This window comes from Ambystoma mexicanum, chromosome 12 (assembly GCF_040938575.1).
Source record: "Ambystoma mexicanum isolate Mex_15411 chromosome 12, UKY_AmexF1_1, whole genome shotgun sequence".
NCBI classification, from domain to species: domain Eukaryota; kingdom Metazoa; phylum Chordata; class Amphibia; order Caudata; family Ambystomatidae; genus Ambystoma; species Ambystoma mexicanum.
The window spans coordinates 1,214,776,717-1,214,848,805 of NC_090936.1; positions in this window are offsets into that span (position 1 = coordinate 1,214,776,717).

A 72,089-nucleotide genomic window follows, 5' to 3' on the forward strand; every position below is an offset into this window, starting at 1 on the left:
AGTGGTCCGTAAAGGGACCCAAAGAAATAGGTACCGGCGAAGAAACCGGACAAATGACTGATGTGCCAGAAAACCCTACGGAGACATTGGTTTGCCCTGACAGTGGAATGTTTGGAACCCGAGAATGATCAATGGAGCACTTCTAGTGCTCCAGTGTCTATCAAGAACTGATGTTTCCTATTTCCCACTACCATTTTAACATAGGGACCTTTCTGACTAACGGGGATAGGCGTAGGTTCCAAACCCTGATTCGGGCAATCCTAACGAAACAGAATATCATCAGAAGGAAGCTCCTCAGAGAGGTAAGCAGCAGAAGGGTGATCGAATATGTTTCTAGTATCCACACTCGAAGTCTGATTGTCCTGTGAAAAAGGTTGCTGAGGATCCTGTGAAAACTGACCTCTACCAGGGCCCCCCACCCCGGGGCGACCTCTGGGTCGTCTACCCATACTCCCAAATGTGTTATTCAACCTCTGTCGAAGGACGGGGCATTGTGCACGCCAATGACTCTCCTGACGACAATAGGCACAATGGTTAATGTTCACAGGACCCAAGGGCACGTTCCCTTGTGGAACATACTTGCCTCTAATCTGCGAACTATCCCCTCTGGGGCCTCTAACAATTTGTTGTAACAATACTTTAGTCTTTAAGTCTCCTTTTCTCTTTTCGACTCTATCTTTTTCATTATTGACACGGTTCTCGTAGTACTGAGCCATGTGCAGTACTTCTGATTGGGATTTCACCTGCCAAGCACTCTCGGAAGACATAATCTTTGACTGGATGTCAGGCAGCAATCCACGCACAAATTTGTCCACAAATAACCTTTTCCCAGACTCTGTGCCTAAATCCTGTCCACTGAAGTCTGAGAATACTTGTTCGAACCGATTAAAGAACTCGGTGGCACCCTCAGATTTTCCTTGGACACAGGCCGTAAGCTTGTCCCAAATAATTATTTTTTCGGGAATTATAGTTTTTCATTTCGCAATGATTCTGTCAGGCAAAGGGAGTATCACCTGAGGCGGTCTCTCCCCAGCTGGCCTTTCCCCGTCAAGCCTAGTTATATTAGCCCACGTATCTCCCAACCCAGGTGCATCATCTATTGTTCTAACCTGCTTCCATAAATCTACGGGCAGGAGTACAGGGAATAACAAGTCAATATCGCCTAGGGTGAACACTGAGGACTGCAAGACGGACTCCATCTCTTTATAGAATCCTGTCGGATTTTTCCTAATGTCGGGAATAGATTGCCTAATAGTGTTCACTTCCTGTCGTGAAAACGGGACGTGAACAAACTGCGATACATAATGTGCAGGAATGTCCAGAGCAGCTATACCTGCTGCAGCATTAGCGGCAATCTCAACTTTTGGGACAAATGTTGGAGGTACCTCTCTCATAGGCAACTGAGATATAGGCAACTCCGAACGCTTACTAAGCAACAGAGCTAAGTCGAGCGCTAAAGCAGTCGAAGAAGTGTCAAGTGAAAAATCTCTCTTATAAATACCAAGTAACTCTGTGGGACAACTAACCTTCTTCCTCACACATTCATCCTGCAGGTACTCTACCATTACCTGAATCACCTTCCTCTGCATTTCTAGCGTATATTGACTGATTGTGTCATATACCTCAACCGGAGTTATCGATAAATCCGAAATCCATCTAATCGCATCTCTTGTACAAATTTGTGCTTCCTCAGATGCCCATTTACGACACAGAAGAAAACGTTTCTGTACATACATACTCTCTTCTTCGTCATCCTCATTCCGTAACTTCTCAAAATCTCCTATACTCAAACAACCTCTCGAAATGCTCGTGTACTTTCTCCACAGTATCTCTATAGTCCTAAAGTATTCAGATCCCTCAGCCCTTGTGGGAGATCCACATTATTTAATTTACTACACATTACGCATGAATGAATCCCTAAACCTTCAATAAAAACATTTTTCTCAGGAAAATTATCCATATTAGACAGTGTGGCAAAAACATTAGCTCAATCATCTCTCTCCATACAATGCTTAGCCCATGCAAACAAATCCCGCTTTTTATCCCGATCAACTATAGTCGGTACAGAACCACTCGGGAGTGGAGGTGCAGGCAGATTCAATGGAGCTGTTATTACTGGTGCAATGGGAAGAGGTAGTAGAGCAGGCAGAGGAACAACAGCCGGAAAAATAGGAACAACAGGTTGAGCAGGGAAAGCAGGAATAACAGCAGAAAGAGGCAAAGCAACAGGATGAGGATCATACGGAGGTGGTGCAGAGGCACCAGGCCTTCGCTCGTTTAACAATTTGTCGAGAAACTTGTCAGAAACATGAAGGTCTTTAGAAGGATAGATTTTCTGAATACTGAGTGAGAAAGCCCTATCCATATTCCTAACTGACTCAGACTGTTTGTCCTGATCATATAACAATGCCTTTTCAGCATTCGTTTTATGACGGCGCGCATGTTTTTCCCTACTCTTAAGCTGCTGCAACGCTTCTTTTTTCTTTTTTTTTCTGTAGAACATCAAATGCTGCGGGTCTGGCCTTTTTCTTTAACAAGACCGACTCTAAGTATTCAATACGAGGGATCTCAAAACTACCATTGATTGGCCACTGAAGTTCGGAGGCATGTCTGGTTTGTCTGTGCCAAATATCATTAAATACTACACTTCCAATGCCATGTTTACAATACATAGTAAATGCCGGCGACCCCTCCTGTGGTGCCGGGCGGCTAAATTCCAAAGCTTGACGATCGCTGCGGAATAATGCCGTAAAGCAGCTAGACAATTTCCCAGGCATTTCTCAAAAACCTGGTGTTACCTGGTCAATAATTGTGTCTGCAGATACAATGCGCCAAATTCAAATTGTCAGGGTTAAATTAAGAGTCGGGTCACGGCTCACCAGACCAAACCTAAGGAGGACCGTACGGTTTATCAAAGAACTTACCTAACGAATTTTACCTTGTGTTTGGTGATTTCGGCAAATCTGCCCGCCTCAAAAGTGGACCCTCGTCAAGATGCCGTCTCAGACCGCACGGCTATCGTCCAAGGATCGGATCGTGCAGCGCTGTAGAGGTGTCGCGTCTCGTTCAGTCAGGCCCATAGTATCACACCGTCCGATCCCGGTCCGATAGCATGCCTCAACCTTCAATGGTCCGGCATCAATCTTGAGGGTCCCTATTCGGGCGCCAACTGTGAAAAGAGAAAAATAATATGAGGCAGGGAAACCCAAAGGAAACACACCAAACACCGGTTACAAAGGAACATACAAAGTACTTTATTTTAAGGTCAAGCAATGACAAAGTCAATGACAAATCGGATAGCTATCGGCCCTCAGTATTACACAACGAACTTCAACGGGGTTCGATGTATTCAGTGAGAGACTGTACATTGGGACGTTTCTCCAGACATTTCTCCAGCCTGTTGTCCAACCCCTTCGCGGGTTAACCATTCCATGAATGTATTACTGGTCTAGGGTCTCTGCCAGGTCAATCTTCTAATATATACATCATTTCCGTTGATACAGGTAATCTATTTACACGCAGGTCAACAGAAGGACAAGGTCTCAGTTCACGACCCTAACAAGTGGCCTGTAGGCAAATTATACATTAGTTGTACAGAGGTTAAGGCGACCTAGATTCTATTCGGAATGGCATCGTCCACCAGTTTGATGGACATGGTGACTTTTACATAGCAAGAGAACCTAAAATGGTTGTTTGATTCAAGATGGCGGCCTACCTCAATTTCTAAGGTCAAGACCTTGCCGTAGAGAGTTATTCGCGTACAGTTTTAAGCAACTTGGCATAGACCAATATACATACAATCGTTTACAATAGGAGGCATAATTTAATATCCAGTTTGACAAAGTCATTGCACTGGATGAGAGCTGGTAACTGGGGAAGCATCTGCACAGGCCCTCCAGCTAACTTGGTGAGGCATTTGGGTGCCTTAGCAACATCATCCACCTTGAAAAAAGATTTGTCCACCACAGTTATGCTGGCTCCAGTGTGCCTAATGGCAGAGGTCTCCTGACCATTCACTAGGACACTGTGCTTATAATACTCTTTAGTATTATTTGGGATATAATTATAGACATATACATTTTGTTGTTCCCACAACCCCAAGGACACTAAAGAAACACTAGCTGAGACTATTATGGGGTCTTCAGCTAGTAGTTGAAAGCTTCCACTGACCATTTGTACTTCCTCCTCAGGAGCGAAGGCTAAGGAGACAGTGTGGACCCCTGAAGGTTTACACTTAAATCTGGGATCCCCTTTCACATGGTCAGTTGAACCACAAACATAACATTTCCCAAATGTCTTTATGTATGGTGGTTTGTTCTGACCTCCTTCTGGTCTGGGACCAGAAGGTACACTAGCCTGATTCGGTTTCCCTTGTGGCTTACCCTTAGAGTTTTGTTTATGGCCCTCTTTGGAATTTGAATTATTGGAATTCTCTTTGTTGTCTTTCTTAGGCTGCTTTCCCTCATCCTTTTTCTGAGTGACCCCAGAATCCCTGTGAGTAGCCCCACAAGTCAGCAGCCTTAGCTAGCTTCTTGGAATCTATTTCCTTTGAATCAGCCAAGTGCTGTCTGAACTCAGTAGAGCAGGCATCATAGATAGACTCCAACATGACAGGATTTGTCATTCCTTCATAAGTGTTTACCCTGTAACCCTTAATCCATCCCTCTACGTTTTTCAAACACTCACTCACGCAGGTAGCCCAAGGGGTACCATCATGCTTTTTGAGGGTCCTAAACCTCTTAAGGTACTGGGAAGGAGTCTTCCCAAATCTAGCTATCAAAGCTAGTTTCACCCATTCATAGTCCATCCTATCCACCTCCCACAACTCCATTACCACATCAGATGCAACAGGGGGGAGCCTAGAGGATAACCAGGGAAGCAACTGATTCCCTGTGATTTCCTAGAGCCCATGATTGTACACAAACATAGCTAACCAATATAACACATCTAACTTAGGTTCATACATACCCACAATCTCTTTAGGCATCCGGGATCTCTTTGGACTGGAAGATCTAGAGGATCCGGGGAGCGAAGAATTTTCTACAGACAGTTTCTTCATCTCTAACGCATGATTGAGCTCCATTTCTCTGAGCCTTAGTTCTTGGTGCTTCTGTTCAGATTGGGCACTAATTAATTTGAATTCAAATTCACACCTCATTTATTCTAGTGAGATAAACTCAGGACTTAATATGGGACCTGACAATGGTCCAGAAGACAAGGCTTGAAGCCTTTGAGCAGGCAGAGGGTCAGAGGGGGTTATATCGGCAGCCTCCTCTTCCTCATCTGTCTCAACAATAACATCATCAACATTATCATCCTCAAGATTTGCTACAGTTGCTGGAGGAGTAGGCACTACAGCCCCATTCCCCAGACTTTGTTTATCTAACAATCTTTGAATCAACTCTGATTTCTTGCCTTTGACAGGAAGACTTTTGTGTGTGCACAGATCCCTTAAATAATCAGCAGTAGTTACAAGGAGGGTCTCCTGGCTATAGCTTTCCATATTTTGACTTTTGTTTTAAAATAAACTTTTAGTGATTGTTAAGCCTTGTCGTTAGTTGAACCAAGGTACTAGCAGCACTCTAAAATGTAAACTCAATACTTTATCCTCAACTCTGTACACTAGTGTTAGGCAGAATCCTATGCAGTTCTCTTGGGGAGCACTACAGAAGATTAGGGCTACAGGTATATGCAATAAATCCCCTTTGTAACAGTCTGTACCACGCAGATTTCGTTGGTAGCTGTGGCTGAGCAGTCAGACGTATCTCAAGAGGGAGATAAGCAGTATTCAGGGTTTACACAATAGGACTACAGTACTGTGGGACAAGGAAACACCGACCAAAGCTTTGTATCAAAAAGAATATATATATATTTATTTTACACACTCTTAACTCCACACACAAATCACTATCATTAAAGCAAGTTAAAACAGTCAGGAAAAGTATACAAAACTCCCTATTTAAATTGTAGACAAGTTTGAGCAAGAGTGAAAACTGAGCAAAATGGCACAGTGTAAACCAAACAGAAATGGCACTGTAACAATTTCTTCAGAGGGAGGGAAAGGTCAAGTTATACAGGGTTAGACTCCTAAACACACCAGCAACACTTCTCAATTGGATTGTGAACAAGTTCGGCAAGGTAGTACTTTAGCACAAGCAATGCTTAGGTGAAAACCGAGCAAAATGGCACTTCAACAATATATAAACGGGAAGGAAAGGTGGTTATACGAGTTTAGGTGCAAAAACACATTTCTTGATGAAAAGCAATCTAGAGAAGGCAGTTGTAACAGAATTAACCAGAGTCAATAGGCCTGTGCCAGAGTCAGTGGTACAAGGCAAAGTCCCCAGGTTCATACGGTTCTCGTAGCTGCAGTCAAGTCTTTGTTTAACAGTTCAAAAGGAGGGTGCAGAAGGTAGAAAGATAATGTTAGACCATATGGACGGCCAGCCCAGAAGATAAGTAAAATATTTAAAACACCTTTAGCAATACACAAGGAAACAGGAGGCCTGGCCGAACAATGTACCATAAAAGTGGAAGAGGCTCCTGTGGTGGCGGTAGTTCCAAGCAGTTCCTGCAGTTCAGGAGATTTAATAGAGGAAGAGAGGCTCTCGTCGTAGAGGAAGGTTCGAGTCACTGCACTGCCCAGGGAAGAAGCCGGCCGCGGTGATGTCAAAACGGAATAAAAGGTACGCTTGTTTAAATCGCGGTCGTGGTGGGCGGGTGCCTGGCTATCCGGTCTCCTAGTGCTTGGCACTAGCGATTTGACCAAGGCAGGTCCTGGAAGGCGATTGGCGAACTGGTTGATCGCACCAGCTCAAGGGAAGAAGACTCTTGCAGGTGAAGATCTTTTCTTGTCGTTGGAGAAAAGTAATGAGGATCTGCAGCAGGGCTTCACCGGTTGTTCAGTCATTGCAGATGTCTTTGGCTTCTCTCCTCTTTGGATTTCTCAGGTCCAGTGGCGACGTCTATCTTCCAGTCCGCAGGTCCCTGCTTTTATGCAGAAAAACCCTCATTCATACAGCCTAGCTGTCACTCACGCAGCGGGGTGACTATCCTGGTGGGATAACCCCCCAGCCTATCAGGGCAGAGTGTGACTTGTGTTGGTTAGGCAACCCTGTCCAGGGTGCCTATTCCCCCCCCCACACATCCTGTCTACCCCAGATTCACTGGCGCCTGAAGGAGGGCTCCTGTCCAGAAGCCCGCCAAAAGGACGAACAAAGGGCCCCGACCTCGGTTTGGATTACAGAGAGTGACACAGGAAAGAAATATTATTAAAGATCTGGCAAAAAAACACTGGAGTAAAGTTAATATTAAAATGACCCGGCGGTATGTTAAAGGCTATCAGAAAAAGTGGTAGCCTCGAACAATGGGAAAATCCCATAGGAAATTATTTGCAGTAGAATATTTATGGTAGTAACCACTGCCACCAGCTAGAAACTTTGGAGAGAGGGACTGGACAGTACCCTCTCGAAAATGAACACCAGGAAAAAACTATTAACCCTTCCCAGTACTTCCATAGTAATATGGTTTGTACTGGTTGTGTTCATAAGTATTGACTAGCAAAGTCAATTGTAACTTTGCATGCCCTGGGAGACAGTAGTCAGTCCCAGGGTATGGAGTCTATGTTTGGAGGTCACTAGGACACCCCTGTGTTACTGCACTGAGGGTGCTGTGTAACACACATGTAAAAAGATGATACCTATGGAGTGAGAAAAACTCCATAGCCCATAGGCACAAAACCAGACTGAAACATACATCAAAATACAGCTAAGAGTGGGAAAAAGAGTCTCACTCTTAGCAGGAGTAAAAAATAAACCTTAGAAATCCAGCAAAGCTGCTGGGGGACTCTATAGGTAAGGGAAATTAACCTTTTAAAGAGAATTCTCCCTAACACTGGGCTATAGTGCAGGCCCTTGAGCTCTTGCACATAGATGGGTAAATGCCCTCTTGCCAGGGTTCCATCTTCTTGTTTGTATCTCTTAAAAGGAGTCTCCCACGCTGCAGCACATCTTATTACGGGTGCATAGTAATGTGATCAAATCACCCCTATGCTACGTGATCTACATTGGCTTGCTCTCCAAGTAGGATACTATTTAAGCCTGCATGTATCAACTACAAAGCAGTCGCGAGAAGCACACCAGCGTACCTGGCGGCTAAGGTGGCGCACGCTCCTCACAAATCGTCTACAATGAGGACACGCAAACAATCCTTCCCTTGTCATCCACCCACCCTCTGGAACACGATTCCGGAATCAGCTTGAAATGGCGCCACAATTCTCCAACTCTTTAAAAAAACATGGCTTTTTGAACACCACCCGACCACCGACTAATTCCAGTGGACACATAGACTGATGAACAGACCACAAATGACAATACTGCACTACTGTTAAACGATTCTAGCCCAAACGCTGGCTACCCACCCCATGTGCAGCGCTCCGCGGCTCCTCATGCTAGATCTGAGCTTTAAACAATAAAAAAAGATACATTATTTCTAGGGTCCACAGTGAAAGCCAGGGGATGAGAACCTAGGAAAGTCTTTTTAGGGGTGTCTAGTCCATTCAGAACTTTATCTTAGTTTTTTGCAGAGGCTCAGTGGCTAAACAGCATCAAACCTTCCTTTATAGCAATTTGTCACTGGCTCGTGATTCGGAGCAGGTCGGGCACCCGTGCGGGTATTGCTGTTTGCAGGCAGCTTGAGAAGCGTGAAGATATCCAGGTGGGATCCAGCTGTTGCGGCTTCATGGATGTCAAGGCTCAAAGATCAACGATCAGGTGATTCGGCCACGATGGTAAAATGCTGCAAGTCGCTCTGAAAGGCACTTGGTCCGCTTCATAGCTTGACTGGTTTCTGCAGGCGGCGTGATGCAGCAATGCGCGCAACGAAGCACAGGTGACGCGGAGCTAGGATAGCGTCAGAAGTTCCAATTCGTCTCCATTAATTCGAAGTGGTTTGATTTAGGAAATGCTGAATTCTGCAAACAGCATCGCCAAAGACAGCACCTTTGGCTTGCAGCGTGCTGTGAGTGCTTTCATCAGGCCCCCTGAAGAGGATGCTGTGAGTGCTTTCATCAGGCCCCCTGAAGAGGATGCTGTGAGAGCTTTCATCAGGCCCCCTGAAGAGGATGCTGTGAGTGCTTTCATCAGGCCCCCTGAAGAGCATGCTGCAAGTGCTTTCATCAGGCCCCTTGAAGAGCGTGCTGCGAGTGCTTTCATGAGGCCCCCTGAAGAGCGTGCTGCGAGTGCTTTCATCAGGCCCCTTGAAGAGCGTGCTGCGAGTGCTTTCATCAGGCCCCTTGAAGAGGATGCTGCGGGTGCTTTCATCAGGCCCCTTGAAGAGCATGCTGCGAGTGCTTTCATCAGGCCCCTTGAAGAGAGTGCTGCGAGTGCTTTCAACAGGCCGCCTGAAGAGCATGCTGCGAGTTCTTTCATCAGGCCCCTTGAAGAGCGTGCTGCGAGTGTTTTCATCAGGCCCCCTGAAGAGCGTGCTGCGAGTGCTTTCATCAGGCCCCTTGAAGAGCGTGCTGCGAGTGCTTTCATCAGGCCCCTTGAAGAGCGTGCTGCGAGTGCTTTCATCAGGCCCTTTGAAGAGCATGCTGCGAGTGCTTTCATCAGGCCCCTTGAAGAGCATGCTTCGAGTGCTTTCATCAGGCCCCCTGAAGAGGATGCTGCGAGTGCTTTCATCAGGCCCCGTGAAGAGCATGCTGCGAGTGCTTTCATCAGGCCCCTTGAAGAGCATGCTGCGAGTGCTTTCATCAAGCCCCCTGAAGAGCGTGCTGCGAGTGCTTTCATCAGGCCCCCTGAAGAGCATGCTGCGAGTGCTTTCATCAGGCCCCCTGAAGAGCATGCTGCGAGTGCTTTCATCAGGCCGCTTGAAGAGCATGCTGTGAGTGCTTTCATCAGGCCCATTGAAGAGCATGCTGCAAGTGCTTTCATCAGGCCCCCTGAAGAGGATGCTGTGAGTCCTTTCATCAGGTGTCAGGAATGGCACTCTGTCAAGAGTGGCACAGGGTACCCAGGTAGGGTTTGGGTGGCTGTGCTGAAGTAAGGTAGCAGATAAGCACACAGAGCAGGAAGCTCAACAAGAAAGAAGAGTAGGAAACTGTAGCTGTGAGCCAAAATGGTAAAAGATACAAAGGTACAAACAAACTGGATTCCCTCTTGGGGTGTATGCTGAAATGGGAAAGAGTGTTCCACGAACCTCAGGAAACTCCAGCCTTCTGCACAGATTGCTATAACAGAGGCCAACGCTGTTTGCTCATGGCTGGGACCAACAACAGTGGGTGTCTGTAACACTGAAAACGCGACAAGGGAAGGGGCAGAGGTTGCCTGCCGGAAACCAACAGGCAAGCTCTGTACAAAGGGATTACATAAGACACATGAGAAGACAAGAACAGAAATATCCAGCGAAAAGGAAGTCAATGAGCAATCTAACAGAAGGAAATGAAGGAAAGGCAGTTAGACTGAAATAGATAACCTAAGGTGGAGTACAGAGGACTCAAGGAAGAGAACAAGGGAGCAGCAGTCAGGAAAACAGAAGGGCTGCAAAGTAGGAAGCAGGTCTGCAGTCAAGAGTGGCACTAGGTGCAGGCAAACTGTAGTGGACTGCGGAGGACTGTAGTAGGCTGCAAGGCAGGGAGTCCAGAAGAACAGGTCAGAGAGAGATTAGTAGTAGGCGACAGACAGAGAGCCCAAAAGAATAGGGCCGCGAGGCAGGGAGCCCAGAGGAGCAGGGCTGCAGGCAGCTAAGTGTAAAACAGGCTGTAAGGCAGAGGAGTGTAGCAAGCCACAAGGCAGGGAGCCCAGAGGACAAGGGTTGTAGGCAGCGGAGGGAGACAGGCTGCAAGGAAGGAGCCCAGAGGACGTTGGCTGAAGGCAGCGGAGGGAGCAGGCTGCAAGGAAGGAGCCGAGAGGACAAGGGCTGTAGGCAGCGAAGAGGTGCAGATTGCAAGGTAGGGAGCCCAGGGAACAAGGGCTTGGAGACAGCAGAGGGTTGCAAGCTGCAAGGTAGGGAGCCCAGAGGATAAGGGCTGTAGGCAACTGGAGTGAGGCAGGCTGCAGGGAAGGGACCCCAGAGGACAAGGACTGTAGGCAGCCGGAGTGAGGCAGGCTGCAAGGCAGGGCGCCCAGAAGACAAGGACTGTAGGCAGCCGGAGTGAGGCAGGCTGCAGGGCAGGGAGCCCAGAGGACAAGGACTGTAGGCAGCCGGAGTGAGGCAGGCTGCAGGGCAGGGAGCCCAGAGGACAAGGATTGTAGGCAGCCGGAGTGAGGCAGGCTGCAGGGCAGGGAGCCCAGAGGACAAGGACTGCAGGCAGCCGGAGTGAGGCAGGCCGCAAGGAGGGCTGCAGAGGACTGTAGTAGGCTGCAAGGCAGGAAGCCCAGAGTACGTGGGCTGTTGGTAGAAGGCAGCGGAGCGTGATCGGCTGCAAGGCAGGGAGCACGGAAAGGGCATTGTGACAAAACAGGATAATGCAGCAACAGGAACAGCATACAAAGTAGAGGGTCAAGGCAAACAGGAGCGGGGAGATGCAAGACACTGTGCTCCTGCAGGCAGCTGCTTATATACAGCCCTGCCCTGTTCTGAGGCAGGCTAATTGACAGCACCTGGAGCAGCACACCTGAAGACAATCTGCCTCCTCCCTCTCTGGTCCTGAGCAGGTGGAAGCAGCACTGGACGCTAAGGCTTCTGGGGATTGTGGTCCCAATAACGATGAATGAGAATAGCCAGGAATTGAGGACTGTAGCCAGGTGCATTATGGTAAATGTAGTTAATTGAATAAAATAAGAAAGAACCAAAGTTGAGCAAATGGAAATAAAAGACCAAGGCGTGAAAAGGAAGAGAGTGCTGTGGGTCCTTTCATCAGGCCCCTTGAAGAGCATGCTGAGAGTGCTTTCATCAGGCCCCTTGAAGAGCATGCTGTGAGTGCTTTCATCAGGCCCCTTGAAGAGCATGCTGCGAGTGCTTTGATCAGGCCCCTTAAGAGCATGCTGCGAGTGCTTTCATCAGGACCCTTGAAGAAAATGATGCTTGGTTCTGCTCTTTCCAGTCCAGGGAAATAGCTTGGAGTTTGCAGGGATCTCGCCACAGTCTTGAGCAGTGCTCTCTGGGTACCAGCAGTCTTCAGTAGCAAGCAGGCTTTCTTCCAGCAGTCGCCTCGCTGGTCCCCCAGAAGCAGGTGAGGTGAAAGACATCAACTCTCCTGGAGTTCTTGGCTTCATTGTATACAAGATACTTGAGCAGCATTTCCATTGCAGCCTTTCATCTGTTCCAAAGATGATTCCAAACATTGTGGTGGTGGTTTCACCCTCATATCTAGTCAACTCCTAGCGGGGAATTGCTCCTTTGCCAAGCTATCCATAAAAGGCCAATCCATGTCAGTGTTACAGAGTTCCCATCCTCTGCGGGTTCACACCCAGACCTCTCTCGGTGCAGGAAGGAAGTGGGGGCACAGGAAATGACTAACAGGGCGATCCACAATGGAGACCATCTAGTTCTTCTGGCTCTTGGCTTCTCTGGACCCCACCCCACCAGCCCTGTCCTGCAGCTTCACTGGATGGGCCTATTTCCTGCTCTACACCCCAAGGAAGCCTGTCTATCCCCCTGGAGGTGGGTTAGAATCCCTGCTAGGGTCACAATCGGTTTCCTGGGGGTATCTGCACCCCTATATATTCTGGGAATCGCTTCAAAGGCAGAAGGCTGTGGCATATCGCTTTCATCTGTTGGCAAGACTGGAAGGCCACAGTGGAAGGATCAAGCTTGTGAGCAAATTTCCTTTTGGCCAATCAACGTAATCCCTTCATTAATGACTACACCTATCTTTTGAATGAGATATAGTTGAGTCTTAATTTTAACACTTTCCACAAAATTCCACAAAAGTCACCCCAGTGCGGCTGAGGTGTAATTTAGCACCATACTTTCTCTTAGCTTCTAGTTTTTGGCTGGGCAGGTAAAGGGAATCAACAGACAGCTTTTGCATATGAAAGTGTTTCCTTAGCACCAATAGAGTTTCCATACAGGAAGTCGCAGGAAAGGCGCTACTCAGCTCCTTCAAGTGCACACTTGCAGTCCATGAAGCGTTTCTGCGAAAGGCGGCCAATCCACATTTCAGCTGCTGGGATGTGGGGAGAGTGTTTGTATTTGTATTAATTTTGTTTATATAGTGCTTTACTCCAAAGGGCTGAGTGTTAGGGAGAATTCTCAAAATGTGCTAATTCCTCTCCACCTTAGAGACCCCCAGCTCTTTTGCTGAACTTTGGGACTCTATACTTTTTAAGTCTGTTTGTTTTCTGTGTTTATTTCTTTTGATTGTGAAGTTTTAGACAACTCCATAGGCATCATCTTTTTTTTATTTATGTCACACAGCACCCTCAGTGCAGTGACACAGGGATGTCTTTTTAGACTTCCCAAAGGTTTAAATACCTTCTCTGGGATAAACTACTGTTTCCCAGAGAATGTAAAGTGAAATTGACTTTACTAGTCTTTTTAAATTCCTAGACCCAGCACACACTATCTTCCTATAGAGTGCTGGAGGGGTTACCCAGCATTCCCTGTGTCTAGAAACTCATGTAGCAGTCAAATGCTACCCTTTCCTATGGAAATGGCTGGTGGCAGTGGTTTTACAACGAACTACCGTGACTTTTCCCGACCGCGAACACCGGTAGCTAGAAAAACGCGTGTGGCATGTTTTTCAAGATGGCGCCTGCAGCTCCTTTGTTTAAACAGGTCCCGGTCTTCCTTTTTCACTATTTCTTTATGGAAAGGTCCTTCTAGACTTTTGCTCTGCACGACAAACTAGCTTTGGTCCCTTTCTTTGTATACCTTTGGCGGGCTTCAGGACTGAAGACTGCCTCTGCCGCCTTAGTGTCTGGGGTGGGCAGGAAGTGAGGGAGGTGCCCGAAACTCCTGTGTTTAGTCTCCTAGGAGACCCAAATGCACTCTGGCATGATTGGCTGGCTGACTGTCCAGCAAGAACAGCCACTCTGCTGGGTGAGTGGCGGCTAGGATGGAATGAATGGGAGAAAACTGTTTAAAAGGCAAGTCTCTTGGACTGGAAAGCAGAGTCGACCACTGAAACGAAAGAACCGAAAACGAGCTGGAAGAGGACGGCTGCTGAAACTCCTGAACCCTTGTTTGCCTGGTGAAGCCCTGCTGCAGGTCCGAATTGCCAAGTTCATCTTGAGAGAGAAGCCCCTTCAAAGAAGACTTCTTCCTTTGAGTTGGTGGGACCAATCAATTCGTAAGCCACCTGGATACCATTCTCGGAGCTGGTTAGGATTAACCAGGGGAAAGGACACCAGCTTGTGTGCTTGACGACAGCTACTCGAACCGAAGATCTTCCATTTTGCCACCTTGTTTGACCCATTCCTGTGCAGTGCAGGAGTCCCCCGACGTCCCCCCTCTTGTCCCCACGACTGAGGCTCAGGAACAGTGAGATCTGCAGGAACTGCCAGGAACCAACATCTTCAGCTGCATCTTTTCTTCATTTTAAGGAACTTGGCCTCATTCCGAGTTGGGCGGTAATGCCAGCGCTAATAGCGCTGGCGCTATCTGCCCATCGCCAAACCCACCGGCGCTATTAGCGCCGGATCACGGGTTTGGCGGATTTGGAAATCCCCATTCCCCATTGAGCCCATTCGGGAATGTCCCATTCCCCATTGGGATCAATGGGGAAATTTCGCGCTCATACCGCCGGCGGATTTCCCGCCCTGATTTGGCGGACCCTTAAATCCGGTGGTAACAGCACTACCGCCGGATTTAAGGGTTACCTCCAAACTCGTGATGAGGCCCACTGTGCCAACCCGATTGAGAGAATTTACCTCTCGCGGTGAAAGTTTGTGAAACTTTCCCAACTTGTAGGCCTAATCAGCTTGTGACCCAACATAAGATTCTTTTTCGTACAAACTACTTCTGAGAACTTTAGCAAAGACTTTACCGTTTACTACAAGAACTGCTCTTTCCTATCCAAGACACTGGCCCATTGACTTTGGCCCATGTCTATTGAACTGAACCGAGTCCTCTAGTGAACTGAACCTATTTGCACGGCCTAAGAAAGTATTTGTGATCTATTTTATTTACTTGCGCCTTTTCCCTCCCATTTAAAGTGACTGAAATGCCATTTTGCTCCTATTTTAGGGGAGCCTAATTTACTCAAACTTATTAGTTTGGTACTGAAGTGCATTTGTGTATGATATTAAGTTGCCTCATTCTAGTGATTTCTTTTTATTAATGACTGTGTAATAAATTAATAAGTGTTTTACCAAGAAACCTTGAGTGTAAGCGTCTACTGGAACCACTGTGATTTTAAGGCCTCTGTGTAACCTCTTTTACTGCTCACATTCCCTCTTGAGATAAGCCTGGCTGCTCAGCTCGCTACCACAAAACTGTGTAGTACAGACTTATACAAACGGTTGGTTTTGCTTAAACCTGTAGTCCTAGTTGTATGTAGTGGTCCCAGAGGGATGCAAATCTGCCTAACAGAGATTGCAGAGCACAATATGCATCTCTCCACTATATGACTGACAGTGATCAGGTTACACTCTTACAAGGCCAGAAACCAGTTCAGGCATAATCATCGACAGCACCTTGTTTGCAAAGGAACACATGTGGAAAGTGTGTCTGTTTAGCAGCAGCACTTTCATGCAGAGAAGCCACTTTCACTTTGCTTGCAAGCCTCAGGAAAACAAAAAAGCTTAGGATTGCACACCCTCGCAGATGGCATTCTATCCCAGGGATATTCTCTTTATCCTCATGGGTCTTGCTGTTCTTGGAGAGACACCCCTACCTGGGTCCGGGCCTGAGGGCTCAGTCTCGGGCTGCAGCTCATTCCTCCGCCCTCCCTTCTCCTGCACGCTGCTGAATTAGAGCGCTTGTGTTCCACTTTCACCACATCGTAAGCCCCTCCTTTTCATTTCACCATCTCCTCTATCTCCCTCCACGGAGTCACCTTTATATCTTCTCCCCCTGCCCCTCCTCACCCTGATCTCCTCTCTCCAATTTCTCCTCCCTTCCTCTAGCTCCACTTTCTGTCTCCAGCCAATCCCCTCTTCCAAATTCATCTTCACTCCGCACCTTGTGTTCTCCTTAAGCCTCTCCTCCTTCTGCGCCTCCTTTCTGCAGCCTTTCCCGCCCTCCAGGACCAACCTTCTGTGCCACACTTCCACTGATTCCAAAACCCTTATCCTTTTGGTCAGGTCCTCTCCCTTTTATTAGGTCTTCCTCCCCTGTGGGATGGGCCCGTGTCTCCGTTTGGCTCCCGGGTTCTTACATCTGGCTTCATGTCAGAGATCCAGCCTGTAAGTGCAGGACCAGGCTTGAAACCCATTCTGCTCACCGTTGGCTTGCGGCCGGGAGAAATGCCTTGCCACTGAGCAACGCTCCCGGTTTCCTCTTTCCTGTTATTCGCTACTCTCCGATTACTGCACCTCTGTCTACACCCCCAGACTCTGGAACCTCTTCTCTGCCAACACCGGCTCTCCCCCTCGCTTCTACGTTTCAGGCCCACCTAACCTGAGACCGGGTGATCCGATCCCCCTTTTCCTCCCCTGGTTCCTTCTATATCCTGTGCTCTTCCCCTCCCCCGCTGTTAGCTCTGCTTCCCTTGATCTGCGCTGCCCGCTATGATTGTAAAGCACTCTGTTGCGCCCCGAAGCTAGGTCCGCACTCAAGGAACATCAGACCAGGATGAGGATAATGTATTCAATCTCAAGCATGTTCAACGGAACTGATGGCTTCACCCTGCATCACTGATCCCAGTGCACCAGGAGATGGAAGAAACTGGCATTTTCCAGGTCAGTGTCACATTAGCAAAGCAGGCAAGCCCCCAAGTCCAGCCCCATCACCAATTGGGCTGCTGCCTGCAGGTGTTTGCAAATGGGAACATTGTCTCCACAGAGGGGGGTGGACACGTGTGGGATGAGAGTGGGCAGAACTGGAATGAAAGTTAAGTAAACTTATACAGAGTTAACTTCAAAAGCAAGAAAACAACATGCGCATGACAGCAGTGCGGCATTAAGAGGCGCCGTCTGTGCCTTTCTTTTTAACTGGAGTATAACACGCAATACTGCACTCCACTGTTGCTGTGTGCACTTTCCTTGGCGTTTATAGATTAAGGGAAATAATCTTATTTTTTCACCTCACCGCATGCCCAGGGATCCACCTCCCCCTGCGCCCACCCCCGTTGCATAACATCTTCAGCAATTAACCTTCAAAAAACTTCAGGAGGCAACAAAAACGTGATGACTCCTCCGACGCCCTGGGAGAGGTACCGCGGGTGCCGAAACATGTTTACCGACGGCCGCCTGTGTGGCCCAAGCCCCCAACTGGAATCAAGGTTTCTACTGCGACCCCCCGCTGTGTGCGGAGCACAGCTAAATCATCAAAGACGCTTCTTCTTCTTCTGTTGTTTAATCTGGATCCCCCCCCCCCCCACGCACACGCCCTTAGAATGTTCTAGAAAGGGAATGCTGGCGTGGCAAGCTATAGCCTGGTGTCTGATCGGGGAGGCATACTTAAGGTTGGCAAACATGATTACTAAAACCCAGGGGTCAAGTCCTAAAAATTAAAGTGGGGGGACTCATCAACAAACGCAATGGGATGTGACATCGCCAGAAATTAGCATATCACGGTGAAATATGCACATTTCATTAAATTGGCTTTGCATAACCACCCAAATTGAACAGGACGAATGGCATTTGCCTTTCAGGAAATGAACACACACACAAAACCAAGACAGGATATTTTCTTCTATTAGTAACCCGGTGAGAGACAATCTGAATGCAACAAGCATTCCGATTGGCTCTCGCCAGGTCCCTACCCGCCGGGAATCCCTCCGTCGGGATTCCACAGCCTTTGTCCCCGGCGGGGGGCGTGGCAACCCCTCAGCCAATGAGAATGGTTGAAGCGGGGCCATCCCCGCTCCGAGCCTCCCCGCGGCTGAGAGGCTGCCTTCGCCCCCCGCCGGGGACTCAGGTAAGTTTTTTTTTTTTTAATTCCCTTCCCTCCCTCCCACCCGCTCCCCCAACTTACCTTCTTGGTCCTGCATCCCCGGTGGAGGACGAGGGAAGCCTCCAGCTGTGAGGAGACTCGGAGCAGGGCCATCCCCGCTCTGCGCCTCCACACGGCTGGGGGCTTTTTTTTTTCCCTCTTCCCCCATCCCACTCCCACCCTCCCAACCCCACTTACCTTCTTTTTGATCCTTTTTTGATCCTCTGTAGGGCAGTCTAGCGATCTAATAACATATTGTGTTTACCCTTGATGTCAGTAAAAAATACCATGCTGCAGTAAGAAAAGATATCCAGACTGGCTACACCAATAAAGGGCACTTTAGCCACCTAACAACATGTATTATGTTTGCTTTACACTTGATGCTCAGCAAAAAACTGTCTTGAAACAGTAAAAAAAATCATAGCCAGTCTGGCTGCACCAATTTAGAACAGTCCATTCAAATAATAAAACCTATTACGTTTGCTTTACATTTGCTGCCCAGCAAAAAATACCACGCCAGAGTAAGACAACATAACCACACTAGTTGCACCAATATAGGGCAGTCTAAAAATATAATAACACCTATATTTGCTTTACCCTTAATGCCCAGTAAAAAATACCATGCTACAGTAAGTAAACGTAACCGGAAAGCACCTGCCCAACCAACCATGGCCGTTTCACTGTGTTTGATGAATGGACACATTTATTCGCTACATAAGCTGGTGAGTCAGGGTACAGGTGCAGTTTTAAATGTATTGTGGGATAGGGGAGGGTAGGTGAGTTGGTGTGTATAAAGGGGGAATGGGTGCCTTGCACCCCATAACAAATGCTATGAAAAAGTGCAGTAAAAGGGCCCCCGCAGTGAGTTGTACCAGATCAAACCATACTGGCTGCAGAAATTTAGGCCATTCTAGCACCGCAATAGCACTTACATTTGCCTGCTCTTTATGCTCAGTAAAAATGTCATTCCACAATAAGGAAACATTACCAGACTGGCTGCAGCAATGTAGGCCAGTGTAGCAACATAATAAGACTTATGTTTGCTTTAGCGTTGATGTCCAGTAAAAAATGCCATGCCACAGTAAGAAAATATAACTAGATTGTTTGAAACAATAGAGGCCAGTCTAGCAATGTAATACGACTTATGTTTGCTTTGTCCTTGATACTAGTATAAAAAATGTCATGCCATGTTAGGAAAATATAGGCAGGCTGGCTTAAATGTTATGGCCCACTGAACAAAGGTAGCTCTCTAATTAGATGCCTGCTTCCCAGCACACACACAAGCAAACAACCACAGGCATGTATACAGCATTCATACACATCTTCCACCAGTGCACACATACAACATACATTCTCTCATTCACTCCTGCATCCATACAGCATTCATACACTCTCTTTCACCGTGCACTCATGCAACATACACTCTTTAATTGACATGCGTACTCCAAAAATATACACTAATTCATTAACACAAAGCCGTACACTTATACACACGTACATAGATTTATTTTATTTCCCGCTGCCCTTTGTCCAGAATCCACTCCGACTCTTGCTCCCATGATGGCACTCTGGCACCTGCATTGTACAAAAAAGAACAAGGAAGCAGGGAGAGCTTCCCGGTTCCTGCACATGCCCGGTTATACCAGACTCCAGAGTGGTCCCCTCTCAATACTTAATGCCATATGAATGTGCAGGGAGGAGCAGGAGCTCCCTCTATGCCCATTCATAGCTGAAGTACGCCAGCCTGCATCCGCAATGGACCATTGCCGGAAACCCCCACACCCCCTGGCCTTGTATGGTCCATTGGACATGCACGCTGGGGTACAAGAACTGTCAAAGGTAAACAGCATTTCCCTTTGACAGGTAAAACCAGCACAGGGGGACTCCGCCAGCTGCCTGCTGAAACTGAGCGAGTGCTCAGTATTTTCAGTGGGATGGTAGACCCGCGCATAATGAGTGACAGTTCAGGGCCCTGCCCATTATGGACGATACGTCCCTGGTATAAACACACCAAAGGCACCCGAAGTGTCATTGCTGGCATATTTGTACCCACATTTATAACACCCAGCGATGTACTGCCACGAGCAAGGCAGGGCTTAAGAACCAAGGCTGAATCTGAATTTTCTTAATATAGAAATGCTTTATTCACAAAATATAAGATGGTGTTAAAATCAATAACGGAGAGACTATCAGGAAATGCAGGAACTGAATGGGTCTCACAGACTCCTGGTAAACTAATAAACAACAAGGACTGAGTTCTAAAGGAATTTCCACACACTCAGTCAGCGTTCCAAGCAGGGCTTCTTTTAATAACATGGCCGGGGTTTAGGGTTTTTGGTATATTTTGAGGTGCAGTGGAGGTGCTGAACATGCTGAACGTGCAAGCGGTGTACACCGATGCACCCCTGCTCCACCTGAAAACAGCACGCGGCTTTACAACTGCATATGTTTCCATGAGTATACGTCGTTGGGCCCGAGGTGTAGAACCGTCCTTGCTAAACTCTGATGATAAAAAAAGTGCTGTCCTAATTAGTTTACCCGCAGGTCACAGGAAGGGGTGGAGTTGAAGCCCACACCTCCTTTATTATATGATGAAGGGTTTCTCCTGGATACCTTGCGCTTAGTTTGATAGTTCAAACAGTGGATTTGCCACACACTTTCTTCTGAAAGTCCTGTTTTAAGTGCATTTTTTATTCATTTATCATTTTTTTCATGTGGACTCATAATCCCAATTGTGGTCAGCCGACACAGGTTTCGACCGTGTGGGTCTTTATCAAGGCAGGCGGTATGAAAAAGATGCCCCAATTGTGAAAATTGGTGTCTAGGGATTTAAATTCCCTTTTCCTAGATAAAATCCTGACATAGACGGCAGGCTCATCACTATCCAGAAGACAGGATAGCAGCCGATGCATGAGGCAAAATTAAGTTCAGTATGTAAGTAACGGCAGACAAAAGGAGGACACACATCAGTGTATCTGTGGCAAAATAGATGCTGGAACTGCAGCATTTTTTTTCTATTCTGTTCCTTGTTTCTTTGTACCATTAGGTGGGTTCATCTTCAAGTGAGACAGTCACCTGAGCATGACAAATTATAGCAGATGTGGTCCAGGGCTCAATCTCTTGAGGTATGTACTTTGTTTTCATAGATGTGAGATATACATTGTGAAGTGATTTATTCGAGTCAAAATGGAGAAGTGAAAAAAGAATCTGTTTTTAATAGTAGCTATTTTGTTTTGCTTTATAGATAGTCACGAGTACACACGATTTTAAACAATGGAACACAGTACAGCGTCCTCTATTGTCCTGAAGAAGGCTGGAGCACCAAAGGGTCACATTAAAAGTCTCTTATGTTCTGCCTGAAACACGTGTCGATTACATTTTTGGTTGTTAAGCAAGAGACACATGGGTAGAAAGCAATGAGGTGTAATGTGATATAAGAAATACATTGTGATTGTAAAGCCCTATGAAATGAGAAGTGCAGATGTTTGTATAATGTTCACAATTGATGGTGGGGCGAGACTGAGTGAACATGAGGACGCATGACTAGTGTGATGTGGTTGTATTCGTGATAAAGTGGAATAGTCACTGTGATATATAAATGCATTTTTGAAGATGGTAATTTATATATTTTTTTGCAATAAAATACATTTTTCATTAAATATGAAGTTGTGAGATTAGAAGTATATTTTATCTGTTCTGTCTATCAAGTATGGGTCTTGATTTATTGTGTTATATTATGGTTACCTCCTGGGTGATCAAGACCTTACCAGGCACCCTTATATAGTAGAAACTGGACCTTTCTGGTCATCACAAAACAAGGCTCCATGTTCTCAAGGAAATTGCATTGTGCATCTAAGAACCCACTTTGGCCATAAAAATCAAACAAATGGGTTTGTAGTCCATCCTTGCTTTAGCCCTCTGCGATGTTATCACAACTGCCCATATACGGTTTTCTTCCTGCCCCCTTCGTGACCTGGGTCATCCAGCTCTCCAAACCAAGAAAAAAAAACATTGCTGCAAATACAGGGACTCTGCAGCCTACTAAGCCAGGAGGAAAGCTCAGGGGCAATGGGGTTGCCTTGGACACAAGATAACGCATAGCAACACAGGTTTGAATCCCGGTCTCATGCTTAGAAACCGTCTCAGATATTAGGCATGTTATAAAAGAACAATTATAATTATAAAGTAGGAGAAACCTGCATTCTGCTATGTCTCCATGTTCCCACAATGAACCCCATATTTCCTAATGTCCTAAATGTGTCTGCAATCTAAACCATGGTTGAATTCCCACATGTTAGTTTTCCCTTCAATGAATTCCTCTCGCATTCATAAAGCTCTCAGACTCCTCAGCGCTACAAATTGTACATTGCACAATACATGGTATCCATGCTACAGCTACTCATGTTGATGCCTACTGTGTCTCTAAAGTGTGTCCAACTAAAACACAAAGTAACACGCATTTCAATTCTTCAAACTGCATTGAACACATATTTAGTTGCAACATCGCATCTAACCCAGCCACACCATGGCCTAGTACAATTTACACAGTGTGAACCTCTTTCCCGTGTTGGGACCTAAAAGATCCACCCCAACAAACATATTGGCTTGGTCGCCGCATAATCATGTGTTTTTGGAATTCATATTAATAAAAAAGTGCCAAGTTTAGGTACAACTTCCACATTCAATGACAACCCGTGGGTTATTATCTCAAGGGGAAAACTGCATGTGCATGATGGAGTCGAAGGGCACTCTGAAACAGGGAATTACTTGGATTCTAAATAGTTTGGTATTTATCGGTACCGCAAGCGGGAAGAGTAACTGAGTTTGGGGGTACTACTTGCAGATCCCTTGCTGCCAAATTGCCCGTCCTCGCCCTGCCCAATTAGCTCACCACTCCCTGTTGCTCTGCTTCTCTGACTGTTTTCTTTCTCCTATGATTGTAAAGTGCTCTGTTGCTTCCCAAAGTTAGGTGCACGCTCAATAAATACGCTAATAATAAAAATACATCTGTAATGCCGCCACACTCGTAGTGAGGCTCTAGTCTTACTGTGATTGATTGAGTACCATTAAAATGTGGTAATACTAACAACCTGCTAATATAGCACTTGGAAGACGGGGAATGAAGCACTATATAACAACACAAAACATTATAACACTTTGGGCCTCATTATAAGTCTGCTGGTCTGGCAGTAGCAGTGCCGGTAAGCTACCAGACCGGCAGACTACGAGTTGTGCTCGCGGGTGCCTGTCTCCCCACCAGGTCTGACCTGGCGGGTGTACCGGCACCCGCGAGCAGAGCATGTTGGATGCACCGGCACCATTCATGAATGGTGCCGGTGCATCCGACCTCCCCATTCCTATTGAGCCCTATAGGGAATGGGGAGTAATGAATACTGGCAATGGGGCTGGACCGGGTCTGCCGGGGTCGTAATGCCCCCGTACGTCCCCATTGCCGGGTGCCAGTAATTTCACGACTTTTATCGGCACGGCTACCGCCAACGTTGTAATGAGGCCCATTGCACTGTTAGTGTGTGTCCGATGCAAAAAGCATGATGGCGCCCAATAAAAACATGTTGTGTCCGGTATACAGAGACTGGGAATGAATAGGGGAGGGACCCTACGTTGCTGTGGAGACTGCCCTCATCATACACTCTGGAGGGCCCTGTGCAGTCTGCGCATGCGCGCCGCAGCCCTGTCTCCAGGCCTTTGACGGGTCTCGCGGCTGGATGATGGATGCTCTGTGCATCGCCGCGTGTAGGCTCCAGGAATAGAGCTGTCCATTTCTGCTGTCAAGGGTCAGGTGTCAGAATGTAAGGGAGTACACAAGGCGCTGGTGAAGTTCAAGTCCCAGCGCAGGCCTGACGTCAAAGCTTCTCGTCACGTGATGCCCGTGAGGCCTGAGTCCTCCCAGGGTCAAAAGCAGACACAGAGAATGTACCTTCCAGTCCCACACGCAGTGCATGGGCTGGAGCAGGAAGTAAACAAGGCCCAGGCAAGCCCGAACCATGCCTTGCAGTGCCTGCTGGGGAATACACCAGAGCAATGCCATGCAGGGAAGGCGCTTATACTCAACACCGCCTGCCTCACCATAATCACAAGTTCTTAAAATATACACAAAGCCCTTCTAAAGCCTGAAAGCAACAGGCGGCCATAGCTCTCAACTCAAGGTGTCACCCGCCTTGAAAGCAGATGAATCACCCGCCAAGTCCTTCGTACGCCCATTCACTTCTATGGGCCTCTCACCCGCCAAAAAGAAAATCGGGTGTTTTCACCCGCCATGCTGACAAAAAAAGGTTGGGAGCTATGCAGGCGGCCCTCATTTTACTGGCCTGCCGGCGCCACGGTAGCCAACGGCACCGATGACGCCGCAAAGTTACCAGAAAAAGACATGTTGCCTCATTATGAGTTTGCCAGTAAATGCAGCGATTTACCACCAAGCTCTTTCACTGTTACCGCCACTCGGTCTCGCGGCATTACCAGAAGATTGCGAGCAGTGGTATGGCATTGTAAATCCATAGGACCCCTTGGGGATTTGTGAAGGGTTTACCGCAAGTGGTAATACGGCATCCAGGCTATTTGGAGGGAAAGGGAAGGATTTATCTCAAGCATTTTGCTGGAGGTGTGTGATCCATTTGACATTTCTACTACGGATTCAACAGAGCGGTAAAAGGGTTTGTAATTCCATTAGCGCCAAAAAAAGTGTCAGGCACGGAATTAACACCACATTTTTACTGCACGCCCAAACTCAATGTGGCCCACGACGGTCCTCACCACAACTCCACTTCATTTTAGACAGGAGGCTTCTGCTTTTTAAGTAAAATGATGGCAGGCCTAATGCCGAGAGACTTTAGTAACAGATCCTACCACTTTCATGCAATATTGGGCCTCATTTCAAGCTCAGCACTGTGGGAAAAATGGCAGTAAAATGGCAGTAGAGCAATTACCACCACTTTCCCATCAATTTCCCGCACCGCCAAACACCACGTTTGGAGGTGATGTTAAGGATTTACTGCCAGCTTTTAGTATATAATACATCCTCCACTCTACCTCCAAAAACCACCAGATTTACAGCTGCAAAACTATTGCTTGTTGTAAACCCACAGAAATCCCCATGGGGTCCTTTCGACTCCAAAAATGGGGATTAACACTGCCCTACCACCACTTGTGATCCAGCAGTAGATACTTTGGGCCTCATTACACGGATGGCGGAGAACCATGGCGCTGTTAGCGCCATGGTTCATGCCGGTAAAATACCGGCACCGCCTTGGCGGAAAGGGAAATTACCGCCCCATTCCAAGGTTGGCAGGGCGGTAATTCCCCCTTCCACCATTGCCCTTCCCCATTCCCATTTTTGGCCCATAGGGCTCAATGGGAATGGGCTAGGCGCTAATTACGGTACCGCAAATTGCGGTACCGTAATTAGCTCCCTGGTTCCCTTTGAGGGTTGGTTTTTAACGCCTGCAAAAAGCAGGCATTAAATCCCCCAACCCGCAAAGGGACCTCGTAGTAAGGCGGCAAGGATTTACCGGTATTTTACTGGTACCGGTAAATCCTTACCGCCATCCGTGTAATGAGGCCCTTTGTCAGTAATTCCATTGAAAAATCAGGGCATTATCCCCATATTCACAAGAAGCCCATATTCACAAGAAGCCCATGGAAAGATAGCTCAGGAGTGGTATGTCTGCACTGCAAGCTCTTCTCTGAATTGTCTGGTAAGTGCTTGTTTACAATACTGAATTTTAATGTAATGTAATGTGTCTTTTGTATGACGCCTTGGTATGGCCTCAACGCGCTGTAGGTGAACGCCCTCGGGGGACCAACGTGCAAAGTATGCAAAGATTCACCGGAGGAGCTTAGAATGCGTGGGTGCATTTTAGACAATACACCGGTGGGTAGGGGTGGCCAAGTCCCTGCGGGCGACCGATGTCGAGCTGGCTTGTGGATGAGTGCTGTGAGGTTGTCGGGAGAGTATGTGAGGGCAGGAGACTGCTTATGCATCTGGCTAGACAGAATTATTGTCATGGGACATAGCTGCATTCTAATGGCAGAGGTGTGGTGTAATGTATCTTCAAGTAGTGTATGATAGCAGATGCGTGCGTGTGGGTGGCCGTGCTTGTACCTATCTTCCATCGACATGGAGTGTGACACGCACCAGTGTGTCCTGGCAGGGTTCAAAATAACACTGTAATCTATTCTGATGTTGTAGCAAAGGGGAAGAGTTAGATATGGGAATTAATATTACCTAACACATTCTTTGCAGCATTCTCTTCCTAGCCTTCCCTGTAGCAGTTATCTTCTTTTCTGGGGTGCTTTCGTCTGGCCCCAGATTTTAATGCTGACTTTGTGTTTCATTTCCCTGAATTAACAAGGGTGGTGTCTGTTTGAAAGTAAATTTCATGCTTGCCACTAGAGACACTTTTTACCTCTTGTCAGAAATTGTCCTACAGGGACTGCCGGGATCAGAAGTATCTTCTCTGATGAAAATCATATCCTCGGGTCACAGGTCGCATGTTGTCATTCCATGGAGCTTATTTATTTTATTTATTTACAAGATTTCATAATGCTTGAACACTTGTACGGGCATAGTGCAGAAAAAACAAACCATTCAATCTCAACTTAAGGAATCAAAAAGGTTTTATATTCTAAAGAAAAATAAGTAGGGAGGGCAATGGCAAAGCATTTCTGAATTGGGGGATGACAACTGCAAACGCTAGATTGGATATCATCAACACATTTTTTCCCGAGGGAGCGAGATCCACCAACTATTTTCAGTTTCCTCGCTAAATATAAAGGTTTATGTAGAACAACTGCCTCCTATGCTAAACAACCCCGTTTCAAGAGTATCCTCCAAAGTGAGGGAGTGTAATTTAGCAAGGACTGGTGAGAAGTGTTGGAATTTTCCCTTCTCGGCTACCGGGCGAGCAACACTATGCAGCAATGATCTCAGAAGCAGCAAATCACTGACAGCAACTTTGATCAAAATAGCGTAAACCTCAAAAATGTGTCATAAAACTCGTAGAATGAAACAGGTCAGGGTGATGTAAGGTTTGATCTTCCTTAGAAGGGGAAAGTTGGACATTAACCAAATGATATTCTTTTACCCACGTGGGTTTTAAAAGACGCTTTCTGGACTAATCATAAACCAAAAGAATTGGCCTCTGGAATCAATGAGGAAGGAAACTAGGCCAATACCAGGAGGGGGAATCATGAGAACACATTAGGATCTTTGTTTGCACATCGTAGAATTCAGTTTTCAGAAGGTTTAATTAAATGCAGATGACACTCAGTTTCTCTTCCCACTTACAGGGGATTACAACCAGGACTTGGCCTTGGTGAATAGCATATACCTCATCATCCAGGCATGGATGGCATTACATGGTCTATGCCTGCATGATGATAAAATGGAATTTATCATCCTAGGGACCACCCCTAATATCAACAGACCTGGCCATAAATATACTTCTTTCAATATAGATGGAAACTCAATCAAAGTAATGAAGGAAGTTAAAACACTACGGCCCTCATTACGACCCTGGCGGAGATCGTGGTGCAATATGCACCATGGAGCACGGCGGAAAGCTGCCGATACCGCCATGGGGGTTGGCGGATTTACCGCCCCATTCCGACCTTGGCGGGGCGGTAAATCCCCATTCCCCATTTTACCCTTCCCCATTCCCATCTTTGCCCCATAGGGTATAATGGGAGTGGGGAAGGCGTTAATTACGCCACCGTAAAATACGGTGGCGTAATTAACAACAAGGTCCCGTAGCGCCATGGATTTCTCCGCCCAGAAAAACCAGGCGGAAACCGCTCCATGGCGCTACGGGAACTCGTAGTAGGGCGGACGGGTCCGCCGCGAATACCGCTGGCGTAGACCCACTCCGCCAGGGTCGTAATGAGGGCCTACGTGTCTACCTTGACTCCAGCCTTACTTGGACAAAACAAGTGAATGCTACGGCATCTGCCACGGCTTAAACTTGTAAACTGATCAGGTCCGCTAAACCATTCCTCTCAACGAGTAGTTGCACCACATTGGTAAGAGCACTCGTGCTTTCCAAGTTGGATTATTGTAATGCTCTTTACATCGGAGCCAACAAATATATCACGAAGAAAATATAAATACTCCAAAACAACACCTTGAGAGCAGTGCTAGGAATTTCCAAAAAAGAGCATATATCTACTGGAAGGAGAAATAACAATTGGCTATCCACCATCGATAAAATCAAACTTAAAACTGCCTCCCTAACGTTCACATCCCTCAACAATTGAGCACCACTCTACCTCACTGAGACGTTCAATAAGAGACTGACAACCCGGCCGACCAGAACGGTCTACTCAAACTGCCTAACAGTTACCAAATTCAAACGAGCCACCATAGGTGTCAACACTAATGGGGGAGAGATGTCGACACTCTCCCCCGAACCACGAAAGCCGAATTACGTCGACCCTCCATCCGTGGTTGGCACAGGTACCTGATAATAACCACAGGATACCACATGGCAGCCAATGATATGATATGATATGGCATTTGTAACGCGCCTATACACAAGGGTTTCAAGCGTTTCAAGGCGCGACGAGGCAGGGAGGGGGGAGCAGGGGAAGACAGACAACGATCCTACTAGGCCAGGTGTCATTCAGATCGCGCAAGGGAAGGGGTAGGGGGAAGGGAGAAAGTGCAAGGGGAGGGGAGGGGGGAAGTGCAGTACACGGTAAGTAGAATAAAATGAATAAGGGCCAGCTGGTGGCAAATGCAAGGTAAGTGCAGACAAGTGCTGGGAACGGGGGCTGTAGGGATACAGAGACAGTCCCGCAGTGCAGGGGTTGCCAGGGAGGCAGTGCACGTGGAGAGTGGCTGGGCCCAGGACCGAGGTCGGCGAGAGTGGCCCAGTTGCAGATTCGGTGCAGATTCAGCGAAGAATTAGCAGGGGAGAGGGAGAGAGAAAGCAGAAGCAAAGAGGAAGGTTTTGAGGTGCTTCCGGAACCGTAGATGGTTCTCCTCAAGTTTCATGAAGGCAGGAAGGCTGTTCCAGAGGGAGGCCCCTGCCAGGGAGAGAGATTAGGGGAAGAGGGTTAGGGAGAGGTTGTGGACAGGGGGGGGGGGGGATAGGAATGCCGGAGAGAGGTTTAGGGAAATACCTAGTGTGGATAGGACCGGGGAAGTAACAGGAAAAAACCCTACTCTGTCTAATACCTTGATAACCTAACATAGAGCAGAACACCACTTTCAGTACCACCATAAACCTCTTAATACAGACCTAGATGTACTGGTTCCTGACCACTCAATTTATAGTACCCCTTCATACAGGCACACACTAAACATACCATGGCATGGACTACACGTGAGCAAGCAGGATGAAACATATAAATGGGAGGGTTTCCCAACATGAAAAAACATCACAGATGGCCCATTGGGCAAGCTTTTGCACACTTACAAAACATGTAACAGAAACGTTTTTAGACATGGAGCAGACACAGCCCTTGGACTGTTGTTGTTTGCCTCACTCTGCATACCTCAGTTCAATGCACTGTGGTTTGACCAAGGCACTGCGCCCCGTGAGCGTCTAACGTGCTAAAACACCTACACTCCTGAAAAGCTATTTGCCAGAGATACTTTTCCTTTGCTGCGCAATGTGAGCATAACCCCTGTACCAGAGTCTGAATGAAATGCCAGTCAAAGATATGGCTTCCGAGCTAATAGAAAAAAAATACAATGAACAAAACATCCGCGCTTGCATAACATGGACGTTCAACACTTACCTTTCGTCCGGGAAGCTCGCAAGCCTTCCCGGACGTAATCTTTCGTAGCCTGTAACAGCAGCGCGTGTCCTCCCTCCACCGCTGCAAGAGGAGCGTGTTGTTTCAATAAGACCGAGCCCCCGGCATGGAAGTTCCACCCAGTATTCGTCTGCCGCTTTCAGGATGCATGCAGAAAGAAAGATGATTACGGGCCATCCTAATCCTCGGCCACATGCGCGCACTGCACAAACTACAAAATGTCCCAAGGACTGCTGGGCAATGTAGTTCATTTGCTGATATACCGTCTCCTGAGTCCCTTCTTACACCTCCTCCATCCCATACTCCTAACATTACCTCCTCTCCCATGGCCCTTCCCAGGACTTGGTTTACCTGGGTGTTGCCGATGAAATTGTGTGACCAACCTTGGAGCATGTACTGCATCTGCCGGCTCCCAAGAACAATCCTCTGGTCCATAACCCTTCCATTGAATCAAATACCATAAATGACGCTTCCTTTTCGTTGCATCCAGAATGTGTTGCACTTCATGTTCTTCTTGACCTTCCTTCATGATCGCTGGAGGCCGCTTCGTATTTGTTCCCGGAGCTGTGGGTTTAAGTAAAGATATATGGAATACTGGATGTATCGGTAAAGATTTAGGCAAACGCAATTTCATAGCAGTTATAGAGATACATTTACTAATCTCATAGGGCCCAATGAACCAAGGTGTACAGTTTCATGCCCCAATCAAAGACAAATTCTGAGTAGATAACCAAACTCTTTCCCCCACTTTATATTTAGGACCTTCCGGTCGATGATTATCAGCTTGGTTCTTGTACTGTCTCTTGGCTCTCTCCAGATTTTCTCGTGCCTTCTGCCTAATCTCGAGAAGCAACTGTTTGTGCTCCTGCAACACTGGCATACTTTCCATCTCTGGCAGGTGTTCCGGTATCATATTCTGTTCATGACCATACAAACATTCATTAGGGGCCATCCCCAAAGAAGTGTGATAAGTATTGTTATAGGTAAATTCTGCCAACCATAAAGCTTGCACCCATGAATCCCTGCCATCACCCAAGTAACCTCGTAAATATTGCTCAAGTGTTTGGTTCGCTCTTTCAGTCTGTCCATCTGTCTGAGGATGATAGCTTCTGGACAGAGCACAATTGATTCCTAGCATTTGATAAAAAGCACGCCAGAATTTGGAGGTAAATTGCGAGCCCCTATCTGAGACAATACTCTTTGGCAACCCATGCAACCTCACCACATGTTGTAAAAATAACTCAGCCAATCTACCTGCCCCAGGTATTCCCTCACAAGGAATGAAATGTGCTTGCTTTGACAGAAAATCCACCACTACCCAAATGGTATTACATTGATTATCTGGCGGCAGATCAGTAATAAAATCCATAGAAATATGCATCCATGCTTTCTCAAGAATTGGTAATGGTTGCAGTAAACCTCTTTTCTTCGCATGCTCTGCCTTGTTACGTGCACAATTCTCACATAAATCCACATATCGCTCTATGTCCTGTCTTAATGTAGGCCACCAGAAATATTTTTCCAACATAATGGGCCTCATTCCAGTATGGCGGTAAGGGATAGCGGCCACCGCTAACGAGAGCGGTGGCGGTAATCCCTTACCACCATACTCCGAGTTCCCTTTGCGCCATGGAGGTTTTAACACCTGCTTTTAGCAGGTGTTAAAAACCATGGCGCTAAGGGACCTTGATGTTAATTACGCCACCGTAATTTACGGTGGCGTAATTAACGCCTTCCCCACTCCCATTATGCCCTATGGGGCAAAAATGGGAATGGGGAAGGGTAAATGGGGATTGGGGAATTACCGCCCCGCCAACCTTGGAATGGGGCGGTAATTCCGCCATCCACCAAGGCGCTGCCGGTCCGGGTACGGCGTCAACCAAGGCGTTAATAGCGCCATTGGTTAGCGCCGTACTCGGAATGAGGCCCAATGTGCATTTTCCTCCTACCTGCGTGACCTGCTAAAGGAGACTTATGGCACCAAAACAAAGCCTTATCTTGTAACTCTTTAGTTGGTAGATATAACCGATTCTTATAATAAGGCGACCCATCCCGCATGGTTCGTGCCGGATGACTGTTCCGCCACTCTGACAATTGCCGTGGGTTCAACGCTTTCTTGACCAGTTCAATGACCTGTGCAGTAATGGCCCCAACAATTTTGTCTGGCAAGATAATGGTCTTTAGTTCACCTATTAAGTTATCCAAATTTTGTTGTCTAAAGAGAGCATCCGCCTTTCCATTTTTGCTACCCGGCCGAAAGGTTACCACACAGTCAAATTCATTAAAGTATTGTGACCATCGTAATTGTATAGGACTTAGGGCTTGGGCCGTTTTAAAGTATTGCAAATTCTTGTGATCAGTTACCACTACCACCTGATGCCTAGCTCCCAGTAAGTAATGTCGCCACTCCAAGAATGTGGACCGTATCGCCAGCAACTCTTTATCAGTTATGGAGTAATTAGGCTCACACACTGACAATTTTCTGGAATAAAACGCTACAGGATGCCATACTCCCTTCTCATCTCTTTCAGACAGAATAGCCCCTATCACCACATTACCTGCATCAGTTTCAACTTGAAACACCCTCTCTGTATTGGGATGTTGTAACACAGGAGCAGTAGTGAAGGCTACCTTCAACTCTTTAAAGGCTTTTTCTGCTTCCGCACTCCAAGTAAACCTCACTGCTTTCTTAAATAATTGCGTGATCGGAGTAACAATCTTAGAAAAATTGCTGATAAATCGCCTATAAAAGTTAGCAAAACCTAGAAATGATTGTACATCCTTTACACATTGGGGAGAAGGCCAGTCTCTGACCGCTTGCACTTTCTTAGGGCCCATCACAATTCCTGTATCAGTCAATATGAATCCAAAAACTCCACCTGTGTCACAAGGAAGGCACATTTCTCCAATTTTACACACAAGTGACAATCCTGTAATCTTTTCAGCACTGTTCTTACATGTTTTAAATGCTGCTCTGAAGACTCAGAATAAATCAAAATATCATCAATATAAACAATGATAAAAGTATCAATAAATTCATGCAATACTTCTTGCATAAAAAACTGAAAAGCCGCTGGCACATTACATAAACCAAAAGGCATCACAAGATATTCAAATAAACCAAACTTAGTTCTAAAAGCTGTTTTCCACTCATCCCCCTCCTTGACCTGTATCAAATGGTAAGCTCCCCTTAAATCCAACTTTTGGCCACCCTCACTTGATCTAAAAGAACTGAAATCAAGGGCAACGGAAATCGATTATTTATTGTCACCTTATTTAATGCATGATAATCAATGCAGGTGCATAAAGTTCCTTCTTTCTTGGGAACAAAAAATAGAGGGGAGTAGACAGGAGATGTGGAATGTCTAATAAAGCCTTTCGCCAACATCTCATCTAGATATACTCGCAAATGCTGATTTTCCTTTTCTGTAAGAGCATAGATTCTACTACATGGCAATTTTGCTGCCTCTTCCAAATCAATAACACAATCATAGGGTCTATGCAGAGGTAATTGCTCTGCAATTCTCTTATCAAACACTCCACTAAACTCCATGTACTGTGAGGGAATGTCTTCTGTTACTGCTCCTACAATATGATCTTCAGACCTCTTTTCAACTAACAATGCTGCAGGTCCTCCTTCCTGAAAAATATGTGCCTAACACCTCTCTTCATTAAACCACATGGTCTGTCTTTCCCAGTCAATGCTTGGATTGTGAAGAACTAACCAGGCCATACCCAAAATTAATCCAAATTGAGCTGCTGCTGTTAAATCAAGTGATATTTCTCCTCTTTATGACCGTGTACACAAATCAAGTCCAATTTTTCTGTCTGCTTTCGAATGGGCCCTGACACCAACAGTGAACCATCCACTGATTGAACTCCTTCCACCTTAACCTTGTCCAACAAAGGTAATCCTAACTGTTTTGCCAAAGTAATATCCAGAAAATTGCCAGTAGCCCCTGAATCCACAATTGCCAAGACCTCCTGTTTTGTTAACGCAAAACATAACGTCACCAATATATATAAGTGAGAAGGTTTACCTCCCACTGTGTTTGCAGCCCATCTGGGGAACCCTATATCTATAGGACCTTGCACATGTGTTCCCCCTAAGGACGGCCCAACTCTTTTCCCGCCTCCTTCGTACTCTTTTCCCCTCCCCGACTTTTCTGAGGTGTATTGGGGCATGTTCGTTTAAAATGTCCTGCCTGTCCGCAATAAAGACACAATTTATTAACCTTCCGCAGTTCCTTCTCTGCGGCGGACAAAGGTCCTCGTACACTACCAATTTGCATTGGCTCCACTTCACTTGCCCTTCCTCCTGTCTAGACGCACAACAGGCCCTGCTTCCGGTCTTTTCTTATCTCCTTTCCTCTCATTCATACGATGGTCTAATCGTAACGCTAAATCAATCATGGCCGTGCAAGTTCCTGGTTGCGGCTCCACTTGAGCAATTGCATCCTTCAGTTCCTCCCGTAAGCCCTGATAGAATAACACTGTTTGTTTAGCCACTGGCCACTCCGTTTCAATTACCAATCTGTTGAACTGAGTGACATATGTTACCAGATCCCGACCTCCCTGTCTTAAGCTCAATAACTCCTTATCTTGAGCTAATGAAACCTCTCGGCGATCGAATAATCTGCCAAATTCCCCTAAGAAACCAACCCAATTGTATAATAAAGGGTCAACTTTGTGTACTAGCAGCATAGCCCATGCCATGGCATCTCTTGTCAAATATGAAATTACGAAAGCCGCCCTGGCCTGAATGGTTTCAAAAGCCGTAGGTTTACACAAAAAATGAAGCCTGCACTAGGTAAGGAAGGTCATGTATTTTCGAGGATCCCCTGAAAATAGTTCTGGAGCTGCCAACGGAACACTACTAGGTGGTTGAACAATAACTGTGGTATTCTGACCTGTGGGCCCTGCACTGGTTCCCTCTAGAGGGGTCCGCTGGGCTACCAAACTCTGTACTTGTGTCTTCAAATTGTTAGATTTTTGTCTTGCTTGAACTAACTCTACTTTAATATTTTGAAGCGCCTTTAGCATATCGGCCAATGCGGGAGTAGTCGCTTCCATTTGGCTTGGGTGGTTGTAAGTATCCCAATATGGGGGTGGCTTATTATGTCAACACTAATGGGGTGAGAGATGTCGACACTCTCCCCCGAACCACGGAAGCCGAATGAAGTCGACCCTCCACCCGTGGTTGGCAGAGGTACCTAATTATAACCACAGGATACCACGTGGCAGCCAATGGGGGGAAGAGGGTTAGGGAGAGGTTGTGGACGGGGAGGGAAAGATAGGAATGCCGGAGAGAGGTTTAGGGAAATACCTAGTGTGGATAGGACCAGGGAAGTAACAGGAAAAAACCCTACTCTGTCTAATACCTTGATAACCTATCATAGAGCAGAACACCACTTTCATTACCACCATAAACCTCTTAACACAGACCTAGATGTACTGGTTCCTGACCACTCAGTTTATAGTACCCCTTGATACAGGCACACACTAAACATACCATGGTATGGACTACATATAAGCAAGCAGGATGAAACATAAAAAAATGGGAGGGTTTCCCAACATGAAAAAAATCACACATGGCCCATTGGGCAAGCTTTTGCACACTTACAAAACATGTAACAGAAACGTTTTCAGACATGGAGCAGACACAGCCCTTGGACTGTCGTTGTTTGCCTCACTCTGCATACCGCAGTTCAATGCACTGTGGTTTGACTAAGGCACTGTGCCCTGTGATGGTCTAACGTGCTAAAACACCTACACTCCTGAAAAGCTAATTGCCCGAGATACTTTTCCTTTGCTGCGCAATGTGCGCATAACCCCTTACCAGAGTCTGCATGAAATGCCAGTCAAAGTTATGGCTTCTGAGCTAATAGAAAAACATACAATGAACAAAACATCAGCGCTTGCATAACATGGAAGTTCAACACTTATCTTTCGTCCAGGAAGCTCGCAAACCTTCCTGGATGTAATCTTTCGTAGCTAACAGCAGCGCGTGTCCTCCCTCCACAGCTGCAAGAGGAACGTGTTGTTTCAATAAGACCGAGCACCCGGCATTGAAGTTCCACCAAGTATTCGTCAGCCACTTTCAGGATGCGTGCAGAACGAAAGATGATTACGGGCCATCGGGCGCGGGTGGTCCCCTAATCCTCCAGCATGGCTCCGCCCCAAACTCAAAATAAGCCACACCTGCCATGCGCGTTGGCCCTTGATAAGCTGTACTAATGAGTGTCAGCTGGCCACATGCGCGCACGGCACAAACTACAAAATGTCCCAAGGACTGCTGGGCAATGTAGTTCATTTGCTGATATACCATCTCCTGAGTCCCTTCTTACACCTCCTCCATCCCATACTCCTAACAATAGGCGGAAATAGCTTCCCAGTCAAAGCTGGCCAACTGTGGAACTCCCTACCACCACGACTAAGGGAAAACCAAACTTAACGGCACTTCAGGTGCAACCTTACCAATTGGCTCAAATGTAATGATATCTAAAGCAATTTTGACTTGAAAGAGAAGGCCACCCTACTTCTCCTCTTCAGTATCAGCTCCCCTGACTCCCCGTATACCTACTTTTGTAGAGGAGGTCCCAAATAAAGCCTGAACTCCAGTTGTCGATTTTGAAGTACCAGGAATGTTCACACTGAGACATGTGACGTATGATGAGCAAATAAACCAGCAGAGAGCCGAAATAGGGCTCTGCCCAGTGCCTATCCGGAGAACAATAAATGTTGAAGTACCGATACCTAGAAAACTATGGACAGTAGGGTATCCATTGAGAAAACCCTACCAGCAATCAAGACGAAATGACGGTAGCCTAAACACTGTCCTGGAAGAAACTCAAAAGGCCTTAATTGAAGATGAATGGTGATGTCACGAAGGCTCGGACAGTCTTGCAGATAGAAGATAAGACGACCCAAAGATAATACACAGAGACGAGACACCATGAATAAGGATATCATGGACCTAAATGGAGAGGCGATGTTGAAATATAAAGAAACTTAAGCTGTAAAGCAGGATGAAGTCATTCAAACCAGCTGACGCCTGTACGTAAGCTTGAAACCGCAAGAAAGCTAAGGAAACAGTGTGGCTTGCTATGCTTAGTAGAAGATAGACCGCAGCAAGCACCACCTATACATATCTACCTCAACGAAGCACACTATACAAGTGCGAGTCCACTTTACACAAAAGCAGAATGAACTCAGGTTACTAGAGGTCAAACAGGACAGGATTCATATTCCAGCTAAAATGAGAAGAGATGGCTGAATCGAAACTCAGCAGAGGCAACGTGAGACAGGAAGAGCCAAGGTCAGACCAATAGAAGGAGCGAACAGTAGCTTTGTGGAATCGAAACTTAAGAACAGAACAGCCTATCTCAGGAAGGCCAAGATAAGGAGGCGTAGGTAGGTGGCAAGCCGAATAAGAATTAATGCACACAGGCAGATTCACGGTGTGAGCAGCACGTGACCATCCGAGCAAGAAGAAGCACGGTTTCACACCTACGCCTGGCTGTCGCCCAGACAGAGATATCATAACTTTTTCTGACAAGACGATACAGTTTCATGGCCAACCACAGCCAACTAATTGACACATAGCCACTAAAGTAATGGTTGATTGAAGGGAGGGCGGGTGAATCTTGGGGCACCCTGCACCTGGCTGACCATTCTGCGTGCTGCTAAGTAAAGTGGAGATATATGCATGGGGTTGAAGCCAACCTAATCACAATGAACCAAATAATCTAGGGTCCTATAGATAGTAGAACCAATGGGACGTCGTACTCTTAGTGACGTCTACAAGAGTAATGTTAGAAGGAAGGGCTTAGACGCCCACCTGATAGTGTTTATCCAATCCCCTCACTCCGTTACCATATACAGATATAGTACCTATTGTAAAGTTACCTTTTCCTAACCAATAGAATTGCATGTTAACTTTTGAGCGTTACACGTCAATTATGATGAGTTTTGGGTATAAATGTTACTGTTTGTATGAAGTCTGCGGGAGTTGAAGCGAGACGGACTATTGCATCACTGTTGATTTCCATGTTTCCCCGTTTTTTGTACTTGTCATTAAACTGACTCCCCTTTGCCAAACCATTGAGTTGTCCTTATTGATTGGTGTTGCAGTAATATACCTGCACCCCCATCCATCTCAAAGGTGCAGCTATCTCGTCTTAAAGTACTGCGGAGCAAACCCTGACTCTATGGGCCGGCCGGGGGTCTCTCCAGTACACTTGGTAGCAGAGGATGGTTATCGACTATCGATTATTTGATTTAAGTAAGACACCTATTGACCGTCGACATAAAGTAACTCTAGGTCTTTGGCAATATTGCGAGTCCTTTGCCATTCGGCAGAGTAGACAGTGAAGTTCCCCGTAGCCAATGGTAGCTTAAGCAAGAGTCTGCAGAAAGGGCCTGAAGGGACCCGTTTTCCCACACTTCCCTTCCCATTCCCATTCCTACAGGCAGCTGAGCGAGCGAAAAGCTGAAGAAGACGATAACAAAGGCGGTGATCCCGAGGGTCAAGAGAGGAACCATGCGAACGGTGAGTGAAGCAGAAAATTGAATGCTTTGGCAAATAGCGCATGCCTTAGAACAAGTGAAGGGAAAAGGTAACGAGGAGGAGGGAAAACAAAATATAGTTAGAAGTAGAGAAGACTGTATATATATATATATATATATATATATATATATATATATATATATATATATATATATATATATATATATATATATATATATATATGGGGATAATGACTCGAGAGTAATAAAAGGTAAATGAGTGGGTACCGGGGTAAACACCCGAGAAGAGAGAGGTTACCAGGGTAGACACCCAAGAAGAGAGAGGATTCGCCTTATCCCTATGCTTTAATATAGCAGCTAGAAGAAATGTGTACCCAAAGTCCCACATAATGGGGAATGAATAGGCTACCACAACATTTAATGACGTCGTGAAAGGGGTACGTTTACACTCCATGAAGGGGTAATGATTAGAGGCAGAGATATTTGTGTCCAGCTGGTGTCCGTCTAGTTTGTTAAGTGTCTGTCTTATATGTTTCTTTGTTGTGACGTCACATGTATTAAAATCTTTTAAAATAACGTTTTAAATTTTTGCGATTTAATAGCTGAGATAAAATTGCACACAAATTGTTGGGTTTTGAGTAGATTAGATTATATAAAATTTTGAGAAAATTTGGATTGGAGCTTGCCGTGGTTGGTGCTCGCTCATATTGTCAGAAGTTGTTTAAACCACACGAAAACATTGACAAGTGTTGAATAAGAGGAAAGGGAACAGATTTAAGCATGGAGGACATGACTCCATTAGCACACTTATGCAAGCAGTTGCCAAAACACGCACCCAAGCTAAAGAAATATAGTACTGAGTGGGTTAAAGGTACCGCCCACAAGATGTTTATGCCATGGCCACAAAGTGGGTCTTCATCCAAAGCCGTTTTACAGCATATGACGACATATTTGCACATCACATATACAGGAAAGAAGTTAGAAAAACGCCTTGCTGTTCTCGAGTTGTGGAAAATGTACGAACAGGTAAAGGAGGAAGAGCCGCCAACAGATTGGATACCTAATGTATGCACAGAGAGGGGTGAGACGCCTACCGCGCCACCTGCCCGGCCCGAAACGAAAATCGAAGAAAGTAAGGACGAGGGATTATACCCGTTAAGGGAACTTAAAGCAGCACGGGGTATAGCAACCCCGCATATGAGTCACTTACACATAGTAGTGACGAGAATCAAGGGAGAGATAAGGACAAAAATCTTACCTCCGCAGTCCCAAGGGACAAGGGGAGACGCAATGATGAAAGAAAAGGTCAGGCACAGACAAGTGCATCTCTCGACAAGGAGAGAGAAGGGAAGCGACGGAAATGGAGCGAAGACAGAACTGATGAGATAGCAAAAGATGAATGGCTCGGAGGACACATTTTATTGAAACTCGATGGGAAAGGCATTGATGACGCGAGACAAATGGAGAGGTTAGATGAGACACAGAGGAAGGGGAAAGAAAAGGAGTTAAGAGACGAAAGGATACGAAGGAAAGACAGACAAAGGCAGGAATAGTTATATCACAAAGAGCAAGAAAAACAGCTTGATCGCAACCCAAGAGCGGCCTACAATCAAGAAAGACAGAAACAGCAAAGGTTAGAAGATGAGCAAAGGATATGTGAGAAAAGAATAAGGAGACGAAGAGATGAGGAAATTCGAAAGGCAGATGAACGTAGAAATGAAAAGAGAAAGGAAGAAGATAGGGTCAGAGAAGGGGAAAGGAAGCGCAAATAATTTGATAATGACGTAGAACGTAAGCGTAGACAGAGAGCACGCGATCTTGAATATCTGGGGAGAGAGGTTAAAAAACCCGCTCCAGCAGTAGATTGGGAAGACATCGAAGAATTCTTTCCTGCATACGATTCAGTACCAGACACGTCTAGGGCAAACATTGATGATGACTTTGACACCAGAAGCATCGGAGAAACGATTGATAGAATGTATGATGAAATGGGGCTAGAGCAAATACCTTAAGGGGAGGGGGAAGACAAGTGCCTGGAAAGCACTCAACTGTATGACACTGAGGAGCTCACTCGAAGTAGAGGGAATAGAGAGCTATCCCTGGATAGATTAGAAATAAGCAGGAACAAGGAGGATACGAGAAGTTGCATGAATTGTGGACAGAAAATCTGGGTCATTACGACCCAGGCGGTAAGTACGCCAACTTTACCACCATGGTGTAAACTACGTTTACACCATGGTGGATGGCGGATTTACCGCCCCATTCCAAGGTGAGTGGGGCGGTAAATCCCCATTTCCCATTTTACCCTTCCCCATTCCCATTTTTGCCTCATAGGGCATAATGGGAGTGGGGAAGGCGCTAATTACGCCACCGTAAATTACGGTGGCGTAATTATCACCAAGGTGGTTTAGCGCCATGGATTTTAACGGCTGCTAAAAGCGGCCGTTAAAATCGGAATCAGGTGTTAAGGGTTAACGACGGCGTTAACCCTTAACGCCTGAGTTGTAATGAGGCCCAATGTCCGACTCTGAAAGGGAAGAGCGCAAACAAAATGAAAGAAGGGAGGCGAAGTGAAGGGCGACTCCCAAGGGAAAAGAAAATAAGATGGTCAGATGCTAGTGAGTCTGCACCAAGAGCGTCAAAGTCTGCCACGCACCCTGACCGATATGAAGAAGTATCTCACGTTCAGAGGGGGTGTCTTCGCCACCTTATGCAGATAGACTAAGGACATTGCCAGGTAGATGGCGATGCGGGAATATTAGCCCTGCAATAGACAGAAAAACAAGGAGAGAAGAGAAAGAGGGCTACGCATTCCAATTTCCACTACTAGAGAAGGGGGGGTGTAAGACCACAATATATTCCATGACCACACATGGATCGAGAAAATTTGAAAAACAAGCTTCCAATGCTGACATCAGGAGACGGAAAATGGATACATGAGTTAGAAAAAATGACAGGAGGCAATACGCTAGCTATAGGGGACATCAAAGGCCTCCTGATCGCCATACTTGGTGAGAGAGCAGACGATGTGTGGGCACGAGCAGGCTATCCTGGTGTAACCACAATGAATACCTCGCATGACGGAGTTCCATTTAACAATTGTAGAGCCGCAGTATGGAAAGTGCTACGAGTACTTTACCCAGATACCTCCGATATGGGAGCTATAATGACTCGAAAAATGAAGAAGTCAGAAGATCAGTTGATTTATGTAAAGAATTTCCAAGATGCGTGGGTGCTCGAAACGCAGGAATCTTGGACAAAATCTATACCTGTGTTTTACCATATATTGTGCCAAGGGTTGCCAGAGCCGGTGCAGAAACAACTCAAGAAATTGGTGGGAATCAAAGCCAAACCTTGGGCAGAAATACAGTTGACCATCGCACATTATTGTAGACTGTTGCAAGAAAAGAATGGCAAAAAGGAAGCGACTTGTAAGGGTGAGGCAGCGAATTTGGTGCAAAAGAAATTGTCAAAGTATGCTCTTGAGGGAGCCATGATAACTAGCACAGCTGAATCAGGCATGCAGCAGGTGGCTAGTCCACAGCAAAATAATCAGGGCAATACGGGATTCCATCCCAGGGGAAGAGGAATTAGGGGAAGAGGATGGCAGAGCAATCAGGGAGGTTTCCAAAATACTCAATGAGGCTTTCAAAATATGCAAAATGGTAACCAAGATATGTCAAATGGGCAAATGATCCGACCACCGCAAGATTGTTGGCTTTGTGGAATGACAGGGCATTTGGCGCGCACATGCAGAGGTCAAGGCATGATGCAGAACGGCCAAGGAACAGGAGCAGGCATCACAAATCCACCTGCAGGGTTGCAGCAGGGTGGTGCACAAAATCACACAGTGCAACAACAAGCACAAGGAGCGCAGCAAGGGGTGCAACCACAAAGCATGGGGAATTTTCCACAAGGACAATCCCACAGGCACCGCTGCAACTATCACAGACCATGAACCCTGGAATGGGAGGTAACAATGGAAATGGGGGAAATCCACCAGCACACGGTGGGCCGAATTTATAAATAAGTTTGGACAGCTCACTGGGAACCCTGATGTGCTCTATCCTATCAGTGACACCAGACCCTCATAGGAACCTTTGGTGGATGTCGTTATAGGGAGTAAAGAATATTCCTTCCTGGTTGACACGGGTGCGACACACTCGTGCATACATGAAGGCAAGTTTTCCTTGTCTGGCGAGGCCATAGATACTCAGAGTTTTACAGGAGCTCACAGTCGAATTCCCTTTACAGACACACTCCCAGTCTCCATAGGAGAGTGCAAAATGTATGTACCTTAATTATATTCACGTCAGACCCCAGTAAACATTTTGGGTCAAGACTTAATGACAAAGTTGAACATGACAATATCGTTCACGGAGGAGGGCATAGTATGCTGCACTCCAGGAATGCACTATTCAAATGTATGTGAAATGATTAGACCACACTCAGGACACATAGCTATGAGGGCCATACCATTAGAGCCAAAATTCTTCACATATGGCATGCGTGTGCTTATTGCGGGATTGCCAGGCCTTGAAGACAGGATCATGAGAACCGCTGATGTGTTTTTATTCAGAGCAAGAATACCTATGAATGAGGAGGAGGTACAAGTATTTCCCTTGATGATACACGCAGCTGTTGTGCGAGGGAAAATTGTCTTGGTTGACGGTTACGATGATGAAGGCAGACAATGGTGCACAATAATTGCAATTTAAGAAGGATATCGAGTGACTGACGTCACTGATGACGATCTGTTTGAAGAACAAGCAGAAATGGGAGAGACAATGGTTGAAGTAAGTCTCACCTTTTGGGCAAAGATGATTAAAAGAGAAGTACCTCAGAGAATGATGTTGGCCCTAAAACGTCCTGAATATTTTGATGACCATATAGCTAAAGTGCCTGTCTCAGTAAGGACTACCGGACCCTATGACGTGGGTCTCTTGAAGGGGGTTGGAGAAGTAAGGATTAAACTGAAACCAGGAGCAATTCTACCAAGAGCCCGACAATATCCCATGTCCAGAGAGGCAGATGAAGGGATTTTTAAGACAAAGTCTGCCATGAGGGACCGGGGCATCTTACTGATGTCAGAGTCACCATGTAATATGTCAGTGTATCCTCTCAAAAAATCAAAGAGAGGGTCTTGGAATTTAATTCAGGATTTATGCCCAATAAATGATATTGTTGAGGCCGAGTTCCCTTTTGTCCCTAACTCAGCTACAATATTATGGAATATACCCATTGAGGCAAATTATTTCACAGTGATTGACTTGAAAAATGCATTTTTCTCAATCCCGTTGCACCGTGACTCACAAGATCTGACATCATTCACGTTCAGACAAATGCGTCTGAAAAGCACTAGGCTGCCACAGGGGTACTGTGAGTCCCCTTCTATTTTCAACAGAGTCCTACAGAAGGACTTAAGCAATATTACATTAAAAAGTGTTGTCCTGCAGTATGTGGATGACATCCTAATCTGCAGCACAACAGAAGAGCAACGCAGGCACGATTCTATTCAACTATTGACTATACTGGCTGAGAAAGGATATAAGGTTGACAAGGAAAAATTACAATATTGTCAACAGGAAGTGCTGTACATAGTCCAGCTGATCTCACATGAAGGGAAGAAAGTGACCCCAGAAAGGGCTGAAGCCATATTGAACACCGCTAAACCGCACACAATAAAGCAGATGCAGAGCTTTTTAGGCCTATGCAACTATGTCAGGGCATGGGTCTTCTACTACAGCTCTTACACTAAGCCCTTACTTCAGGCCCTAAAGAAGGCTCAAGTGACAAAAGAAAAGATTGAATAGTCTGAGGCCATGGAGAAAGGGTTTGCCGAACTCAAAATAGCTATTTGCACAGCTCCAGTTCTAGGGATCCCCAATTATGCAGAGGAATTCTACCTGTTTTCACACACAAATGGCAGCGTCATGACAGCAGTGCTCGCTCAAAGAACCTTGTTGGGGTACAAGCCCCTGGCATATTACAGTGGGAATCTGGACCCAGTAATGAGAGGCCACTTTCCTTGCGAATAAAGTTTAGCTGCTGCAGCGTTCGCCATAGAGAAGGCGACAGCCATTGTAATGGGATGCTCAATGACATTGTACATCGAGCACTCATTATTTGCCTTTCTAGAGAAACCAAAGGGCACATTGACATCTCAGAGAGCATCAGCTTACGAAGAGATCATATCAAACCCATCAATTAAAATAGTCTGATGTAAGATAGTGAACCCATCCATGTTTATAGCGGAGCCAGTCACTGAAGGAGAACCGATACATGACTGTGCAAATTACGAATAATTCTATGATGAAATCCCAAGGGTGAAAGAAAATGCCTTGGCAGGAGGAGAGATCGTCTTTATTGACGGGTCTTCTAGAATCTACCAAAGTTATGGGCAAAGATACACAGGCGTCGCTGGGTGAAACACATAGCAAATGGAGAATTTCGAGTACATGTTAGTGCGCGAATACCATCTCAGTACTCAGCACAGGCTGCAGAATTATTGCTGTTGATACTCGCCATTGAAAATCACGCAGACCAGGAATTAACTGTGTACAGTGACTCCGCCTATGTGACGTAGACAGTGCACACAAGCTTAGAGCGCAGGAAAAGGAGGGGCTAACTCTGAGCAGACGGCACACCAGTGCAGCACGGAGCCTTATTGGACAGGCTGATTAAGGCACTACAGCTCCCATTGGGCATAGAGGTCATGAAATACGCCGCCCACACCAAGGGGACAGATTTTGTGTCAAGCGGAAACCAAGCAGCAGACACGGAAACCAAGCGCATGGCATCCAAAAGTGAGTCGATTATGGAAGCGGAAGTCGCCTGCACCAATGAAAAAATGATGGTTGCACGAACAACATCCAAAGCCTATAACAATCTTGGGCAAACGCAGCTAATGGAACTCCAAGGGGAGGCCCCACAGGAAGAAAAAAACCTGTGGAAACGTTAGGGGTGTTCTTTAAAACCCCCTGACAGCTTGTGGCAACAAGACAGCACTGGTAAACCAGTAATGCCTGCTGCCCTACTAAAAATAGCGCTGGAGCAGTTACATTACTCTGCCCATATGACAAAGGAGAATCTAGCAGCAACGCTCGCGGAAGACTGGTTCATACCGAATTTAGCTGAGCATGTTGCATTCTTTATGGTGAACTGCATGATCTGCCAGCAATTCACCACTGAGCACACATTAAAAGTTATGAGAGGAGTCATCCCCAGACCAAATGGGCCTTTTCAACACTTGCATGTCGATTACGTCGACATGATTAAAAAATGCAACGTGTGCAGATACTTAATTGTTGTGGTGTGTCCATTCTCTAAATGGATAGAGGCAGGTCCATATACACACCCAAACGCTACCTGTGCGCGGCAACATTTTTAGTGTGGGAAGTGCTCCCAAGGTGGGGGGTATGTGAAGTCATGAGATCAGATAATGGGGCCCACTTTGTTAATACAGTATTTGAACAGATTAACTTGCTGCTTGGTATAAAGCACAAGTTCTCGTCGGCTTATCATCCACAAGGTAATGGGATCTGTGAGAAGCTCAATGGCTTGTTGAAGGAGAGAATAGCCAAGTTGAAGCTTACTCTAAAGAGGGGATGGTTGCACTGCCTTCCACTGGCTCTGTATGCACTTCAGAACCAACCAGGCTCCGACCATCATCTTACGCCACACGAGATAGCCACAGGAAGAAGAATGAGAACTCCCCTAACACCCCGAGATAGAGCTAGATGTGATGCCCAGTCAACAGGAGAGGTTTTAGGGTCTAAAATGCAAAACTATCTGAACTGCATGACATCTTGCCTTACTGTAATTTCAGACCAGTTGCAGTGACGACGAAAAGGGTGCAGCACAGCACAGGACACAGAAGGTGACATTGCAACAGACCCAGCTCAAGGTCTACGTGTTCCACTCGTCTTCCCTGGAGATGCCGTCTTCATGAAAAACCATACAAGGAAAAGGTGGGACGAACCAAGATTCAACGGTCCTTTTATCGTAGAGGACTGCACTCCGCCCGCTGTGAAGCTACAGGGCAGGAGAGCATGGATTTTTCTCAGTGATATCAAACCCTACTTCGGAGAAGGCCCCCTGCCTGCACCCCAACGAGAGGAATCGACAAGCGACAGGGAAGAACCACGTGCAGACGAGATCCATGACGAGGAAGAAGGACGCATGACCAGCGAAACAAAGATGAGGAACTTTTCGCAAGTTGTGGCTTAACTTGGACACTTCCTCTAAGCAAAAAAAGAGGATAAGGACATAAAAACAGACACTCTGTGCATCCTAGTTGCAAGGTGAAGAAGAAAATTGCGCGTATAAGCCACAATTTATTCTGTTGATTTGAATATTGAACAGAAGCACAATTAAGTCTTGTTGAGAAAAAGACTATGGCCCTCATTACAACACCGGCGCTAAACCATGGCGCTATTAGCACCATGGTTGGTGCCGGTATTGTAACGAGTCCGCCATGGTGAAATGCGGAAGTACCACCCCATTCCAAGGTTGGCGGGGCGGTACTTCCCCATTTCACCATGGCCCTTCCATATTCCCATTTTCGCCCCATAGGGCATAATGGGAATGGGGAAGGCGGTAAGTACGGTACTGCAAATTGCGTTACCGTACTTACCTTGGAAGTCCCTTTGCGGGTCCCTACTTTAACAGCTTGTCTAGACCAGCCGTTAAGGTCGGATCCCGCAAAGGGACCTCGTAATTAGGCACTGAGGGGTTAACGGTGTCGCAGCCTTTTACGGCGCTGTTAACCCCTTAGCGCCAGGGTCGTAATGACCCCCTATGACAAATTTTGACCAAGGATGTTTACATTGGAAGCACATACAGTATCCTGATTCATTCAGTACAGAGACCCTATTTGGAATCACTTATGGTGTCCGACAGTAGAGACATCACAAAGGACCTAGTCACCTATTTCGACTTAGTACTAAAGTCATACCCGTCACTGGTAGGGAGGCTCACCAGTGTCACAGACTTTTTATAAGATCCTGAAAACTAAAAGACAATAAGACAACTCTTCACTGACATTGCTGAACAACTTATCCTACTCCCTGAGTACAGTGAGAAAGAATCAAATGTTCCCAACGCAGGCGGAAATAAATGAGCTTGTCAACACAATGTTCTTTCACATAATCGAAGACTGTCCAACACTTATTGGAAGAATGAGAGACACACTCACGTTTCTTCGAGACCCAGCAAACACTGAACATTTAAGCCATCTTTTAAATAAGATCATCATTTTAGTCGCACTCCACGCGACCGGACAGTGCAGACATTGTTTACATCAAGGAAAAAACATATAACCCTGAACCCAACAAGACAGTCCAGATGTCCCTGTCACCAGAAGACAGCAGATTGGCGCACAATGTCCTTTTTCGCCTAGTAGCTGACTTTCCAGAGTTGGCGGGGAGACCTATCGAGGATGTCGTCCTCACCTTCATCAGAGATCCAGCTAATGTCGCACAGATGGGAATGCTCCTGCATGGAATCATACTCCAAGTGGAACTTTCCAACCATCGGAGAGATTATCTGAGGAGATTCTGAGAAAGCTTTCCGCCGAGGGACAGATCGAGGGAGCAGAGTCAAGAACTTCATTTGTTATATTTGTTGTCATTTTTTTCCCTGTTTCTTCATACTGATCAGTGCCCAATATGTCCTCAGGACTGAAACAGATTTGAGGAGTGTACTGGGAGCTTACCTACTTTGAACATGCACAGTAAAGGGACTTACTGAAGTATTATTTAAGTTGATTTTTCCCGGTAGTCTAGCAAAGGAACTGCATCCTGAAATAAGAGACAATTTGTCATTCACAAGAAGGGGGACACCTGTGAAGCACCTGACATTCATAACAATAAAATCTAAAAGACGATATTGCTTAAGTGAATATAATAAATTTTACATTTTGGCAAATGATCGAGATGGGGCTCCAGAGCAGTAACCTGGCCCTCCCACAAGCAGAGAGCCACCCTCACTTCTCTGGAAGGAAATTCTGTTTGCTTATACATAGAACCAAAATGCACTTATGCATCATATTTGTCATTATTTTTCTGTCATTAACGATCAGAACTGCATTCTTTATTGGTGCCCGGAGCGTTCCAATTTCAGTGCTCCCATTTGATTATACAAGCATGAAACCCACAAAAGCACCCAGACCTTATATAGTCATTCCAGTCCCTAGAAAATCTGACGGTGGAGTGAATGAACTTGAAATGAACGTGATTAATAGTGATACACACACACTTATGGTAACGAATGAGCAGGAAAGCCGGAGACAGGGTTGGCATGAAATGAATGAAGAAAGAACACTGACAACTACACGCAGACACGCACTGAATGCACACAAAACAGGCCTAGTATCAATGACCACAGAACGACAAACGAAAGCAGCAGAGAAGATGAGACTGCCTGCCATAAAAACCTTCACAGAAGATAGTGTGAGAAAGCAAGAAGAATTAAGAGAAAGACCAACAGAAGCAGTCATATCAGAAACTTTTGAGAAAACAAAAGCTAACTCGGAAAAACTCTCTGCACGGACACAAATGATAGTATACTTATTATACCCGCACATAGCCAGAGCAAGGAAACTACAAGAGGAAATGAAGAAGTGTAGAGGTGACGCATGTTCTTCTATGATTATAAAAACATGTCCACCGCGGCTTATTAAAGTTTGTAATTTTATAAATGCCTCTCGGAAGGCAAGTAGTGTTCCAAACGAATTAAAAGCAACTATGGTCACTCCCATCTTAAAAAAAACAGGATTGCCAACGGACAATCCTCTAAATTTCTGACCCATCTCCAACACACCCTTCTTACTGAAGATTTTGGATAGAGTGGCTTACAGTCAACTCGCAGAGCACTTAGACCTTCATACCATCCTCCATCGAAATCAGTCAGGTTTTAGGAAGAAATATGGGACGGAAACTTCTCTTTTGGAACTGAAATCTAAATTAATGTAGAAATGGATAGAAGTGGTCTCTCCCTGATTATCTCTTTAGACCAATCAGCGGCTTTTGATTTAGTTGAGCACTCAATCCTTATTCCAAGGCTACAGGAGGTGGCTAATCTCTCAGAATCAGCAGCTCTGTGGATCGCCTCTTTCTTAGAGAATAGTACAAGTAGGGTCTGCTCAGCTACCGCTGAAGCCAACCCACTTTCTGTTCTTTATGGGGTCCCTCAAGGGGAAAGCTTGTCCCCATGTCTGTACAACTTGTTCATGGCCCCATTGTTCTTTATGCTACACGAAGAGGGGGTTGTGTTCTCCAATTATGCAGACGACACCCAATGTGTCATTAACTTAACGGTACACCACAAAAAGGATGTGGCGGAGGTTAATAGAGTTTTCGCCCTAATTGAAAAATGGATGCTGGATAATTTCCTAGCTCTAAATCCCAGTAAGACAGAGCTGCTGATAGTCGGCAGCTCCAAGGCGATTAACAAGTTAAATCAAGACTATAGCACTTTCAAACTGGGTGATGACATCATCACACCCTTACCGAAAACTAAAATCCTAGGAGTAATACTGGACTCGACATTAAGCATGAAAGCTCATGTTTCATCAGTGGTGGCAGGGATAGTCTATTACATCAGACTATTGGCTCTTTTGAGGCCCATGATCTCGCAGGAAAGTGCTGAGACAATAGCCAGGGCAATTATAGGTGCCAAATTGGACTATTGTTGCAGCCTCCTGCTTGGCATTAACCAAAGAGAACTGCACACACTGCAGGTTGCCCAGAATTGGGTGGTCAGAGTAGTTCTCAGACTTCCTAGGCACAGTCACGTAACTGCAGCCAGACGCTCATTGCACTGGCTCCCTATTGAAGCCAGGATTAACTTTAGAGTACTAGTTATAGTCTTTAAATGCTGGCTCCAAGTAATGCCTGCGTACTTACAACAGCACATAACTTCAAAGAGTAATTTAGGATCTCCGAGATCCGATTCCTTAAATCAGATCACACAGCCAGGATGCAAGACATCAAAGGCGGAAAAGGGAGCATTTAAAGTGAAGGCCCCCTCTCTGTGGAACAATCTTCCCATAAGTTTGAGGAGCCGCTCCTCCCTCCTATCTTTTAAGAAGGAATTGAAGACCTTCTTGTTTGCCTGACTTACTGAAAAATATGGACTTCTCCAATAGCGCTGTTTCATATTACTGGGGATAGCAGAAAAACGTCCGCGGAGCCTTATGATCTTGCTTTCTTTAAGGACGTCTTCCTTGTGCTGTATGTTTTTTTCTGTTGTCTGCACCTTTATGCCCAAGGGTCAATAGCGCGCATAATAAATGCAATGCAATGTAATGTAAGAACAAAACAGCAGAGACTGTATCGACAAGCAGACATGTTCTAACACAAGGGACAAGTACCAGGTCTACAATACAGCCATATACCGGACCGATCTCAGGCTGGTTGGCATGGGCATTTGCACGCACCAGAGAAAAGATGCATGAGGACCAGGAAAGAGCTGCCAGACTCCTGTCCACTCAAATGGTGCAGATGAAGAGACCTACACCATGGACCAGGATACCTGAGGATCCTCCAGCAAGAAAAAGCCCTACAGAGGCATTCGGAGATGTAGTTATAGCGAACTACAGGAAAACCTTAAGAATCAAGAGAAGCATGCATGAAGATGACAATGAACTAAACGACTACCTAAACAGCACAGCACATCTGGGAAACAACATTTGGTATCAGCACATGAAAGAAGTTGGAAGACAAAATTCAGAAGGGGAATGCTTTGTTTGTGCACTCTACCGTACAGCATGGGGAAGTCCAACATCTTCGTAGCTGTAGAAATCAATGTCCCGACAGCACACTGTCTCTCACACATAGCAATGTGCAATATCAAAGGCCAGTTCTTTTTTTTTTATTGTCATTTTTAGTTTGAATCAAACTTTTATCACAAACATTTTTTTTATCAAATCCTTTAAGAAAACAACATGTTCGATAACAGTTCACAAGCCCAAACTTAGGATTCAGTATCCAAACAGGCTTCTACAAAGTCTATTACTGAACACGTCAAATGAATTGAACTTCCATCCAAGATTCTTAACCACCATTCATCCATGTTGTCATTTATAGGCACAAATTGTATTAGGTGTGTTGACCTCAAAGTCTTAAATTCTGGGCATTCTGTTATTAGATGTTTGAGTGATTCTATGTTGGTTTTACAGAACCTGCAACCGTTGTCATCTGATTTTTTTCGATGTGACGTGCCACTTCATTTGTTTTGTCTTTACAGCATTTAGATGCAGTCTCAAGAATCCATTTCGATGGTGTCGAGAAGGACATTTCTGCAAATATTGAGGCAAATTGTCTAATTTTTTCATTACTAGACTATTGTCCAAGGCAGTCGAAAGGTCTTTATATTTGGACAGATTTTGGATCCAGAACCATTGTTTTATTTTTTTTTCTTTGCGATTTGAGGCTGGTCTAGCAGTGTTTCAAGCTTGGTGTCACTCGCCTTTAGCACCTCCTCTAGCTTTTGTGTCCAGATCTTAAGTAGTCCAGTATGTTCCAAGTTGTCTCTTGGCGCTAATAACTTGTATGCAGGTTCTGGATTTACAATTTGCATTTTACGTAGCATTGCCAGGGATTTCCAAACGACACAGCTGTAGAGTTCTTCTAGCGCCAGTTCATACCTTATTGCAATGATTGAGATATAGTTCGGTAGTCTTAGCACTCGCCGCCAGAAAATTCCTTCTAGTTTTGCCCAGATTTTATGGTCCAAATTCCATCCTGTTTCTGAGCCATATGTGATTCCTGGGACTACCTTTTGCACATAAAACTGCAGCACTGGGATTAAGCTGAACTTTCCAAACAAGGTGTGGATTTGCGCCCCTTGTAGAGCGAACGTTTTCATTAGTTGAAGCAAGTTTAGTGCCCAATTATTTTCTCGAATTGACTTGTTTATTAGAACTCCCAGGTAGCGTATTTCGTCGACTGCTTCAATTCCTTCATTGTCGATCTTCCAATGAAAGTCTCGGTTTCTTTTTCCTTTTGCCGGGCCAAACTTCATTATTTTGGTCTTTTTTACATTGACTCTTAAGTCATTTTTCTCCATGTATTGTTGTAAACCTAATATTAGTCGCTGTAGCCCTATTTGAGTTTTGTCAATCAGAACCAGGTCATCTGCATAGGTTATGCACCAGATTTGATGACCATTTATTTTTGGAGAGAAGCGGTGTATGTTTGTTAATGCATCCGGGATATCAGCAATAAATAGTTTAAACAAGACTGCAGCTAGAGGGCAACCTTGTTTTACCCCTCTATTCATGGCTATTGCTTCAGTTAATTCACCCTTTCCGTTTATCCTTACACAAATTGATGTTTTAAAGTGGAAGGCCATTATTGGATGTAGAATATTCTCTGGGCAGCCCCAATTTTTAAGTTTTCTCCATAGAAGATCATGATTTACTGTATCAAAGGCCTGTTGCATGTCTACAAAGGCAAGAAATAGGTTTGTGCTTTTCGACAAGGCTTCCAGTTTCAGTAGGTTTACTATGGTTAGATTAATCTCCGTCCCGACTCCTCTAGTAAACCCAGTCTGCCGGCAATCCATGATTCCTTTGTTGTTAGCCCACGTTGTTAATTTTTGTTGCAGAAAAGTAGCCATTATTTTTCCAATTGTATCTAGAAGGGCGATTGGCCTGTAATTGACTGGGTTGGACCGATCCCCCTTCTTGAAAACTGGCACAACAATCGCCTCAGTCCAGGATTCTGGAAGTGATTTTTGGTTTGCGATTCTGTCGAACAGTATTGCGATAAAGATGGTGCATTCCGCTTTATGTGCCTTTAACATTACGTTGGAGATGCATTCAGGCCCTGCTGCCCTTGAATTTTTTAACTTGGAGATTGCATGTTGTATATTTTCCTCGGTTTCTCCAACTTCCCATCGCGTTAACTCACTATTCGTGTCTGTTAATGGGCCTTGTTGTGATTGTTTGAAAACGCCTGTAAAATGTTGATGCCAGGCTCCCTCAGAAACTCCGTTAGCAAGCGCGTCTGTTTGGTTTGCCGTGTTGTTGTTTAAAATGCGCCAGAACTCTCTCGCGTTGTTCGAATGAATCAAGGATAGCATCAACTCGTCGCGTTCTTGATCTCTTGCACAGGCAAATTATTTATGCCAATTGCAGTATTTTTGTCGCCGTTGTTTAATATGTAATGCAGCGTTCACTGCCATGTTCCGCTTTAACTTCCTTATTTCTTTATTGAGCAATTTCTTCTGGTCATTTACTAGTCTGCTCCACTCATGCCTGTGTGTTTTTCTGTTGTTTAGAACCCTTGAATTGCTCAGTTGTTGATAAGGTAATAAGGCGACATAGTTTATCGAATTTGCTATTTTGTTAGATTGAGTTCGATACACCTCTGTTAGGCCTTTTATTTGGTTTTCTTTTAGGCGTAACCGATTTCGCCCTTGATTTACTTCAACTGATTGTTTGCAGAACGCTGCTTCTGGTTTCTGACTTAAAGGCCAGGACATTTCCAAGACGTCATGATCACTTCGATCTGTCTGGATAATTCGTAGCTTTGTGATCTTAGTCCATATATTTCTTGATGTCCATATGTAGTCAAGAATCTTTTTGTAACCAAAGTTTCTCCAAGTGAACATCGGCGGTATGTCTCCAGTTATTTGTCCAATTACCATGTCGCAGTCTCTTGCATCCATTTCATTGTTCCAACACACTCTCCTTTCGCTGATATTATGTTTGTCCTTTGTTTTTGATGAAATTAGTTCATTTTGTCATTGAACCATGATAGGTTCATATCACCGCATATAATTATCGATAGTTCTTGGTGTTTCCTAAGATTTTTGTCAATTATGTTTGTTATTGATTGGATGAACTTCTCAGTTGTGATCTTCACTGGATTCCAATACAGGTTGATTAGGAGCAGATATTTTGATATTTTGAGTCCGTAAATTGACCATTTGGTTTTCGAATTAATGTTGCCTGTACGAGGCTATTTGGGTTTTCGATTTCGCAAACTTCCCATGTAGTTCCATGTTTCACCATTGTAATTAAGCCGGACTGTGGGCGACCTCGAGCGTTTTTTTTTCTGCTGGATTGAGCAGAGTCAGGTACCCATCCTTTACAGGCGGACTTCGTAACCATGTCTCCTGTAAGCAGATTAGAAAATTATCAGACAAATCAACTGGGAAGTCATCGAATAGGTGTTGGAAACCTCACGTGTTCCATGAAATCAGTGTGACCAGCCCTTCTCGGTCGTTGTTGTCTAGCTAATGGTTTCTTTTTCTTGTTTCCACTTTGCTTTTTTGCGATGGACCAAACCGTCTGGCTTTCAACTGATTTCTCAAGGTATCCCGGCGATGTTCTATGGACTCTTTTGCATTATCGCTTGAGCTTGCGCCTCTAGAATTTTTTGAAAACGGTAGATCTTCTTCCGAAATCTCGAAGCCCATGAACAAGAGTTCATCTTTTGCCGCCATGAGGGTTTTTCGTACAGCTTTTGAATTTATGTGCAGAAGAACTTGGTCTCCTCGTTCTTCTGAAACGTATTCCACTATTCCAATGTCATTTGTTGTGACAGTTCTCAGTATCGGCACTGAATGCAATAGTCGAATGACATTGCCTCTGTTCAGGTTTACGTCATTTTCCTCATGGAATATGTTTTCAATCCGTATTCTTCCCTGCAGATCTTTTGTTGCGATTTGTTTAAGTTTTTCAGCTGCAAGTGATTTGATCTGTGATTGTGCTCGTGTAAGTTTTGGATTTAATGGAACATGATGTTTTAACACTCTGTCGCACTCTTGGTTGACCTTGGAATCTGGTAAGCTATTTAGCTTTTTTGTATTATCCCATTTTCCTCTGCGCTCATTTTGTTTTTGTTAATTGCGCATTTGGTTGCATCAAGAATCGCTTTGCAGCACCTTCGTTTGGTTCCTTTGTGATTGACTGACATGTTTCATCTAACTCTTCGGGTTCAGCCATCGTTTCGTCAACAAGGTAGTCAGAATACGTTGAAAGATCGCAGAGATCCACCGAGGATTGTATAGATTGGATGGAGGCGTTATCTGAGTCTAGTCTCCTTCTTTTTTTGGGATTTATCGTGTCAGCTTTAACTGTTACTCCTGTTACTTTTATTAGAGCTTTCTCTTTTTCCAGTCCTTTTTGATGAACCTGTTTGTCTCTTACAAAGAGACTTTGTTTGACTGGGGTAGGCAAGTTTCGTACAAACTTTCGCGAGCCATTTGAGTGTTTTTTTGCTGCCTTCAGGTTTTTCTTTTTCTCAGTTTTTTTTTAGCTGGACACTGCTTTACCAGGTTCGGTTGAGCCGATTTGGCATCACATATGATATTTTTTGCTGCGCCTCCAAAAATACCGTAAATTTGTTTGTCAGTCGAGCAGTGAGGAAGTGCCGGGAATTTTTCGGCATGTACTTTGCCAATAGTCACTATTTTTGTTTTCTGCGACGATAACAACTGCTCAGAATTGATTGACACAGCCGGTGGCAAGTCGCTGCCGCACGCCTGTCCCTTCTGACATTCTTCAATTGATAAGTGGGCGTTATTTTGAGTACTTTGGCCTTGTTTTTCAATCAATTGGCACTGAGATTCTGTGATATCATTTTTATTATTTGATGTTATTGACTTGTTACCACCATTTCTGCCTTCTGAAAACTGAATTGCCGTGGTAATTTCCGGTTCTATCAGGCTCTCGGAGGCTTGCGACTCATTTTTGGGATGCAAAGGACCTTGCGTTAAGCTGCACCTTAAAGATTTCAGTAAGGTACTTTTTTCCATACAGTCGTTCCTAAACTGTGTGTTTAGCTCAGTATGCCGGGTCCAAGTTTTGGATACTTCATTTTCGAATTTTTGTGTGAATACTGCATTTGCACTTTCCATTTTGTTAACTTTTTCATTTAGATGACTAAGTAGCGTGTTGTTGTTTTGTAGTTCGTCGTGCAGAGATTCGTACAATTTAATGAATGGAATTAGTGCCAGGGACGTTGCAGCGAGTACATTATTATGGATTTGGATTGCGGCCGCCGTAGACAGATTGGATTTGAGTGACGACTCGTTTGCGGAGTCGTGATGTTTTAAATTGTTCCTCTCTCTTTCCATGTCAATTCCATCTCGTTTTGGAGCTTCTTTGATCATCTGCGGCAATGGACTGACATCTACTGAAGAGGACATTAGGACTGGCGTTGAGCAGCTTACCATTGGCTGTGAGGAATTTCTTCAACAGCTCCTATTTTCCTGAGAATCATGCGACTTGTCATTTTGTGTATTTCCAGGAGTGCCGTGGATTTGGTTTCTAAACATTGGTCTTTCAATGTTTGAGTCTCGACCCCCTAATCGGCCGTGTACTTCAGGAGTTGTTTGTATGTTTAGAAGTTCTTTGTTTTTTGCAGCATTTTGAAGCGACTCTGTGCGTGCTTGGCTGTCTATAGATTTTTTATTTACGGTAAAGCCTTCTGCTAATTTGTGCTTCATTGCTTCAAAGTCAGCTTTTAAATGTTCTGTAAGGCGTGCTTCGCGACCTGCAAAGTCGAAACCGCTGGTCTGCTTGTAGCCATTTGTCTTTAAGCTTTCATTATTGTTTTGACCATTTTTACTTTTGCTCTGACTTGCTAAACCTTTCACGAGCCTTAATTCCGTAAATGTCCTATTTACGTTTGCTTTATCAAACTGGTCCTTGTTTGGTCTTTGTTTATAGGTAGAGACGGGTGTTTTGTGACATGGTTGCCCTGGAATTGCTATCGTTTTATTGAAGATCCTTCTCACGCCCACATCGTTTTTCCTTCCTTCTGTGGGCGGGTACACACATCTCATTGAGCTTTCTTCACACGTTATAGCTCGAACCTCGAGTTGCAACAGTTCAAGGTCTGTTACGTCAAATGGAGAATCAAAAACCACTGTGTTGATTTCGATCGCATTGTCACTGAATCCGTCTTGTGAGTTTTCAATTGTAATTGCTTCTAAGCGGCACGCGCTGGTTTTATTTGGATGTAGATTGCTTATAGCCTTTGTCGCATCGTCCATCATCTTCGATTTCACTGGTCCCTAAGATTTCCTTACAGCTTTCTGAGTTAAGTTGGTCGCCCTTGGTGGCGGGGTCTGCATTGCTTTTCCCTTCCACCTCAAGTCGTTGTGTTGGGGCACTTGCAGACGAGATTCTAGCCAGATATATACTAGTAAATTGAGCTAATGATGGAAACACAGAGGCATTGGTACTTGAAGATTGTAAAGCTTGAACTGTCTGAATTGTGTGTTGCACAATTTCCGGAGTGTCATTTTGTTGCTTTTGGCTAGACCAATTATACCCCTCAAGTTCACACTTTCTAGTGTTCGTTTTGCCATCTAGAGACACGATTTTGTCTGCTGCCTGTGCGCATGTCTTTAGTTTCGATCGTGTCAGAGGGCCCGCCTCAGCCATTATTTTTCTCCTTACCTGTGCTTTTCAGGAATCGCCAGGCAGCGCTGACAGCATTCGTTTCACGGACCACCTATCGCCAAACCCGCCAAACAGCTAAACAGCAGGTCCAAACAGCCCTTCTGCCACAGGGCTTACGCCGCAAGGGCGGCTCGATTCAGCTGATATCCCCTGCAGGCTATCACGTGACTTTCACGTCACGGAAAGGGGAATCCCCGTAGAAGCGAAGCACTTAAAGCAGCGGCGTCCTTTTCACCACTCGCTTTTCGCTTCGCTCGCTCCACAAAGTAATCCACAGTAGTTCAGGGAGTTCAAAGATCGAAGAGGCAGAAAGACAGTCTAGCCGCCACAGCTAAACAGCAGGTCCACACAGCCCTTCTGCCACAAGGCGAGTTCATGGGAAGTGATACCTCATTGATATGGACAACTGAGACAGCTTATCCTGATGAAGATGATTATGTTCAGGACATTAAGACGAGAAACAGAGCTCATACTAGGAATCATGTGATCATGTACGAGAAGCCTGGAGTTAAAGGAGCAGGACTACGATGGGAAGTGAACCCAAAACTAAACATCCAAGGAAAAACTCCAGAAGAGGCTCAAAATTGGAAAAACAGAGGCCAAATGCAGATTTGGGGAACATTGCTTTCACCAGACGGATGGGAAAGTGAGTAGTGATCTGCAGAGCATGGATGGTCCTCAGAGCCTGCAAGGAGGCAATTGAAAACTCACAAAGACTGTGCAAACCACTATGGCCTAAACTTACAAAATTACTAACTTGGGTCGAAGACAGAGGAGGACTCTTGCAGATAGCACCACTAGAAAGTCTGAAATTGTGCTTCAGGAACAATGGCACAAGAAAAATGGGGGAGAATCAAAACAGCGGACAGATTTTTGAGGCTCCAGGAATGACTCATAGCACTGCAGTGATCATAGATCATTATTGGGCATGTGGACCCAAAGCATACATCAGACCGCCGAAAAATTGGGGAGGCATATGCACAATAGTGAATTTACATGTTCCAGCATTAATAATCCCGAAAAGTGACCTGAACATTGACAGTTTTCCGAAAACAGATGCTCACCTGAGAAATAAGAGATCTGTAGAATTGATAACCCGAATGAAGAGAGAGAATTACTTCTCTGCCAAATCAGAAGAAGCATTTCATGCAATCCCATATGAACACAGGCTGTTCAGCCTCACCTCATCAGTGCACACAGTGATTTTCATGCCACAGATCCACGTTGGGGTAAATACTAAATGGTTGCAGATAACCAGATGGGATGCAAACCATCAACATGACAATAAAAGGATTCAATGCAATCAAGGAAGAGTTAAGAGCCATCCGACTGATGACTCTCCAGAACAGATATGTACTTGACATGATCACAGCTATGGATGGAGGAGTTTGTGCAAAAATTGGAGAATCATGTTGCACATTTATACCTTCTCATGACGAAGAAAATGGAACTTTAACAGAGGCCATGGGAATGCTGACGAAGCTACAGAATCAGATGATCAATGAAACCGATGAAGTTGATGATGACAGCTGGTTTGGATCACTATTCTTGTGGGTTCCACAATGGATGGCAGACACATTCAAGTTTCTGGGAGCCCTGCTAGTGATGATATTACTAGGATTTTATGTCATCAAGATAATAATCTTGTAATGCCAGAAAATTGCGAAGAAAGCCATAGGGATGAAGATCATGATTGATGTAAAACCAGGATGGAAGCCCAGAGATCTGACTGATGAAGAAATAAGAGACTTTGTGAAGGCTAGCAAGCATGCGCCAGAAGGTAAAAAGTTTCTTTATCCCAGAAAACACAGAAATTATGAAAGAAAATGGATTTACTGCAGCACAAATGGACAATGTCAGCTGATGAACATGTAAGGACAGCAGGAAGCCTGAGAGGAGTGATAAAAATATGGACTCCAAAGAGACACTTCTTCAAACCATCAGGTACAAACCCAGAAGATGCAGAAGAAATAAATACAGAAGAACCAAGTAAGATGAATCCAAAAGAGGAAGCGGAAGTGGTTGATGAATCGACCAGAGGGGGGAGTGTAGAGGAGGTCCAAAATAAAGCCTGCACTCCAGTCGCCCATTTTGAAGTACCAGGAATGTTCACACTGAGACATGTGACGTATGATGAGAAAATAAACCAGCAGAGAGCCACAGTAGGGCTCTGCCCAGTGCCTATCAGGAGAACAACACCTGTTGAAGTACCGATACCTAGAAAACCATGGACAGTAAGGTATCCATGGAGAAAACCCTACCAGCAAATAAGATGAAAGGAAGATAGCCTAAACACTGTCCCGGAAGAAACTCAAAAGGCCTTAATTGAAGATGAATGGTGACGTCACGAAGGCCCTGGCAGACTTGCAGATAGAAGATAAGATGACCCAAAGATGACACACAGAGACAAAATGCCATGAATAAGGATATTGTGAACCTAGAAGGAGAGATGATGTTGAAATATAAAGAAACTTAAGCTGTAAAGCAGGATGAAGTCATTCAAACCAGCTAACGCGTGAACATATGCTTGAAACCGCAAGAAAGCTAAGGAAACAGTGTGGCTTGCTATGCTTAGTAGAAGATAAACCGCAGCAAGCGCCACCTATACATATCTACCTCAACGAAGCACACTATACAAGTGTGAGTCCACTTTACACAAAAGCAGAATGAACTCAGGTTACTAGAGGTCAAACAGGACAGGATTCACATTCCAGCTAAAACTAGAAGAGATGGCTGAATCGAAACTCAGCAGAGGCAACGTGAGCCAGGAAGAGCCAAGGTCAGACCAATAGAAGGAGCGAACAGTAGCTTTGCAGAATCTAAACTTAAGAACAGAACAGCCTATCTCAGGAAGGCCGAGATAAGGAGGCATAGGCAGGTGGCAAGCCGAATAAGAATTAAATGCACAAATTGAAGAAAACTAGGCAGATTCACGGTGTGAGCAGCACGTGACCATCCGAGCCAGAAGACACACAGGATCACACCTACGCCTGGCTGTCGCCTAGACAGAGATATCATAACTTTTTTTGACAAGAAGATACAGTTTCGAGGCCAACCACAGCCAACTAATTGACACATAGCCACTGAAGTAATGATTGATTGAAGGGAGTCCAGTTGAATCTTGGGGCACCCTGCACCTGGCTGACCATTCTGCGTGCTGCTAAGTAAAGTGGAGATTTATGCATGGGTTGAAGCCAACCCAATCACAATGCACTAAATAATCTAGGGTCCTATATATTGTAGAACCAATGGGACTTCGTACTCTTAGTGATGTCTACAAGAGTAATGTTAGAAGGAAGGGCTTAGATGCCCACCTGATAGTGTTTATCAAACCCCCTCATTCCGTTACCATATACAGATATAGTACCTATCGTAAAGTTACCTTTTCCTAACCAATAGAATTGAATGATAACTTTTGAGCGTTACACGTCAATGATGATGAGTTTTGGGTATAAATGTTACTGTTTGTATGAAGTCTGCGGTAGTTGAAGCTATCGCATCACTGTTCATTTCCATGTTTCCCCGTTTTTTGTACTTGTCATTAAACAGACTCCCCTTTGCCAAACCATTGAGGTGTCCTTATTGATTGGTGTTGGAGTAATATACTTGCACCCCCATCCATCTCAAAGGTGCAGCTATCTCGTCTTAAAGTACTGCGGAGCAAACCCTGACTCTATGGGCCAGCCGGGGGTCTCCCCAGTACACTGTGACACACTCTTTTGACTATGTATAACCTTTATACAATAATTGCGACTGGAAATTGATCTAAATATGATTGATGTAAATTCTTGTGACATATTCTGTAACTTGTAAGTATTAATTATGCAATTTGTAAATGATGTAAGTTCCTGTGAAATACTCTGTAACTTGTAAGCTTAAAATATCCATGTCTCCGTGCCCTGATACCTTCGGGTCTGACGCGTGTTACAAATAAAGAAACAAACAAACAAAACAAAGACAGACCTAGGTCGTCCAACGGCTGATTTCCAATAGTCAAGATTGAAGCACACGTGCATCTGGGGCTGGAGTGATTCTACACTACAGCTAAATATCAGCAGCATACTGTTTATATTTATTTGTTTATAGTGCGTCGGAGCCCGCAGGCATCAGGGCACAATGAATAGACAGGCAACGTTTTCTGGCAATATCCCCAAAGGCTCAATATAAAGACTGAACAGCTGGGGCGGTAAAATCGAACCCTGCTGTATCTCCACCTGGAACAGGAACAAAGAGATGAATGATAATCGACCAATTTGTACGGCTTGAATTCTACCTGAGAGAAACGATCGAAACCATTTCAAAACTATGCCACTTATTTCCATACGGATATTCAGAATATAAAAAACAGCATCGTGATCTACTGTATCAAAATCTGCGGACATGTCCAGAAGCACCAACACAAAAGAATCATTCAAATCCATTAATTTGGGAATAGTTTCCAAGATTTTCAGCATTGCTGTCTCATCGGCATTGCTGCAGAGAGCACGGAACCCAGAATGATAATCCAACAACAGATTATAAGATCATCAATAGGAGTGTCTAAATTAATGGAAAACAAATTATTCACAAATCTATGTCCACAAAGAGAACATGGGTGATTGTCAGGTTCTGAGGATGGCCTCTTCAAATCAGGAGCAATCAGTTCTATCAGAAAAGATGGGAAGAATCCATGAGAAAAGAAATCAATAAGCACACTTAGGAGTCCAAGGGACTCAACTGGGAATTTCTTCCCAGGGAAAGCAGGAACAGTGCCATCAGCCTGGTGTGCATCTTTAGTGAAGTTAGAAGTGTTCTTCAGCTGCAGGAGAAACCAATTTGAAACAATCCCAAGAAGAGCAGGTTCAGAGTTGGAAAATGTGTAGCAGATCAGGAGTGTTTTGTTGGCACCAAGGAAAATTTTAGGGACACCACTTTCTCATTGAAATAAAGTTGAGGGTGAACGCAGTGTTTGATGGTTTTAAACAGATGGTGGGGATTATTTACTGCAGATCAATTATGCTGCTAATGAAAAGAAGATTTAGCGACCAGAATCACATTTCTCCTGTGAGGTAAAGATTCTGGGTTCGATCTATACCCTTTATTTTTGAGAAGACGAAGCTCTCTTGTATTTAGCATAAGTGCATAAGAAGACCTAAAATAGGCTCGAAATCTAACCGTTTTTCAAAATAAGTATTGGAGCAAAAGTATCGGCCAATCGAATATTCATAGAGTGAAAACTCTAAAGTAAATGACGTGATGTCACCATTATGCTAATTTCTATTTTGGAGGCTTAAACATTCTACCTATTTTTTGCCAAAGATAGTTGGCAAGTAAGCCCCGTTCACAGCTTCACTCATCACCTTCCTTCCACCAGGTCATGTCCCGCAAGCAAAGGACTTGGGTGGGATGACTCTGTTTAGTTTTGGCTATTAGGTAGCGCTGCAAGTTCTGCCTTTAACCTGAAACCATTGGCATTGGAAGTGAAGAGAAGAGACAGCGGGAGCGATGAAAAGCACACAGCCTGCGGTTGTTCTTTGGCTTTTCTAACCACCCATTGTCCACTAATGGGCAATGCCACCCACTACCTGTCCCACCCTGCCCCTGATAGCTCTTTGAGGTAGCGCTGTGCTTTTCAGGCAATGCCAATGATGTTTCTAAGCAGTCTTCTGGAAGGTAATGCTTTCATTGCAGCTATAAACCAGCTCCCAGTGTAATAAAGACTTCTTAGCCAAATGTGCATTTAGCTCTTTGATTTCTGAGCAATATGTGTCTCCTTGCTTCTGTTGCTTGCACCAATTTCCTGTTAAAAATATACATTGAGAAAGCTAACAGTTTTGTAGAAGGATTTTGCAGACACTGCCCTAATGTGCCCAGGTACTAACTATTTACCAGCTGTTACCATCTTATAGCCATGTGGTACCATTATCACAGTGAATGGAAAATGTCTTCCCTATTCTTTCACAAAAGCAAATATTTTTTGTTTTTGCCAATGTTTGATTTTAAAGGCGTTTCATATAGCAAGGCACTGCCTCCAAGAACCAGCAGTGCGCCTCACAGAGCACATCTACTGGAGCGGAAGCCTCTAGACACAGCATGGGGTTCTGCACATAGAACCGTACGGGCTGTTCAATCCGCGCAAGGCCAGGGGTGAAAGCAAGGTCCATGCTACTCGGAGAGTAAGTGCACCTGGCCTGTAAATATCAACCATACATATATTTACCCAGTGGTGGAAATGCAAACAATTTAAAGGGGGATTCCACAAGGGCTGGGGTGGAGGCGGAGTTCGGAGGAGTGGGCTGAGTTCAGATGGGGCGGAGCAGGCAGTTGAACTCCACTCAAAAGACATTTTCAAAACAATAGTTTAAATATGGTGCAATTTCTTTCAAGCTGCTTTTTCCCAAACTCCTCACTGTACATCAATTCCGCTTTAAATCACTGCTATGGCAGTGCTGCACCCCAAATATTGCTGGTAATGCCTGTTTCCCCAAATAATCCTTCAATACTTTTTCTAAAGGTGGACTCCATTTGCTTGTTTTGAGCAAAGTTCCACCACAATGAATGCTTGAATTAAATGCTATGGTTGCATGCTTTGTTGCTTTTTGTGGGAAGCCCCTATGCCGTATACCTGCCTTCTGCTCAGACACCCCACCTTACCCCATTGCCACACTATCCCTAAAAAAGGGACTGGGTACCACATGCAGGTGGCGTGGTGGCGGGTCATTGGGGTATGGAGCAACGTGGAGGCAGAGAGGGCGTGACAATGGACGATGTGTCAGACAGATGGGGAGTCAAAAAGTGTGCAGATGTATTCTCATGGCGTAATGAGCAACACACCTTCCTTTAAAGCGCTTTCTTGATTCTCCCCACAGATGGTGCCAGTGGGAGCACTGGCCTCCTCTGACTACCCACACCCCCCAAGCAAAAAGGCAGCTGGTGCAGGGCCCAGAGCTGCAGGTGAGCATCAAAGGGCGCTTTGTCTCCAGCTCACTGTCATGCAAACTTAAGTTTCCGACCAATACTTAAGTTTGCATGAAAGTGAGCTGGAGGCAAAGGACCCTTTGTTTGCTATCAGTCAAGAGCAGCGCAACGGGCCACACACAATACAAGAACTGCGGGGGGGGGGGGCGCTCAATTGACACAAACAAACACACTTAGCAACTGTGCCCCTGCTGTTCTTGTATTGGGTGTGGGCCAGCTCAGCGAAACTTTTCTCCCTGTCCCTTTTTTTGGTGCGCCCCCACACCCGGGGAATAAGGACGCACCGAAAATTCTCACACAGGGCCAGAGCTGTTGCTAGCCGGGGCTGAGAGGGCTATAGCCGGGTCTTTTGGTTTTATCCCCAGACAGAACGTCAAGGTCTACAACCAAAAGGCCAGCTAGACCCGAGTCACGACAGCCCCGACATCAGTGTAGCCCCAGATCTTTTCCAGACCTAGCAACACCCCTTCACAGGGCGTTGTGTGGTTGTTTTCTGGGGCTGAGGCAAGAGGCAAGGCGGATCCCGAGATCCGGCTAGAGATCTGATGCCGGATCTCGGATCCGGGGCGAGCAGGACCATCGGCCGGCACTGTATTTACAATTTGGGGCACAGATATACAAAATTCAATGATATGGCCCGACGTCTGTAGATCCTAAAGTCAGCTATGTTGCCAAAAGAATAGACTTCATGACACCATCAGACAGCTTAGGTGACAAACTGCAGTTATACAATGTAACTCACTGCCATCCCATCAGGCTTAGGAAACAGAAACATGCATGTTTCCAGGAAACAGAAACATGCAACATGAAATCAAGACATATATGTTCGTGTAAAAACACCTAATGGAGTAAAATGACACTATACAGTGCAAAAACTATAAAACCCGAAAAATAAAAAACAGCTATGCAGAGAAGTCCAAGCGGTTTTACAGGGCCCACGTGGTTGTGCGTCCTTGTGGGGGGCACTTCAAAACTCCAGGACCTCTCTCTCGAAAAGGTCCAGCATTGGATGAAACCCCTTCAGAACAGCCTGGTGCACCCCCTCTCAGTACATGTGGTTCTTAATAAATAAATAAATAAATAACACCCCTCATGCCGGACTCAAGCCTCTAAGCTCTGGGCCAGTTATCGAACCTGGGCTGCTCAGCGTAGTTTTGTTTCCAAGTCAAGTGTGTTGCCCCTGAGCTATCCGACCAGCCCATGGTCCTAACTCAGATAAAATAGCCGGAGTCTCTGCAAAATGTTACAAGCCAAGATTGCCAAGTTAAGGTTCACCTGTTCCTGAAGGTTCTCAAGAAGAGCAGACTAATGAACAGGAAGAGGGGTAAGGAACCTATTTAACTGGTGCCTTCCTTCGGAGGAGATCTTCCCTCTTATGGAAGCTGATATTAAATGAATCCTGGCTTAGCATAAGAACTTTGCATTACTATAGAGCTTAGCTATAATTATTATTCTTGTGTCTGCTGTAGCGCTGTGATCGCCAGGAATCCAGTTTCACAGCACTTGTTACCCAATGTTCCTTGTTACCATCATCATTACCCACCGTGTGGTTCTGAGTCCAGGTAGCAGATCCAAGACACACAGTATGATACTGCTCCCAAGGTGTGCACCTCGCACTTGAGATATCCTCCTGCTTATATCAGACGATATCGCGACATCCCCAGAGCAATGTCACACCATTGCCTACTGCTATTCAATCAGCTTTGCCTGACTGCAAGCCGCGTCCATTTGCTGTATAGCAGAGCATGTCTTAAGTTAAGATACCCAATCCCTGGGCATTTGCACCTTGACATCCTTAGGGCAGTCAGACCCGCCTAGAGTATTGCAGCTGATGAATCGGAGGTACTTCGGTTGGGCCCCTCCATCTGTAGGGGTTCCTTCTGGACAATATTCTACTTCATAGAATGCTACCATACTCATACCTGTGTTCAAGTCCGGAGACAGGAAAATGGCCCAAAATGATCATCAATTGTCTATACTGCATACTACCAGCAAAGTGTTTGCAGCAATTGTGCTAGATCACGTGCTGTGTTGGATTAAGGCAGAATCCCTGTTGCACCCTCTTCAAGCTGTGTTTAGAGCAGGCACTAGTACTTCAGGGACGTCAATAAGGGGTCGCCAGGGGTCGCAACTACGACCCCTGATGTCTCCCTTGCTACCCCTCTGGTCTCCCTTGCTACCCCTAAAAAAGAAATGAAAAAAAAGAATTGTGTTTTTTTAAGCAAGGTCCTGGGCTGTGGCCAATGCCATGTGACTCTTTACTTCTGCAGTATCTGGCTTTCTTGTTCAGGCATCTTAGAAAAAGAAAAAAAAACAGGGGTTCCACAATTCTAACACTTTCAGCAGTGACCCTAAATAATAAAGAATAGGAATACCAAATAATGTGTCTTTCTTGAATACTAGACTCAGTAAAGGTTTATTTCAGGCACACTTCAGGAGGTAAGTCACTGATTTAGTGTGTTCTGAAACACCTCAACTCAGCATTTCATCCTTCTGTGGTTAATAAATGAGTACCAACACAGGTTGGGTGATATTGTGTGTATATTTGTTCTATATAAAGCGCTTAAGCGTAAATTCTATATAACACATCATCATGATTTGGCCATGGACGTCTGCTTGAAGTCACACTAATTTGGTAATATGGGCCTATACACACTGATCCTAACGATACATATGGCGATCCATTCAGGTATGAAATGTATATCACATTATAGTGATATCGTAACATTTTTCTCAGTGTACTTAGGAGCGATACTATGTCATGTCACTTCCTGTTTTGTCAAGGGGTGAAAGGTTGTACTCCATTGCTTCCCGTGATATCGCTTCGGGGTGGGGTCAAATGACATCACTTCCTGTGATGTCACCAGAGGTCAAGGGTCGTGCGATGTCACTTCTGCTACCCCTTGCATTTTGGTGAAATGACGTCCCTGAAGTACTTCCTACAATATTCGTCTATTGGACGCGATTACAACAAGATCTAAACAACATGGTCATCCTTCTGTCTACATAACATTTGTCGACTTTAAGGCCGAATTCGACAGTGTTAATCAGACAGAATTTTGGGAAATGTTGGCAAAATTGAATTGTTCTACTTAACATATTGATTAAATTGCATAGCAACAATAGCATTTACATTCGTCTTGCCAACAAGGGTCTATTACCCCAACCAGTTATGGTTAAAAAAGGGGCGAAGCAAGGGTGCCTGTTAGCAGCCCACTTATTTAAACTATATTTAGGCGATTTGATTTGTCACCTGTCATCTAAGGCCAACTGTCCGGTTAAATGCGTAGATTTATCGGTCTTTGCGCTCCTCTATAGTGGTGATCTTGTCCTCATTGCTCACACGCACAGCGGCATGAACTCCATGTTTGAAGAGTTGGGCTGCTTTGCCCAGGAACATTGCCTGACGATTAATTAAAAAAAGACCCAAATAATGTTGGTTGCACCCAGGAAAATGAAATTAAATTGACAATGATTTCGAGAGCGATGGATCACTGGGTTTGCGTGCAGCAGTGTGGGCAGGGTAGGTAAATGCATGCAGGGAGTTGGGGCTATTAAGCTGTTCCAGAATTTAAGGAGGGAAAGGAGGACACAAGTATTGTTTGTCTTGGTTCTGCAGAACTACGTGCCCCAGTTCCCAGTCTTCTACCCACCCCAGCTGCCTCCGCTGCCCCCCTTCCCTACCTATGACCCCTTAGGGTCCTTTCCCAGTGTGTAGAACCACACTGCTTCCCTGCTAGGTTCACGCTACATACATCCCACGCCGACATACTGAAGGGCTGTAGAGGAGGTGTGAAGTCGTGTTCTCTTTATTCAGATTCACAATTAAAAATACATCAAACAACATAACATAGCAGAACATTACAGACATACATCATATCAACATAAATAATGCAGTACCTCACACCAAACACCTCAAACATGTTCCATTTTACCATTGATGCAAAACATAAAAACACCTAATACATAATAAGAACCAGCATCATGATTTATCAGCCTCATGATAAAGAGTAGCTCTTCTCTGGAATGCTGATTTATCTCTTCTCTGGCATGCTGACTTATCATCCTCACAGTAAAGACTAGCTCTTCTCTTGCATGCTGATTTATCTCTTTTCTGGCATGCTGATTTATCTGCCTTACGGTAAAGATTAGCTCTTCTCTTGTATGCTGATTTATCTCTTCTCTGGCATGCTGATTTATAAGCCTCATGGTAAAGACTAGCTCTTCTCTGGCATGCTGATTATCTCTCCTCTGGCATGCTGATTTATCTCTTCTCTGGCATGCTGATGTATCACCCTCATGGTAAAGACTAGCTCTTCTCTGGCATGCTGATGATCTCTTCTCTGGCATGCTGATTTATCTCTTCTCTGGCATGCTGATTTATCAGCCTCACGGTAAAGAGTAGCTCTTCTCTGGCATGCTGATTATCTTTTCTCTGGCATGCTGATTTATATTTTCTCTGGCATGCTGATTTATCAGCCTCACGGTAAAGAGTAGCCCTTCTCTGGCATGCTGATTCATCTCTTCTCTGGCATGCTGATTTATCAGCCTTACGGTAAAGATTAGCTCTTCTCTTGCATGCTGATTTATCTCTTCTCTGGCATGCTGATTTATCAGCCTCATGGTAAAAACTAGCTCTTCTCTGGCATGCTGATTTATCTCTTCTCTGGCATGCTGATTTATCAGCCTCATGGTAAATACTAGCTCTTGTCTGGCATGCTGATTATCTCTTCTCTGGCATGCTGATTCATCTCTTCTCTGGCATGCTGATTTATCAGCCTCACGGTAAAGAGTAGCTCTTCTCTGGCATGCTGATTATCTCTTCTCTGGCATGCTGATTTATCTCTTCTCTGGCATGCTGATTTATCAGCCTCACGGTAAAGAGTAGCCCTTCTCTGGCATGTTGATTCATCTCTTCTCTGGCATGCTGATTTATCAGCCTCATGATAAAGAGTAGCTCTTCTCTGGCATGCTGATTCATCTCTTCTCTGGCATGCTGATTTATCAGCCTCAAGGTAAAGACTAGCGCCTGGTTCCTAGTCCATTGTTACACGGGGTGTTTGTAGAGGTTGGGCGCAAGACGGGTTGGAGGCCTACTCAAAAAGAATCCGTAGTATACAAAAAAATAAAAAGTGTTTTATCGTGAGCCACATTAATTTCAGGGGAAGGAGTTCCCTGGCTTGTGTGTGCCGTGTAATAAAACATGACAAGTGCATTGCTCTACCTTGGTATTAAGGGTGTTGGGTGTACAATTCAGCCTCTTCCCAGTATGATCAGACACAAGGAAGATCCTACTTGCGCCTCACTGGATACTGTAGGCTCTCCATGGCACTGACCCCATAGCAGCACCGCTGACTGCTCTCGCCTTCAATAAATAGAGAAATGTCATAGCGCCTTCGATGGTTTGAAGGAAGGCTTGTGTAATACACCTGTTCTGAAGGCTTCTAACTACATTCACTGCTTCATAATCCAAACTGATGCTTCTGAAGCTGGAATAAGGGTATTCATCTAACAACTTGATAAAATGCAAAGGGACCACCCCGCCATCACTAACATGCTCATGGATAGAATGCTTAGGAGTGCAACAGTTGAGAAAGAGTGCTTTGTAATAGTGTGGGCCTTCAGAAAGGAATGACCCTACGTCAGTGGATCCACCTGACTGCAAGCTCCTCACATGGCTACTGCACCTGAAGTGGAAACCCCAAAGATGCTCAGTTGCCCATAAGCCTCCAGGGGACAGACTTCACTATTGAGCACAGGACTGGGCATGACTGTGAATATGCTGATGGGCTTTCTAGAACGTACAACCAACCAGAACTAATCGGCCATGGGATGGGTCAACTGAGACCCATCCCTTGGTGAATTAGTTCTCGTGGGCGTAGTCTGGGGGGCCGAGCGTTAGGTAGAAAGCCCACCTTTATCTGGTGAAATAGCCCCCTGTACCTTTTTGCTGAATTCCTTGGGTTTTGATTTGTTTTCCTCCCAGCTAGGCTTAATCCAAAGACTGACTCAGAAAGTGGTCTGTTTTTCTCTCTCTCTCTCTCTCTCTCTCTCTCTCCCTCTCTCTCTCTCTCTCTCTCTCTCCTCTCTCTCTCTTCTCTCTCTCTCTCTCTTTCTCTCTCTCTCTCTCTCTCTCTCCTCTCTCTCTCTTCTCTCTCTCGCTCTCTCTCTCTCTCTCTTTCTCTCTCTCGTGACTAGGCTGGTGGCTGCTTTCTGGCTTCGTTGAATCCTTTCCTTTTACCTGTCCGGGTCTTTTTTGACCCCCGTACCTTTATAAAATGGAGGTTTTCTTTGTTTGTCTGGAAGACCTGAGGAGTCATACGACTGTCCTTTGGCTCTCTCCGTGTGTGTGAGGAGGCGTCCATCTTTGGCCACAGGATGCCACAGGATGCCTGTATCACAGGACTGCAGTCGGCCTGAAACCAGTCCAGAGTGTGTATTTGAATGCCTGGCTGGGATAGTCTGATGTATTTTGTATTTGAGAGTCCTTTCTGAGTGCCTGGGTGTGCTTGGAGGGATGGTCAGCTGATGGTGTTCACTTACTTCCTCCTGAGGAGGGTACCCACTCACCTTGTGTCCTGCTAAACTCTGAACCTGTGCTCCTGGAAGGCCTGCTACTCGAGGACAGACTGAAACTCTGTACCAGCACCCCTTCAATGTTGCACTGAGTCGGATGGAAGCGCTCTGTCTCTCCACAGAGCAGAAGTATCCAACTACAGGTCTCCTTCCCTCTGACTGGGTGAGGAGAACCTGCTCCTAGCTCCTGCTGGAAGACCCCATCTCCCTGAAGCTCCTGACTGTGCCTGCATTGGCGGATCCACAATTGCTGGGACCCTAAGACTCTCCATGACTTGTGGACCTCTGCTTCTTCATACCAGGACCTCGTGCATGCGCCCTGGTTCCATGTCCCCTATCTGGGAAGCTCCAGGACCTGTTCTACCCTTTGCTGTGCAGCGGCACTGTCAAACCTCTCTGCCGGTCCTTGTTCTGTAGTTGGCCACACTCCGGTGTGTTTCTGTGGGCAACTCTTCAACAATTACCACGGCCTTAGAACTTTCAGCAATATTCCTCCTAAAAGGTCTTGGGGTCGTCTCTGCACTGGTTTGCCATCACTGAAGCCTATAGTTGACGACAAACAACGTGCACAGTGACGTCTTCTGAAAAATGCAAAACTGCCACCTACGGAGCCGTTTCCGGAGCCAGGGAATTGCTCGCTGTGCTCTTCGGCAGTGCTGGCAAGCTCTATCTTCACTTCAATATTCCTCTCTTGGTCCACCCTTCATCATGCAGAGGGCTCTGTGGCTTACTCTTCGCCAGAACCCCAGAAACGACTCCTTTGTTTGCAAACAGTAAATCTGCACGCCTGGTGTCTCTTCGTCTTCTTCAAAAACTCTTCCTGGCCTATTTAGGAAACCTGTTTTACTCA